The 72089-nt window shown below is 32.5% G+C and overlaps 3 protein-coding genes across 3 annotated transcripts; 2 read left to right on the top strand and 1 right to left on the bottom strand.

Moving 5' to 3' along the window:
• Nucleotides 1-24751: 24751 nt before the first annotated feature.
• LOC132934491 (uncharacterized) lies at nucleotides 24752-25559 on the bottom strand. Its single transcript, XM_061000792.1, has 2 exons — nucleotides 25154-25559; nucleotides 24752-25065 (listed from the first exon to the last, which is right to left on the bottom strand). Exons 1-2 carry the CDS (start codon nucleotides 25557-25559, stop codon nucleotides 24752-24754), a joined length of 720 nt encoding a protein of 239 aa, XP_060856775.1.
• Nucleotides 25560-56960: 31401 nt separating this feature from the next.
• Nucleotides 56961-58617, top strand: LOC132942108 (uncharacterized). The gene is made up of 4 exons (XM_061010445.1): nucleotides 56961-57188; nucleotides 57522-57720; nucleotides 57896-58133; nucleotides 58503-58617. Exons 1-4 carry the CDS (start codon nucleotides 56961-56963, stop codon nucleotides 58615-58617), a joined length of 780 nt encoding a protein of 259 aa, XP_060866428.1.
• A 53-nt stretch (nucleotides 58618-58670) lies between these two features.
• LOC132942031 (uncharacterized) lies at nucleotides 58671-59908 on the top strand. Its single transcript, XM_061010352.1, has 4 exons — nucleotides 58671-58762; nucleotides 58829-59040; nucleotides 59333-59679; nucleotides 59750-59908. The coding sequence occupies exons 1-4, from the start codon at nucleotides 58740-58742 to the stop codon at nucleotides 59906-59908; spliced, it is 741 nt and encodes a 246-aa protein (XP_060866335.1). The 5' UTR covers nucleotides 58671-58739.
• Nucleotides 59909-72089: the final 12181 nt, after the last annotated feature.

Genomic DNA, 72089 nt, shown 5'->3' with positions numbered 1-72089 from the left:
GCTTTACTGAAATTCTAGTGAGGACGCGCAGCAGTGCGTTACACTGACAATTTTTGTAGTCAGCATCTTGAAGAGACGCTAAGTCAAAAATCATAATACAACAGTTAGGGGAATCAATCTCCGGGAATCAATCTAAAAATAATATAGTTGTTTCCAAATCGAAGACGAACCTACAAACCCACAAAGGATATAACCGAAAAGGAAACACAACAAATGGTGGCAGTGGTGTTCGTTGTTGAAGCAAATTATATTCATAATACAGAATTCACCAATAAAAAAAAAAAAAAACATCAAAACTCAAAATAAGTAATATTCACAAAATTATACAGGCTATATAATATATTAGATATACGTTTTATTATTTCAGATAAGTACGCACCAGTGGGTACCATACGTGCGTTTAGTATATTATAAGTATTAATCCTCGTCATCAAAACTAGCGTTGTCAATTATTCTGTAAAAGGAGGCGCTATTACATATATTTCCAGTGAGGACACAGTCGGCAGAACGCACTCATGGAACACACATGCAGAAGCGACGCTACTAAAGTAGTCGCAGAGGCGCTTTACTGAAATTCTAGTGAGGACGCGCAGCAGTGCGTCTCACTTGCGATTTTCGTAGTCAGTATCTTGAGGAGACGCTACAAAAGTAGTCGCAGAGGCGCTTTACTGAAATTCTAGTGAGGACGCGCAGCAGTGCGTCACACTGACAATTTTCGTAGTCAGCATCTTGAAGAGACGCTAAGTCAAAAATCATAATACAACAGTTAGGGGAATCAATCTCCGGGAATCAATCTAAAAATAAAATAGTTGTTTCCACATCGAAGACGAACCTACAAACCCACAACGGATATAACCGAAAAGTAAACACAACAAATGGTGGCAGTGATGTTCGTTGTTGAAGCAAATTATATTCATAATTCAGAATTCACCAATAAAAAAAAAAAAAAACATCAAAACTCAAAATAAGTAATATTCACAAAATTATACAGGCTATATAATATATTAGGTATACGTTTTATTATTTCAGATAAGTACGCACCAGTGGGTACCATACGTGCGTTTAGTATATTATAAGTATTAATCCTCGTCATCAAAACTAGCGTTGTCAATTATTCTGTAAAAGGAGGCGCTATTACATATATTTCCAGTGAGGACACAGTCGGGAGAACGCACTCACGGAACACACATGCAGAAGCGACGCTACAAAAGTAGTCGCAGAGGCGCTTTACTGATATTCTAGTGAGGACGCGCAGCAATGCGACTCACTTGCGATTTTCGTAGTCAGTATCTTGAGGAGACGCTACAAAAATAGTCGCATAGGCGCTTTACTGATATTCTAGTGAGGACGCGCAGCAGTGCGTCGCACTTGCGATTTTCGTAGTCAGCATCTTGAGGAGACGCTATAAAAGTAGTCGCAGAGGCGCTTTACTGAAATTCTAGTGAGGACGCGCAGCAGTGCGTCACACTAACAATTTTCGTAGTCAGCATCTTGAAGAGACGCTAAGTCAAAAATCATAATACAACAGTTAGGGGAATCAATCTCCGGGAATCAATCTAAAAATAATATAGTTGTTTCCACATCGAAGACGAAACTACAAACCCACAACGGATATAACCGAAAAGTAAACACAACAAATGGTGGCAGTGATGTTCGTTGTTGAAGCAAATTATATTCATAATACAGAATTCACCAATAAAAAAAAAAAAAAACATTAAAACTCAAAATAAGTAATATTCACAAAATTATACAGGCTATATAATATATTAGGTATACGTTTTATTATTTCAGATAAGTACGCACCAGTGGGTACCATACGTGCGTTTAGTATATTATAAGTATTAATCCTCGTCATCAAAACTAGCGTTGTCAATTATTCTGTAAAAGGAGGCGCTATTACATATATTTCCAGTGAGGACACAGTCGGGAGAACGCACTCACGGAACACACATGCAGAAGCGACGCTACAAAACTAGTCGCAGAGGCGCTTTACTGATATTCTAGTGAGGACGCGCAGCAGTGCGTCTCACTTGCGATTTTCGTAGTCAGTATCTTGAGGAGACGCTACAAAAGTAGTCGCTGAGGCGCTTTACTGATATTCTAGTGAGGACGCGCAGCAGTGCGTAGCACTTGCGATTTTCGTAGTCAGCATCTTGAAGAGACGCTACAAAAATAGTCGCAGAGGCGCTTTACTGATATTCTAGTGAGGACGTGCAGCAGTGCGTCGCACTTGCGATTTTCGTAGTCAGCATCTTGAGGAGACGCTATAAAAGTAGTCGCAGAGGCGCTTTACTGAAATTCTAGTGAGGACGCGCAGCAGTGCGTCACACTGACAATTTTTGTAGTCAGCATCTTGAAGAGACGCTAAGTCAAAAATCATAATACAACTGTTAGGGGAATCAATCTCCGGGAATCAATCTATAAATAATATAGTTGTTACCACATCGAAGACGAACCTACAAACCCACAACAGATATAACCGAAAAGTAAACACAACAAATGTTGGCAGTGTTGTTCGTTGTTGAAGCAAATTATATTCATAATACAGAATTCACCAATAAAAAAAAAAAAAACATCAAAACTCAAAATAAGTAATATTCACAAAATTATACAGGCTATATAATATATTAGGTTTACGTTTTATTATTTCAGATAAGTACGCACCAGTGGGTACCATACGTGCGTTTAGTATATTATAAGTATTAATCCTCGTCATCAAAACTAGCGTTGTCAATTATTCTGTAAAATGAGGCGCTATTACATATATTTCCAGTGAGGACACAGTCGGGAGAACGCACTCACGGAACACACATGCAGAAGCGACGCTACAAAAGTAGTCGCAGAGGCTCTTTACTGATATTCTAGTGAGGACGCGCAGCAGTGCGTCTCACTTGCGATTTTCGTAGTCAGCATCTTGAAGAGACGCTACAAAAATAGTCGCAGAGGCGCTTTACTGATATTCTAGTGAGGACGCGCAGCAGTGCGTCGCACTTGCGATTTTCGTAGTCAGCATCTTGAGGAGACGCTATAAAAGTAGTCGCAGAGGCGCTTTACTGAAATTCTAGTGAGGACGCGCAGCAGTGCGTTACACTGACAATTTTTGTAGTCAGCATCTTGAAGAGACGCTAAGTCAAAAATCATAATACAACAGTTAGGGGAATCAATCTCCGGGAATCAATCTAAAAATAATATAGTTGTTTCCAAATCGAAGACGAACCTACAAACCCACAAAGGATATAACCGAAAAGGAAACACAACAAATGGTGGCAGTGGTGTTCGTTGTTGAAGCAAATTATATTCATAATACAGAATTCACCAATAAAAAAAAAAAAAAACATCAAAACTCAAAATAAGTAATATTCACAAAATTATACAGGCTATATAATATATTAGATATACGTTTTATTATTTCAGATAAGTACGCACCAGTGGGTACCATACGTGCGTTTAGTATATTATAAGTATTAATCCTCGTCATCAAAACTAGCGTTGTCAATTATTCTGTAAAAGGAGGCGCTATTACATATATTTCCAGTGAGGACACAGTCGGCAGAACGCACTCATGGAACACACATGCAGAAGCGACGCTACTAAAGTAGTCGCAGAGGCGCTTTACTGAAATTCTAGTGAGGACGCGCAGCAGTGCGTCTCACTTGCGATTTTCGTAGTCAGTATCTTGAGGAGACGCTACAAAAGTAGTAGCAGAGGCGCTTTACTGATATTATAGTGAGGACGCGCAGCAGTGCGTCTCACTTGCGATTTTCGTAGTCAGTATCTTGAGGAGACGCTACAAAAGTAGTAGCAGAGGCGCTTTACTGATATTATAGTGAGGACGCGCAGCAGTGCGTCGCACTTGCGATTTTCGTAGTCAGCATCTTGAAGAGACGCTATAAAAGTAGTCGCAGAGGCGCTTTACTGATATTCTAGTGAGGACGTGCAGCAGTGCGTCACACTGACAATTTTTGTAGTCAGCATCTTGAAGAGACGCTAAGTCAAAAATCATAATACAACTGTTAGGGGAATCAATCTCCGGGAATCAATCTAAAAATAATATAGTTGTTTCCACATCGAAGACGAACCTACAAACCCAAAACGGATATAACAGAAAACTAAACACAACAAATGGTGGCAGTGATGTTCGTTGTTGAAGCAAATTATATTCATAATACAGAATGCACCAATAAAAAAAAAAAAAACATCAAAACTCAAAATAAGTAATATTCACAAAATTATACAGGCTATATAATATATTAGGTATACGTTTTATTATTTCAGATAAGTACGCACCAGTGGGTACCATACGTGCGTTTAGTATATTATAAGTATTAATCCTCGTCATCAAAACTAGCGTTGTCAATTATTCTGTAAAAGGAGGCGCTATTACATATATTTCCAGTGAGGACACAGTCGGCAGAACGCACTCACGGAACACACATGCAGAAGCGACGCTACTAAAGTAGTCGCAGAGGCGCTTTATCGAAATTCTAGTGAGGACGCGCAGCAGTGCGTCGCACTTGCAGTTTTCGTAGTCAGCATCTTGAAGAGACGCTATAAAAGTAGTTGCAGAGGCGCTTTACTTAAATTCTAGTGAGGACGCGCAGCAGTGCGTCGCACTTGCGATTTTCGTAGTCAGCATCTTGAGGAGACGCTATAAAAGTAGTCGCAGAGGCGCTTTACTGATAGTCTAGTGAGGACGCGCAGCAGTGCGTCGCACTTGCGATTTTCGTAGTCAGCATCTTGAGGAGACGCTATAAAAGTAGCCGCAGAGGCGCTTTACTGATATTATAGTGAGGACGCGCAGTAGTGCGTCGCACTTGCGATTTTCGTAGTCAGCATCTTGAAGAGACGCTACAAAAATAGTCGCAGAGGCGCTTTACTGATATTATAGTGAGGACGCGCAGCAGTGCGTCGCACTTGCGATTTTCGTAGTCAGCATCTTGAAGAGTTGCTATAAAAGTAGTTGCAGAGGCGCTTTACTGATATTCTAGTGAGGACGCGCAGCAGTGCGTCGCACTTCGATTTTCGTAGTCAGCATCTTAAGGAGACGCTATAAAAGTAGTCGCAGAGGCGCTTTACTGAAATTCTAGTGAGGACGCGCAGCAATGCGTCACACTAAACATTTTCGTAGTCAGCATCTTGAAGTGACGCTAAGTCAAAAATCATAATACAACAGTCAGGGGAATCAACCCCCGGGAATCAATCTAAAAATAATATAGTTTATTCCACATCGAAGACGAACCTACAAACCCACAACGGACATTACCGACAAGGAAACACAACAACTGGTGGCAGCGGTGTTCGTTGTCGAAGCAAATTATATTCATAATATAGAATTCACCAATAAAAAAAAATAAAAACATCTTAACTCAAAATAAGTAATATTTACAATATTATACAGACTATATAATATATTAGGTATACGTTATATTACTTCAGCTCAGTCCGCACCAGTGCGTACCATACGTGCGATTAGTATATTATTAGTATTAATTCTCGTCATCAAAACTAGCGTCGTCAATTATTCTGCGAAAGGAGGCGCTATTACATATATTTCCAGTGAGGACACAGTCGGCAGAACGCACTCACGGAACACACATGCAGAAGAGACGCTATAAAAGTAGTTGCAGAGGCGCTTTACTGAAATTCTAGTGAGGACGCGCAGCAGTGCGTCTCACTTGTGATTTTCGTAGTCAGTATCTTGAGGAGACGCTACAAAAGTAGTAGCAGAGGCGCTTTACTGATATTCTAGTAAGGACGCGCAGCAGTGCGTCTCCCTTGCGATTTTCGTAGTCAGTATCTTGAGGAGACGCTACAAAAGTAGTAGCAGAGGCGCTTTACTGATATTATAGTGAGGACGCGCAGCAGTGCATCGCACTTGCGATTTTCGTAGTCAGCATCTTGAAGAGACGCTACAAAAATAGTCGCAGAGGTGCTTTACTGATATTCTAGTGAGGACGCGCAGCAGTGCGTCGCACTTGCGATTTTCGTAGTCAGCATCTTGAGGAGACGCTATAAAAGTAGTCGCAGAGGCGCTTTACTGATATTTTAGTGAGGACGCGCAGCAGTGCGTCGCACTGACAATTTTCGTAGTCAGCATCTTGAAGTGACGCTAAGTCAAAAATCAAAATACAACAGTCAGGGGAATCAACCCCCGGGAATCAATCTAAAAATAATATAGTTGTTTCCACATCGAAGACGAACCTACAAACCCACAAAGGATATAACCGAAAAGGAAACACAACAAATGGTGGCAGTGGTGTTCGTTGTTGAAGCAAATTATATTCATAATACAGAATTCATCAATAAAAAAAATAAAAACATCAAAACTCAAAATAAGTAATATTCACAAAATTATACAGGCTATATAATATATTAGGTATACGTTTTATTATTTCAGATAAGTACGCACCAGTGGGTACCATACGTGCGTTTAGTTTATTATGAGTATTAATCCTCGTCATCAAAACTAGCGTTGTCAATTATTCTGTAAAAGGAGGCGCTTTTACATATATTTCCAGTGAGGACACAGTCGGCAGAACGCACTCACGGAACACACATGCAGAAGCGACGCTACTAAAGTAGTCGCAGAGGCGCTTTATCGAAATTCTAGTGAGGACGCGCAGCAGTGCGTCGCACTTGCAGTTTTCGTAGTCAGCATCTTGAAGAGACGCTATAAAAGTAGTTGCAGAGGCGCTTTACTTAAATTCTAGTGAGGACGCGCAGCAGTGCGTCGCACTTGCGATTTTCGTAGTCAGCATCTTGAAGAGTTGCTATAAAAGTAGTTGCAGAGGCGCTTTACTGATATTCTAGTGAGGACGCGCAGCAGTGCGTCGCACTTGCGATTTTCGTAGTCAGCATCTTGAGGAGACGCTATAAAAGTAGCCGCAGAGGCGCTTTACTGATATTATAGTGAGGACGCGCAGTAGTGCGTCGCACTTGCGATTTTCGTAGTCAGCATCTTGAAGTGACGCTAAGTCAAAAATCATAATACAACAGTCAGGGGAATCAACCCCCGGGAATCAATCTAAAAATAATATAGTTTATTCCACATCGAAGACGAACCTACAAACCCACAACGGACATTACCGACAAGGAAACACAACAACTGGTGGCAGCGGTGTTCGTTGTCGAAGCAAATTATATTCATAATATAGAATTCACCAATAAAAAAAAATAAAAACATCTTAACTCAAAATAAGTAATATTTACAATATTATACAGACTATATAATATATTAGGTATACGTTATATTACTTCAGCTCAGTCCGCACCAGTGCGTACCATACGTGCGATTAGTATATTATTAGTATTAATTCTCGTCATCAAAACTAGCGTCGTCAATTATTCTGCGAAAGGAGGCGCTATTACATATATTTCCAGTGAGGACACAGTCGGCAGAACGCACTCACGGAACACACATGCAGAAGAGACGCTATAAAAGTAGTTGCAGAGGCGCTTTACTGAAATTCTAGTGAGGACGCGGAGCAGTGCGTCGCACTTGCGATTTTTGTAGTCAGCATCTTGAAGAGACGCTACAAAAATAGTCGCAGAGGCGCTTTACTGATATTCTAGTGAGGACGCGCAGCAGTGCGTCGCACTTGCGATTTTCGTAGTCAGCATCTTGAGGAGACGCTATAAAAGTAGTCGCAGAGGCGCTTTACTGAAGTTCTAGTGAGGACGCGCAGCAGTGCGTCACACTGACAATTTTCGTAGTCAGCATCTTGAAGAGACGCTAAGTCAAAAATCATAATACAACAGTTAGGGGAATCAAACTCCGGGAATCAATCTAAAAATAATATAGTTGTTTCCACATCGAAGACGAACCTACAAACCCACAACGGATATAACCGAAAAGTAAACACAACAAATGGTGGCAGTGATGTTCGTTTTGAAGCAAATTATATTCATAATACAGAATTCACCAATAAAAAAAAAAAAAACATCAAAACTCAAAATAAGTAATATTCACAAAATTATACAGGCTATATAATATATTAGGTATACGTTTTATTATTTCAGATAAGTACGCACCAGTGGGTACCATACGTGCGTTTAGTATATTATGAGTAAAGACCGTATTTTTGTGCAGCTAAAATCTAAAAAATGTGCAATTAAAATGTTAAAATGTGCAAAAACGTGCAATAACAAAATTTTCATTATAGGTACTTCAAATTTTAATTTTAATAAGTAATAACTAATAACTAATAACTGACTTTACAATATTTGATTAAAATAATAATAAACTGACAATATGTATATAACTGACTTTACAATATTTGATTAAAATTTATAATCATGTACATTTCCAAGTTTTTTTCTTTAAAATTAAGTCTTCTGTCACTTAATATATGTTTTAACTGCGAAAACACACGTTCTACGTCGACACTTGTTATCGGGCATTGTTTGTAGCAGCTTATAATAGCAGGATCTTTTTTAAATCTACATCATTTCCATTTATTGAATTGTTGTACAGTTTTAAAATATTGTATCCGGGATTTTTATCAAATACTGATTTGAATTTTTCATATAGTATTTGTCCCTTTTCATTTTCAATTATCTTAAGTCCATCTCTTACTGTTTCAACTACATTTATTTGATAATTTAAAGTTGAATTTTGTTTTTCCAATTTTGTAATTGCATTTGGCAACTCGGACAAATGTGATCGAATAAATGTTAAATCAGATATAATTGATGTAGTACTCAAAATGGATTTTACTTTTTGGACAGATTGGGCGTCATCTTCTATATTAGATACCAATTCTTTAAATTTACTGAAATTTTCAGAGTAAAACAAAGCAGCTTCCAACCATGTTCCCCACCTTGTTATTACAGGTTCTGGAGGAAGGCGACAGTCCATAAAATTTTTATAAGCAGTAATACGATGAGGTGCTTTTAAAAACATTTTTTTTCCATTATTTACTAGTTTATTTATACCCGGGAAAATGTCTCTAACTTTTTTGGCCACGCGGTTTAAGCCATGAGCAACAAAAGTTATATGAATCATATTAGAATAAAATATTTTTAATGCTCCTCCAGTTTTTATCATATATGGCGCCGCATCGCTAATAAACAGCAGAATTTTGTCTTGAAATAACGTGTCTCCAAAAAATTCCATTAAACTATCATTCACAAATCGAGAAACCGTTTCATAGCATAGCAGCATTTATCAATTAGCACCGATAAAATTAATACAAAAATACAAAAATATTTGTATAAAAGTACATTTTTATAAAAAAAACCCGAAACGTGCAATTTTGTGCAAAAACCCAAAAACGTGCAATTTTGTGCAACATAAAACTTTTTTTAAATTAATCTACATCTCTTGATTTGGAATTGTAGCTTGTTTCTATTGAATTTAGAACACGCCATAAAAAGATGCAATTGCACGGAAATCCGGTCTTTAATTATGAGTATTAATCCTCGTCATCAAAACTAGCGTTGTCAATTATTCTGTAAAAGGAGGCGCTATTACATATATTTCCAGTGAGGACACAGTCAGGAGAACGCACTCACGGAACACACATGCAGAAGCGACGCTACAAAAGTAGTTGCAGAGGCGCTTTACTGATATTCTAGTGAGGACGCGCAGCAGTGCATCTCACTTGCGATTTTCGTAGTCAGTATCTTGAGGAGACGCTACAAAAGTAGTAGCAGAGGCGCTTTACTGATATTCTAGTGAGGACGCGCAGCAGTGCGTCTCACTTGCGATTTTCGTAGTCAGTATCTTGAGGAGACGCTACAAAAGTAGTAGCAGAGGCGCTTTACTGATATTATAGTGAGGACGCGCAGCAGTGCGTCGCACTTGCGATTTTCGTAGTCAGCATCTTGAAGAGACGCTACAATAATAGTCGCAGAGGCGCTTTACTGATATTCTAGTGAGGACGCGCAGCAGTGCGTCGCACTTGCGATTTTCGTAGTCAGCATCTTGAGGAGACGCTATAAAAGTAGTCGCAGAGGCGCTTTACTGAAATTCTAGTGAGGACGCGCAGCAGTGCGTCACACTGACAATTTTCGTAGTCAGCATCTTGAAGAGACGCTAAGTCAAAAATCATAATACAACAGTCAGGGGAATCAACCCCCGGAAATCAATCTAAAAATAATATAGTTGTTTCCACATCGAAGACGAACCTACAAACCCACAACGGACATAACCGAAAAGGAAACACAACAACTGGTGGCAGCGGTGTTCGTTGTCGAAGCAAATTATATTCATAATATAGAATTCACCAATAAAAAAAAATAAAAACATCTTAACTCAAAATAAATAATATTTACAATATTATACAGACTATATAATATATTAGGTATACGTTATATTACTTCAGCTCAGTACCCACCAGTGCGTACCATACGTGCGATTAGTATATTATTAGTATTAATTCTTGTCATCAAAACTAGCGTCGTCAATTATTCTGCGAAAGGAGGCGCTATTACATATATTTCCAGTGAGGACACAGTCGGCAGAACGCACTCACGGAACACACATGCAGAAGCGACGCTACTAAAGTAGTCGCAGAGGCGCTTTATTGAAATTCTAGTGAGGACGCGCAGTAGTGCGTCGCACTTGCGATTTTCGTAGTCAGCATCTTGAAGAGACGCTACAAAAATAGTCGCAGAGGCGCTTTACTGATATTCTAGTGAGGACGCGCAGTAGTGCGTCGCACTTGCGATTTTCGTAGTCAGCATCTTGAGGAGACGCTATAAAAGTAGTCGCAGAGGCGCTTTACTGAAGTTCTAGTGAGGACGCGCAGCAGTGCGTCACACTGACAATTTTCGTAGTCAGCATCTTGAGGAGACGCTACAAAAGTAGTAGCAGAGGCGCTTTACTGATATTATAGTGAGGACGCGCAGCAGTGCGTCGCACTTGCGATTTTCGTAGTCAGCATCTTGAAGAGACGCTACAAAAGTAGTCGCAGAGGCGCTTTACTGAAATTCTAGTGAGGATGCGCAGCGCGACGGACCAGTGCGTACCATACGTGCGATTAGTATATTACTAATTCTCGTCATCAAAACTAGCGTCGTCAATTATTCCGCGAAAGGAGGCACTATTACATATATTTCCAGTAATATTTTTGATTGTTTTTACTTTTTTTTAAAAATTCATTTTTACAAAATTGATTATATTTTAATATGAATAAAATTAACTTAACGTGACAATTAATAAAATTAAGACATAAGTTTCCAAAATTAATTTACTTAACTTATAAATTATTTCTAATTATTTATGTGTTGTGAGTTTTGATGGTATTATTAAGCTAACCTAGATAGGTATAGGTAATGTTTTCTATAATATTTAATACGGAAAAGTCTTTTATAATATGTTGATTTTGATGGACGGTATGAATTTTTTTTTAATTTCGGCCAGTGAGATTCCTTAAAATAACCACTACGAGCGATAAGGTCTATTCACACTACGACGGAACGGTGACGGTACGGATCCGGGACGTACGTTTTGCCCCCCACTCCCCCCAAAGGAAAATCTACAAACAAACTATACAGATATTTATCACGTAATTCGCACGAATTCGCACGCTTAGTTTGAAAATTCGCACGACCTTTCTTCCCCTCAAAAAACAAAAAAATCATGGGGAGGAGGGGGGACGGAATTTTATCCGTGGCGTCACCCGTGCCCATGCTTTCACATTTAACGGAACGGATTTTATAACCACTGTATTACGCTCTTTATTCTATAATTCAATTAAACATATATATCATATATATCATATATATCACAGGGCTTACACAGGGGGGATTAGGAGAAAGTTCCCCCTGGATTTTTTTCGGGGTCAATTACCATAATCATTATGTAATATAAAATGTATAAATATGAATGTTATCAGAACTAAGAACGCTGCTTTTATAGATTAATTATGATTATCATATGAAAATATAGAATGATGTGGAAAAGTGCAGTTCTAACTTTTTTGGTAAAAAGAGTGAAATGTTCATTAAATAGATAGGTAGTATAGTTTATTAGTTTGTGATATCGGTTGCATAGTCTGATTTATAATTACACATAATGCAAAAAAATAATTAATTTAAAAACGGTTTGATTGTTACATGTTATTTAATAGAACCTAGAAACAACGTACATTTCACCAGCCCCCCCAAACATAATTTTTGACATTTTTTTTTTGCAAAACATTAGTGTGCCATTAGTGTGAATTTGTGTGACTATTTTCAGAATTTGTGCGATACTGGTTTAACCGTAAATTCAAAAATATATATGGGGGGCTGTAGAAATGTTCCCCAGCCCCCCATCATAGAAAAAATTACAATTTTCAAAATTTTCTTTTGCCAAACATTAGTGCGCCATTAGTGTGAATTAGTGCGACAACAACCAGAATTCGTGCGACACCCGTTATACTCGGAAAAATCGTTTTTCCATTTTGAGCATTTCCCCAGCCCCCCATCATAGAAAAAATTACAATTTTCAAAATTTTCTTTTGCCAAACATTAGTGCGCCATTAGTGTGAATTTGTGCGACAACAACCAGAATTCGTGCGACACCCGTTATACTCGGAAAAATCGTTTTTCCATTTTGAGCATTTCCCCAGCCCCCCATCATAGAAAAAATTACAATTTTCAAAATTTTCTTTTGCCAAACATTAGTGCGCCATTAGTGTGAATTTGTGCGACAACAACCAGAATTCGTGCGACACCCGTTATACTCGGAAAAATCGTTTTTCCATTTTGAGCATTTCCCCAGCCCCCCCTCATAGAAAAAATTACGATTTTCAAAATTTTCTTTTGCCAAACATTAGTGCGTCATTAGTGTGAATTTGTGCGACAACAACCAGAATTCGTGCGACACCTGTTGTACTCGGAAAATTTTGAGCATTTCCCCAGCCCCCCCCCCTCTCCACCCATTATGGAAAAAATTACAATTTGCAAATTTTTCTTTTGCCACCATAAATTTTTGCGCTGTCTTCCAGGTAAGTCGAAATATTAAATTTTAACATTGGATCTAAATCAAAAATTTTCATATTCAGTCATCACCAATATTACTTAATGTATTCAGATATAAAATAAGACCTTTTATATATTGCATGCTTGTTTAGAAAATAATATCACATTATTGTACTTTCAGTATGATTTTAAATACGATTTTTTTAAATTTTATTTTTAACAAATCGTTGTGGTAGGTCTTATTAAATTTAAATAATATGTAAATGTACAAACTATAGACAACACAATATTATATCAATGAATCAAAATAAGGTTTCTAAAATTATATACCTATGTAATTTATCTTTTTAATTTAAGCTAAATTAATTTTGTTATTTACAATTAAAATAATGAATTCATAAATACTTTCTTGATACTTAGTAAAAATAATTATATGGCCTGTGCCAGAGTAAGGTAATGTGTGCCCGATCCACTGCGACCTCTTATATCGGCTATGCGCGCCTTGCTCTCAACATTGTCTTTCCGATATAAATCTAAGAACATCAATGCTTGGCCTGGTATGCATTATTTTGTTTGTAGGTTTATTCAACCTGGATTCGTCTAATATTTTCGCAAGACACATAGGTAATTATAGTGTTATATTAAAGCTGTAAGAATTGGTTTTGTGTAGGTATTTGAATTTATTAAACATAATATTAGCGTAATATTTGTATTCTCTATATTTTTCCTTTTAATATGATAACAAATTTTTATTATTGATAATATTTGACACAACTTTAATTTAAATTGTATTAATTAAGAACTCAATATATCAAATTTTTTTCGGTATCGGTCAGCTTGTAAATTATAAGATCCATGTGGGAAGCCAGTTTCACTAGCTCCACTCGGTAACGGGGGATTTTTAGAATACACATTTTGCGTAAGATACAATGGAAAGTAAAAATTATTGTGGTCTTGCCAGGTTACTCGAAATAGAGTTAAAATGTTTTAATTGGTTGATAAAATGTATATAATTTCGTCAGTGAAGTAGCAGAACACTGTTTTCTAGTTGTATTTTCTTTTGTTAATTAATTGATTACCTATATTTAAAATTACTAATAAGATTTTTTTTTATAAAATAGACCGTACTATGTTTATTGAATCCATAATGGTAAATTTATAATTACTGATACAGTGAAATTAGTTGGTAACTTAACTACTTACGTGTTAGTGCAATAATTGCAGTGCATGTATGTATAATGAATAGATAGAAAATCCAACATTACAATAAAAGATGAGTATAAATATGACATTTATCTTATAAATTATATTAAATTTGGCAACTTTATACAATGGTGACATCGTATTTTAGTATTTAATACGCGCAATGTAAACCAATAAGGTTCGCGCTTGGCGAACGCTTGGCGTTCAATGTTTGGCAAAAGAAAATTTTGAAAATTGTAATTTTTTCTATGATGGGGGGCTGGGGAAATGCTCAAAATGGAAAAACGATTTTTCCGAGTATAACGGGTGTCGCACGAATTCTGGTTGTTGTCGCACAAATTCACACTAATGGCGCACTAATGTTTGGCAAAAGAAAATTTTGAAAATTGTAATTTTTTCTATGATGGGGGGCTGGGGAAATGCTCAAAATGGAAAAACGATTTTTCCGAGTATAACGGGTGTCGCACGAATTCTGGTTGTTGTCGCACAAATTCACACTAATGGCGCACTAATGTTTGGCAAAAGAAAATTTTGAAAATTGTAATTTTTTCTATGATGGGGGGCTGGGGAAATGCTCAAAATGGAAAAACGATTTTTCCGAGTATAACGGGTGTCGCACGAATTCTGGTTGTTGTCGCACAAATTCACACTAATGGCGCACTAATGTTTGGCAAAAGAAAATTTTGAAAATTGTAATTTTTTCTATGATGGGGGGCTGGGGAAATGCTCAAAATGGAAAAACGATTTTTCCGAGTATAACGGGTGTCGCACGAATTCTGGTTGTTGTCGCACAAATTCACACTAATGGCGCACTAATGTTTGGCAAAAGAAAATTTTGAAAATTGTAATTTTTTCTATGATGGGGGGCTGGGGAACATTTCTACAGCCCCCCATATATATTTTTGAATTTACGGTTAAACCAGTATCGCACAAATTCTGAAAATAGTCACACAAATTCACACTAATGGCACACTAATGTTTTGCAAAAAAAAAATGTCAAAAATTATATTTGGGGGGGCTGGTGAAATGTACGTCTAGAAACATTTAATAAATAATCAAAAACCGTCAAATCAATAACAAGTAACATTTTATATTTTTTAACAAGGTATGTATTAAAAAACAATTAATTTGTTAGTTTAAAGTTTATATGAATTAGTTCAAATTAATTTTAGATTCTGAGCGAAGCTTACAGGAGAAGGGGACAGGATAGGTTGATGGTAGAAGCGTCAAATGATCAACAAATTGTAGTTCGATGAATTATTGATTAAAAATTGTAAAAAAAAGACAAGTTAATTTATACTGGTTAGCTAACGACAATTTAACGACAATCGCCGGTGTCTTAGGTAATAAGCGATTGCTCGAATATTCTCTAAGTCCGAAATACGCCGTTAATGAAAATAAACTAAGTCCAAACGATAAAATGGTGATTTACCAGAAGCGAAGAGGTACAGGAGTGCGTACGTACGGTGGCAAGATCACGTCTGAACGATGGGCCGCTCCCAGGGCGCCTATATAGTCCTATACCCTCCCTTTACTAGATCCCTGGCGGACTGTCGATGGTTCTCACAGTCCGTGGGGCCTTCCATAATTAGATGGTTGACTATTTCGTAGTGCGAACACTGACCTATGATTCAGGGGTTGCAGATGTGCCTTTGGTCGATGCGGGGTATCGTTGTAATAAGTGCGTATATACCCACGGCCGTGCTGTCACAGTGCCAAGATCTAATTCATAGAATCTATTGCGCGTCGCGGAGTTCCTACAGATATTCATACCGGCTCGGGTTCTATCATCTGGCCGTTGGCGGATGCTGAATCTGTTGCTAACAATTATAATGTTGCTCTCCTAGGGTCTTGTGCACTACGCTGACATCATCCCAACCATCTATGTGCTATCCTAGTACATTAGATATTCGTATATTCTAACTATGTGTAGGAGCGGAGTAGAGGGGTCCTGTACGTAGCACCTCCCCCCTTAGAAAAAGGATTTATGTCTCTAAAGGATAGAAATCTTTTCAAAACACCATCGCATTTACAAGTTTATGCAATTTGTTAACAATTTAGTTAATTTCAATTACATCATATACATGGTTACAATTAAGTTATTATGTGTTTACAATGTTGATGAATTTCATTACATCAGTATGATTTTATAATTTTAGTTGATTTTCATTACAATAATTTATGTATATCAATTTCGTTACAATAGTTTTCATTTTACAATTTTCATTACAATCATATTTGTTTTACAAATTCTTGTTACATTAATATATGTTTTACAATTTTCATTACAATAATATTTGTTTGTTATATAATTTCTGTTACATTAATAAGTTTGTGCACATTTTGTGTGATAGATACAGTGTTTACATTTGTTACATTAGAACAGCGCAACAATTTACAATATATATATTATTTTTTTTGTTAATTATGTTGGTTAATTATTAATTTACTTAATACAAAAGAAAACTTATTACATATATTTTTTTGTTAGTTGGTTGTCATAATACGACAATGTTTTAATAATTATTATTATTAAGTTTACACTTATTTCACTCGTAATAAAGTGTCATAAATTATATTATAAAATAATGGTTAGTTAGTTCCTTGTTAAATATTGTTGACCTAAGGTCGGTTCATTATTCTAAATTACTTATTTTAATTTATTAGTTACAAAGATTTACTAAAGAAAATGTATTTTAATTCTATTCCCCCTTTTATATATACTATATTTAATACCCCTGAATTAGTGTTATCGTATTTTCGATACTGTTCGATTATCATTAAATCTACCTATTTCTTACGCGCTGATTTTTATTCAATTAAACGTAGACTAAACGAAGGGATAACTTATATGAAAATAAAGTTGTCACGTCATGTAGCCTAATTTAAGCGATTTAATTTGTTTTGTTTTTTTCTTTATATTACGATTCTTAGTTCCATTTGAACTACTAGACACACCCTTCGTAACTTTTTCAAGTTTCCAAAGTTCACAAAGGTGTCTCTCGCATTTCAGCTGGTATTAATTCTCGTTGCGGATGTTCGTCTGCTTAAAATACAAAAATACAATCTACCACTGAACTGATACATTACGAGCGGTAGGCTGTATTTTTATAATCAAGTTGACTATATCGTTTTGGTCGTCCTGTCTACTTCGCGTGCGATTTCTTTTTTTTTCTGACGACCTAGACTTTATATGTATATGCAAAAATAATAATATTAAATTAGTTCACATGCCACGAAAATCTATTTTTGTTTTAATAATGTTTTATTAACGTGCCATACCACTGTTTTCTTACGGCATAGTCGGAGATACATTTGGTTAATTTGACATCTGCTTTTGGGTCGTGATCGTATGCGTTTTGGAATAAATGGTTCTATGCGTTTCTTCTAAATTTAATAACCGTCCTATCTTTTGCACGTGCCCTATATCTGTTTCAAAAATTATTTCCTTCGAATGTAATTTCTCTGAAATTAATGTAAAATTTTGGTTAAAATATTTGTCGTAGCATGTGATATTAATTATTGGGTAGCTATCGATTCCTAAACTTTTCAAAATTGTTCTGTCTGAGTGCCCGTTCCATAAAACAAATACGCTCGTATTATTAGTAGAAATATTTTTTTTTTTTTTTTATACCATCTTTGTCTACTTATTCTGTACTTCGTCTAATGAGTGAGCAATTTAGTGTAGGTACATCGTCCAATTTATGTGAGTCATGTTTTATTTTTCTGTTCGGGAAGCTTATATCTCCTATCGTGTTTGGAATGTGTATGGACAGTTTACCTACCCCTATTTTCGGTATGAAATTAATGTAATACTTTGATTTCATATCCCTCGTAGGGTTTAATACTATGTTTTCCGCGTATGCTCTGCAATCTTGATTTAACCTGATCAACCCTTGTCTTTTTAATTTTACTATATATGGTTCCTTAACTTTTTGGCATGCTATTGTTAGTGTTTCGTTGTTTGTTGTGATAATCCATGTGTTAGCGTATTTTAATTTATGAAATATATTTTTCGTTAATACTATTATTCCTGCTTCACATGTTTGTGGTAATTAATCCGGATTTTTAAATAATGAAATTTCGCAAGGCTGATTTTTTGATTCGTATTGTATAGGTTGAAATTCTGGACGAATTGTAAATATTTCTGTTTCTGTGCAGTGAAGTAATTGTGAACGTTGTGTATTGTCTACGGTTTTTAGTTATGCCTACGTATTGGTATTCTGGTTTTAAGATAATACTATGTGTGTTGTCTATAGATCCATTTTTTCTTGTTGTGACCTGATGTGGTATAGGTAAAATTTTATATAAAGTTAATTTTAATTCTGTAATTAATGGAATTTTTATTAAAAATACGATTTGGTTTCCACTATAAAATACGGCCATTTTTATAATTTTTGTTAATTCATATATTTCGCTTGGGTTGGTTCCCATAGGTAAATTTAAATTTATTGGTCATTTTAGTTTAATTTGTGTTAAATGTTTTGCGAGTTCGCGCGGCGTGAGTAGGATCGAGTGGATTACCCACCCCCCCCCCCCCCCCCTTGCGGCTGTGATAATCACGCTTAATGAACTGGTTTCGAAAGCGAACTGACTTAACAGTGCTGTAAAAATGTTATGTATTCTGTTTGATAAGTTTATGGTTTCTATTGTGTATGTGTTATTAGCTAGCTCTTTAATTTTGTTCTTGAGTAATTCCTGCGTGTCGCTTAGTTCCGTATAATATTTCTTTATCTCGGTGGCGGCACCGTCTATACATTTTATTGACGTTTTTACTACTGTAGTTTGTAAACCGAGTATATGCATCATTCTTTCGTTAGTTTTTTCTGTTTCGTCAATTTGGTTAGTTGGCCTTTAGTACAGTCGTCGTCACATACCTCGGGTTCTATCATCTGGCTGTTGGCGGATGCTGAATCTGTTGCTACTTGCTAACAATTATAATGTTGCTCTCCCAGGGTCTTGTGCACTACGCTGACATCATCCGAACCATTTGTGTGTTATCCTAGATATTCGTATATTCTAACTATGTGTAGGAGCGGAGTAGAGGCGTCCCGTACGTAGCAATGTATTGATTTTACAATGACGTGTTTACAATGAAGAAGAAGAATTAAAAATAAAAAGTCGAACAAGGAATGTTTGGGTACATCCAGTTTGGCAGAAACGCACTTTTGAAGGCGAATTCGTCACATTGTTATATAAAGAGCTTGTCGAATTTTATCAATACTTTAGAATGACTATTTATACAGCTTTAACAATCTGACATCGATTAGCTGTTACACTGAGGTAAGAACCGTGATTAATTAAAAATATTTATTAAAATGATAATAATATATAATATTAGTTAGGTAACTACTAAACAATGAATATTTGTTAAATATTTTATTAGAATGAAAGCGCATTTAATATTATACTTTAATAACAATAAATTGTTTAAACGTATAGTAACAGTGCATATAATATATCAATAATAATAATTGTAGCGTATATTGGCCGTAGCGTATTCATCGAATAATAATAATAGCAGTACTGTAGTAGTAGTCGCGATTCGTCGTATTCCCCTGAGCGTCCAGTGGCCGTACCGATGGGGAGGCACGACGGACAGGTGCCACGGGCCTAGAGGGATGGATAGCCCTTCAAAAAATGTGGCGAAGCAAAAAAACAGATCACCATTATTATAGAATACAATTTTAGTTTTTGATAAAACAAAGTTCTAGTAAAATTAAATCACTTTAAAATAAAATAAATTTAATAATTAGAAAAATGACCGACACGCTTATATAAGTAGATTATAGATTAATTATATTTTTACGTGCAGCGTTTGTCCGTATACGCGCGGCGTCTGCGATATTAGTATTATAGATATAAAAATATAATAATTATTCTGGAACAGAAATATCAAGGAAACGGACTCTATATTTAGAGCTGTATAACATCGAGTGACTTGAGTCAAGTCTAGGAAATCGTATTGAAGTCTGTCGATTACTCGATTCGTTATCCGTTATCCAGCTAATACCTAAACAATTTATTATACGGCCCGGCCGAAACAGCCGTCGTTTTTCGATATTATTTTGTCATTTACAGTTATTCTGTTGTCAGTCGTCAGTCGTCACCCGTGGATCGAAATAAATATTGTAAATTGTCAAAGCAATTTTCATAAAATCAAATATTTTGTTATTGCTTTATTTATATTATTAAAAAAAAAATGAGATACCTACATTAAATTATAATGTGTAATAAAAAGTGAACATATTATTATTCATAGTAAATATGTTTTTAATTATTTATTACCTATTATAGCAGGGGTGGATCTAGATATAAATTGTGTAAATAAGTGCATGCTCTTCATATTACAAATTTGTAAGACCAAGGGCACAAGCTGGATTATTTTGCCATGGCCAATCGAAGTTCTCGTCACGCCACTGCAGTTAATATATATATAGCTACTTATGACTTACCTAATATTAATTGTGACTCTTTTCTCGTAGTAATACAATATAAACACCTGTAACTTTTTACGTAAATATGTAAACCTCTAACATTTATAACTGTTGTTTACTACAAAATATGTCAACTGCCTTGTTCAATAAATGATAGTACATAAAGCAAACCATTAATGTTATTTTAAATTGAAATTAGAAGGTGCTTACTTGACCATTAAAATTGAATATGAAAAAATACAAATAAATTATTATTAAAAATCAATGATTTAAATTTAAAAAATGTTTATATTACCGCAAGTAGGTAATTATTAAATAAATGTAAAAAATCAGGTAAGTGGATGTCACTCTGCTGTACAGTAGATTACAAGTGGGTCACTGTATAATGGTTTTTATTTAATTTGCATTTAATGATATCATATCATCGTAAACGAAAAACGATTCTGAGCGGATACGGTTTGTCAGTCTGGATATTTTATAATGTTATTATATTTATTGTGCCTTTACATTGAACCAATATTATAAATTGCAACAAAATAACTAAAGTTTTAATTTTTATTCGCTTCTATGGTGATAAACAAAGCGTTAGAAATAAAAATCACATTTTTAGCGGTTTTTTGTAATTTGTCGGTGGTTTTTCCCGTGGCATTAAATAACTATTGAAAAAATCGAAAAATGACCTCTTTAAAGTATCATCTTGATCCGATTTACTAAAAGATAAGATACTATAATATGTTGAAATCGAAGCCCTCCTTCTGGTAGAAATTTTGTATACAGGATAAAAAAAAAAGAGCAATGAATGTTTTTATTTTACAATGATGTGTGTGTTTTTTTTTTGTGTACGTCATCACCTTTTAGGACAGTAGCAAAGTGCTTAGATTTTCTTCAACAATATATTTTCTGATAGGAAAGTGAATCTAGTTAGTACATTGGGGGGGGGCATGGGCGTAACTAGGATTGAATAAGTACAGGGGCTAGAGTCCTAGAAAACCAAAGTATAAAATAGACCGTGGGGGGGCAAAGCCCCCCACACACCCCTAATCAGCGTCACTAAAATTTAATAGTCACAAAAATTTTGCTAAAATCAAGTATCTATACTTCAAACACTCACAACAATGTAATTTGACTTTCATGTAGACATTTTTTTTTGATAAAGTAAGACAAACTTATGAGCAATCTGGTATTAAATTTTCAAATCTTAGATTTAAAAAGAACAATTTTTACGAATTTATAACTTAAAATAATTTTCACATGTTCGTCATTTTTACGTATTGTGTCAAAATACGAACTTTAAATGCTTATAAAAAAGAAAGTTGTGATTTATGTATTTTTAATATTTTTCAACTGCTATTGTAATAATATAATAGGAGCCTTGTATTATGTTTTTAACTAACATCATTTTATTGATATTTATAGAAAAAATTGAAAACTAAAAATGTCCGTAAACAGCTAAAACAAGTTAAACATTTTGAAAATTGTATCGTGTAAGGAAAATGCTAATACAATGCTAAGGTATAAACAAAATTTCATGTACTTCATTCTACAGCTATTATCAGTTTTGCGTAAAAATTACCGTTTTTTTCTTAATTTATTTTAGTTTTTCCCGGTGCTTTCGAAAACTACTGAGAATTTTTACTTTTGATCACACAGTACGATGAAACTATTATAACTATATATTATAAGAATAGGTAAGTACGCCAATAAGGGTACCTATTTAAATATAATAAAATAATATATAATATTATGATGGGCCATAGCCCATAAGGGCGTTATATAAGCTTGAAGCTAATATGCAATAAGCAGATATACCATACACAACAGGCACATTTCTTCCGCGAAAACTATGACCAATATTACGATAAATTCGTACTTGGTACATGCACGTATATTATATTATATTTTATATTATTATAATATAATAATCATTACCTATTAATTATTTTAAGCAATTTTTTTTTCTTTGTAAGGATTTGGGTTTTAATACGAGCCTATAAGGAGGAGTTGAAAAGTATAACATTAATTGAAAATCTAATACAAGATTCCTCATAAGTTTGTCTACCTTTATCAAAAAAAAAATGTCGACAAGCAAATGAAATTACATTTTTAAAAGCGTTTGAAGCAGGTGCGTTACCCCAGCACCCGTAATTTCAAAATCATGAATTTCAATCACGCAGTATTATGTACTTTATTTTGTACAATTTTGTACAACCAAAATTAAATTTTGTACAACACTCAAACACCCCCAAAATCCAAATTCATCTTACGGGTGCTGCGGTAACGTTGCCCCAGCACCCGGATCAGTTAATTTTCACGAATTTCAACTTTGAACCGAACAGTATTATGTACTTTATTTTGTACACTTTGTGCTGTGGTAACTATCTAAGATTAGCCCCCCCCCACAAAAAAAAAAAATACTATTTCATCTAACGGGTGTTATCGAGTATCTTGTATCAATATTGTATCTAAGATACTGCACAACCTTGTAGGTAGAAATAGTTGTTGTTGATTAATTTATAATTCTATAATTATTATAATTTTATCTTACTAGGTAGTAGGTAGATTCTAGAACTTATTTTTTAAACTTTGGCTTTTTCTTTTCTCTTGAATATCATTCTCTACTTAAGCACAGAACTGTTTATTTTATATTTTTCCTTTTGTTTATTGCTCTCCAGATAATTATTATCTTCTTAATTTCCGTCTTACCTCTTATGCTATTAACACTATTGTCAATTTTAATCTAGTTCTGTCTTGATTTTACTATGTTTTTTTTTTTTTTGTGTGTCTGTGTACACGAGAACTTGTCGAAATAATGCTTCGATTTTTAACTTCATTAGCTTTTCCGGTTCGAGAGTGAATCTAGTTGGTGCAATGGGGAGCTCATTTTTTTTAAATTCCCAATATTTTTCAAAAGCACCGTGAAAAACCAAAAAAAAATTAACGAAAAACGGGATTTTTTACGCAAAATCAAATTGTGAAAAAATCGATTTTAGATATTAGTGTAACTCTAAAACTAATTACCGTAGAAACATGAAATTTTCACAGAATGTTTATACTGGCAGTTTCTATACGTAAATAAAATTTTAAAATGTTTTCAAGTTATTCATAGACATTTGAAATTTTCAATATTTTTTAGTTTTTATTTTATAAATGACGATAAAATTTTATTCGTAGGGTAAAAAAGCTTCAAAATTTGATACAAGACTTCTAATATATTTTTGGAAAAGTAGTTAAAAAATATTAAAAATACATAGTCACAATTTTTTTTTAATAAGCATTGAAAGTTAGAATTTCTATAAAATATGTAAAAATCACGAAAATTTGCAATTTATTTTGAGTTAGAAATTCATAAAAAATTTACTTTTCAAATCTAAGGTTTGAAAATTCTATACAAGATTCTTCACGAGTTTGTCTACTTTTATAAAAAAAAAATGTCTACCGGAAAGTCAAATTAAATTTTTATGAGCATTTGAATTACAATATTAGATATTCACTCAATTTCTGTTGTACCGATATTCTTATTTTATTGTTAAATAAAAACGAATAATATTGTAGAAACTTGAAATACGAGTATACACCAAATATTTATTTTATCAATTCCTATACTTGATAAAATTTTCAAAATATTTCAACAATTTTTAAGTTATTTATAGACGTTTGAAATTTTCCGTTTCTTTAGTTTTTTATTCTATAAAGGTCAATAAAATTTTATTCAAAAAACTTGAAAATTTAATATGAGGTTCCCCATAAGATAAAAATATTAAGGCACTTTTTTTTTTTATAGCCATTTAAAGTTCAAATGTTGACAAAATTTTTTTAATTGAAAATTTACAAATTCTTTAGTTGAAAATTTATAAAATGATTAACTTTTATAGCTAAGGATTGAAAATTTGAAACAAGGTTCCACGTAACATAATGAATTTCTTTTATAGGTACCTACATTTAAAAAATAAATAATTTAATTAATATTCTATAAAATATCCAAGACTGAAAGCTCGTCTCCGATCAGAATCGTTTTTCGTATACAATGATGTTATATCATTGAATTCAAATTTAATACCATCCATTACAGTAACTCACTTGTAAACTACTATACAGCAGAGCGACATCCACTTACTTACCCTCTTTTTGATATCAAATTTGTGCTACAATATTTTAAGTAGGTAATAAAGTTATAAAAAAATAAATAATATTCATAAAAAACTTTATATTGTGTATATTAAAAATTCTACATTTTGTTTTTTTCCATGGGGATTTGTAGCTGTTTCTTTAAGGTCATCATACACTTCCCACCGCTCATTGTCTCGCCATACTATTGACTTATAATGTCCAGTGGATACTCTTAGACCATAGCGATCCCCACTTACAAATACGATTGCACTTCTTAAATAGTATTCTTTGGTTCTTATTATTAATATTTTCGGTATTTCCTCCAAGTCCCATAAAACTGGTTTTACATAATTTTGTGGAACATTACAGATTTCTGTAATGTCTGCATAACTTGTCGATTCTTCAAGTTCTACAAAATACAAGTTAGTCAATCAATTTTTATTTAAGAATTTTGGTAATATATAATAATTGTAAAGTATGAAGGTAATTTATTTTACCTTTTGGAAGTGACATAAGCTCAATCAATATATGGGATTTTGCATTGAATGTATTTTTCCTTCTTGACGGACATTCAATACAGTCTATTTCTTCAGTTGAAAAGTATTTTTCAATTTCTTCTTGTACATTTATGTAATCATCAAAAGCACATAACGAAATAACTGGGTATTTTTGTACAGTCATATAATTAGGACATAACATATTTTTACAACAATTCACGTTTGTATATGATGGCAATTTGTTGAATAGTTTTTTTGCTGTAGATTTTAATGTTCCCATAACATCAATTAGTTGTATATTACCTACTAGAGTATGCTCTTCATCATTATATGGGTAATGCAGTGCCAATAATTCTATTCGTTCTTTATACAAACTAGTTATTTTTACATTTTTTTTACTTAACATTCTAGTTATAAATTTTGCTGTTCTATCAGATTTTTCATGTTTTACCAAGAATGAAAGATAGTTACTACTGTCTGCAGCTGCATAGGCCAATGATGTTAATATAGAATCAACAGAACAAGTATTTCTCAATATAACTTTTCCTATGTTTTTTATTGTCTGAGGCTTGTTGTTAAAAGTATTTCCATTTTTTAAAAATACAATTTGTTTTTCTGATCCTTTTTTGTTGAGATCGAGGTTCTCAAATCCTGCTTGTGGATTAAGGTAAGATTTTTTAGATCGACTATTTTTAAATGTTGTTGACTTCCCTTTTTTTTGCCATTGTTCTTCTGCATTTGTTTCTGTGTTACATTCTACACAGGTCAAACAAATCCGTGTCTCACCATATCCCTCATCACTATCTATATTTTTTACCGAACAGCCAAATGAATGAACTGGCTTGGTACATTGTACACAACGATGGGCTCCTGTAGGAAAATTACCATTACTACACGCTAAACATGGATGTAGGATACCTGATACTTCTTCATTGATTTGTTGACTTTCATTTAACTTTTCATCTAAATTGTTAGTAACTGTATAATTACAAATGTATGTATTTGAATTTTTATCAAGTGTCACTGTATCTATGTGAATTGTATCAATTTTTTCGTACTCCGCATCAGTATTTTCATTATGATTTTTACTGTTGTTAAATTTATTTCCATTTTTTAAAAATACAATTTGTTTTTCTGATCCTTTTTTGTTGAGATCGAGGTTCTCAAATCCTGCTTGTGGATTAAGGTAAGATTTTTTATATCGATTATTTTTAAATGTTGTTGACATCCCTTTCTTTTGCCATTGTTCTTCAGCATTAGTTTCTGTATTACATTCTAAAAATGTATTTGAATTTTTATCAAGTGTCACTGTATCTATGTGAATTTTATCAACTTTTTTATACTCAAAATTTTCATTCTGATTTTTACTATCAGAATCGCTTGATTGATTTGATGGAATTGTGTTAGTGTCATATATTTTTTTAAGCGGAATATTATTATGTATCAGTAAGTGATCGCCTTTATAATAAGAAATAATCTTGTCTAAAAATGTATCAATTCTTAATGGTAAATTATCACTTTTAAAAACTCTATTTTTAAGTTGATTGAAATTACTTTCTATCCGGGCACTGGACGCTGAAGCTTCTCCAAAACCAAATGTTTTTCTCATGATACCTGACCAACAAGGATATAACTTCATGGCCTTAATTATAAGAGGCACAATTTCTGGAGTATATTGTGCATTGTCAATATCACCTTCATTTGTTTGAACTTCCATTTTACATTGCTCAGCTATTGATGATGCCCAAATCTCAAATGAACCAAAAAAATCTTCACGTAAGTCTTCAAGATCATGATCTTCGGAAAGTTCTTTGGCTGTACTATTTTCATCAATAAATGTATCATACTCCTGCAGGTATGCCATTTTATTGGAAATCAAAGATTGCAGATATTTTTTACTTGAGGCACATATAGTATCTTCAGTTAATTGTTTATTTGATATTAAAATATGACCATCGTATTGACTCAAAGCTACATTAAAAATAGCTTTGAGTATTTTATTGGCTTCTTCAATTGAATTACAGTATATTAATAGTGCCATGGATCTAACAAACAGTGATTTTGTTCGAGCAAACTTAACATTTTTCAAAGGAGTCCATTTGGTTATTAAATGAATAAAATGGTTGACATCATTTCTAATATAGCATGTGGATACAGAGCAAGTTCTATCATTTGGATTAAAAATTAATTTGTAACATGATTCTAAGTATGCCTGTAGTGACTTGTATTGTGTGAATGATTGAACGATGGCTGACATTAGAGCTAATGATTGATCACAAACAATCATTTTTGGTGGTTTAATGCCACATCTAAGCCAAAAAAAATATATTTTATTTATTGTTTATTAAATGTATAACATTATATTATTATAATGGTTCATAATACTATAAAGTAACTATGAGAAAATATTTTTATTGAAATGCAAATATTTTTATTCAAAGCAGCTATGAATTGCACAGTAGAAATATTCTTTTCAAAATGTTGAAGAATAAAAACTTATCTAAGGGTACTGAAATTATTTCTTAATCTTGTTTTGAAAATATTGTATTTTATGAATGTAAATGGACAAGGTTTTAAAGAAATTACAATGTGTGCAATAACATGTTAAAACTCAAATTTGGTCAAATTTAAAACAAAAAAGTCCTTCCTTGTCTGGGAAATATAATATTGTACTCTGAACCTTCGGTGACTATTATTAAATTACCTGACAATTTTTTTTTAGTTTTTTCCAGTAATTCATATTAAACTGAATAAATTGGTAATTTTCAAATTGAATAATTACCTATATTTTTTGACTTATCTACATATTATAATACCTATAGGACTTTTTAAATTATAATCATTCATAATAAAATAATTAGTTATATTCAATTTTATCCAGTAAAGAAGTCATAATTATGATTCGTAAAATAATTGTATGATAAAAAATGTTTATGTATAAACCAGTTTAAATTTAAAATTTTAACTCTTAAATTATCACTTTTGTTGAACATTTTAATGTTATGGAAAAAAAAACAATAAAAAGTCTGAATGTATCAATAAATTACATAATTCAATTAATAGATACCAAATCAAATAAAACTCCAGGTTAGGTACGCTTTATTTTATATTTTACATTTCTTATTAGTTATTTCTAAGTTATAAATATTGAATAGTTTCTATTATAATTATATGTATACTATATATCATTATTTATATTGTATAAATTGTATATTTTTATTTATTATTTTTTTTTAAACATTATTCTCATCTATTGGATAGGTTTTAATTCAATCACATAATATATTAATTTATTTTTTTTATCAATAAAGTTATTTTTGACAATAGGTACCTACTACTATAATAATAATTGTCGTTGATAAATGATTTTCCATGTACTATGGTGGTAAGTAGTTAATAGTTTGTAATATTATTTTATTTAAATGTAATTAAACATTTTTTCAGGTAGGTATATTATAAATATTATATAGGTTTGAAGTGATAGGTACCTATATAGTATATACTATATAGTTGAGATGTTATGTGAAGATAAATATTATTTACTCACTTTACTCTTAGGTGTTTAATTAACAATAATATTATTGATAAAATTTGGGAAAAAATAAATCTAAAATCTAAAATCAAAAATCTAAAATAAACATATTATATTTTTTGGGAATTACAAATTATACCTAATAAAAGGTAATACTATCATAGATACCTACAACGGCTACAACTATATACTAGATATAACTATATATATTTAATTTTATATTGTTATTTTCTACAAGTCATTTATTGACTATTTTTTAATCAATAGAATAAATCTTTTCCTTGTGTACATAAAATTAATATAATTAATTTAATTGTAGTACCTATTATAGGTAATTGATAAGTTTAAAATGTAGAGCCTACACATTTAAAATGGTTGAATAAGTAATTGAATGTACCTATTAAAGCTGTATGTATGTTGAATCATACATTGCATTGTTTATATTATTTAGATACCTATACTAATACAATAATACTTACTATAGCCATCAAAAATAATTTGATCTTTCAAATTGAAAATTTCATCATCAATATTTTTAATTAAATTATTTGGTTTTCTTCCTCTATTATTGTTTGCCATCACTTATTACTTATTAGAGTAATATACAAACGTTCTAACTTCTACTTATATTTTAATATAAAACAAAATAAATTCAAGTAAATAATTATACCTAATACACGTCACACGACATAAATGTAACTTACTTACACAATGATCACAATTTTGAAAAACAGAAATAGGTACATAAAGACATTTATAACTATTTTTAGATAAACAATATTATATTTTTAACAATAACAATCTCGTTATCGCGACCGCGGCCCGTAGCCGTTATCACACGTCGTTTTTTTTTCAAAACATTTTAATAAAAATCGGTTTTTTCTCACTTTTTCCAATTTTTTTTGGTTTTTTTACGCTTTTTCGACCCCGTTCTGGTACCGGACGCTCGGGAAGAGGCATACGCTTCCGGTTTTCGTTTGCGTTCAGTTCTCGGTGGTCCGCGTCTCGCCCGATTCGATGGCAAATAGTGCCGCCTCGAGTCGTTTCGTCGCTATTATTTCTCTCTTTTTACCGTCGTTCTCGATCCGTTCCGTCTTTTTAATCGCCGTCTGTGTACTATTCGCTCGGCAGACGTCTTTTCAAAGCCACCGGTATGCGGTTCGTACGCCAATTCGGTCCGTAACCTATGCGTTCGCGTTTACAAAATTACAAACCGAGGTAGCACAAATGTAAACATACTATATACGTATTATAATATATTTTTTTTTATTCATTCAAAATAAATTATATTTACCTATTATAAGTTCAGAGTTTTTTTTCTCCACCTAATATTTTTAAACTCAGGTCAAAGTTGCGGTAACGTTTAAAAGTTTGATATAAAAAGGGTGTATGAGTCGAGTTTGTTCCGCAGCACCCGTAAGATGAATTTGGATTTTGGGGGGGTTTGAGTGTTGTACGAAATTTAATTTTGGCTGTACAAAATTGTACAAAATAAAGTACATAATACTGTTCGGTTCAAAGTTGAAATTCGTGAAAATTAACTGATCCGGGTGCTGGGGTAACGTTACCGCAGCACCCGTAAGATGAATTTGGATTTTGGGGGGGTTTGAGTGTTGTACGAAATTTAATTTTGGTTGTACAAAATTGTACAAAATAAAGTACATAATACTGTACGGTTCAAAGTTGAAATTCGTGAAAATTAACTGATCCGGGTGCTGGGGTAACGTTACCGCAGCACCCGTAAGATGAATTTGGATTTTGGGGGTGTTTGAGTGTTGTACAAAATTTAATTTTGGTTGTACAAAATTGTACAAAATAAAGTACATAATACTGCGTGATTGAAATTCATGATTTTGAAAGTACGGGTGCTGGGGTAACGCACCTGTTTGAAGCTCATATATTTACAAGATTTCTCTTGAACCGATTTTGTAATTTTGTTGTAATTTAAAAACGAGTAACTGTAAATACATGAAAATGTCATTGAATGTTTATACTTTTATTTTCTATACACCATAAAATTTTAAAAATATTTTTTTTCTGTAATTGTCAATAAAATTGTATTGGTTGTGAGTAGTATGAAATAGCCGGTTCTGGATAGCCCCCGCTTCACCCCCCTCCCGCCCTAGTCACCATGCACTCTTCCCCCTCCTCCACTCCCCCAGCCAATACTGCGCTTCCCTACGTCATCCTGCGCTTCCCTTAACCTAACCTAACCCACTCCCCCCCCTACACTGCGCCTCCCTGAGCTTCCCTACGTCATTATGCGCTTCCCTGAGTTCCTCTCCCCCCACTCCCCCCCGTCACCTCCTACGTCATCCTGCGTCACACCGACAATCCCCTCCCCCTTCCCCACCAGAATTACGTCATCATGCTTCTTTCATGCTTCTTACCCCTCCCCACTCCCCCCCCCCTGTACTACGTCATTCTGCCAATTCCCTCCCCCTCCCCGCCGAAACTAAGTCGTCTCGCGCCTCCCACCTTATCACGGGCTTCGCCGAGCGCCTAATATATATATATACATTCTACAGTATATACTCTATACATACTATAGTATATACCTATATATACTAATGTATATACTATATGCATACTATAGTATATACCTATATATATACTAATGTATATACTATTTACATACTATAGTATATACCTATATATACTAATGTATATACTCTATGCATACTATAGTATATACCTATATATATACTAATGTATATACTCTATGCATACTATAGTATATACCTATATATATATACTAATGTATATACTCTATACATACTATAGTATATACCTATATATACTAATGTATATACTCTATGCATACTATAGTATATACCTATATATACTAATGTATATACTCTATACATACTATAGTATATACCTATATATACTAATGTATATACTATTTGCATACTATAGTATATACCTATATATATACTAATGTATATACTCTATACATACTATAGTATATACCTATATATACTAATGTATATACTCTATGCATACTATAGTATATACCTATATATACTAATGTATATACTCTATACATACTATAGTATATACTCTTTACATACTATAGTATATACCTATATATACTAATGTATATACTCTATGCATACTATAGTATATACCTATATATATACTAATGTATATACTCTATGCATACTATAGTATATACCTATATATATACTAATGTATATACTCTATACATACTATAGTATATACCTATATATACTAATGTATATACTCTATGCATACTATAGTATATACCTATATATACTAATGTATATACTCTATACATACTATAGTATATACCTATATATATACGAATGTATATACTCTATACATACTATAGTATATACCTATATATACTAATGTATATACTATTTGCATACTATAGTATATACCTATATATATACTAATGTATATACTCTATACATACTATAGTATATACATATATATATATATATATACTAATGTATATACTCTATGCATACTATAGTATATACCTATATATACTAATGTATATACTCTATACATACTATAGTATGAAGGTACTATTTTTACAGCCGATCAGACTCGAAGAAATTGTCGTGCAGCGGTGTTTTCTTATACAAACTATTGATGTGTCGCGGTCCACCGAATTCCACACGGTTCATTCAACCGCCGGCCAGGGATATAGGAAAAATAGTCGACTAGGCACAATATAATATATATATATATATATAGATGTATACGTTGTTTTATTGTTACATAACATCGCATTCATATTATTGCACGTTGTTTGTATATTATTGTGAAATAAGATTTCTATACATATTACTATATATATACACCGCCAAAATCACTATATAATATATTACAATATTATATAGAAAAAACAAAACGCGTTGTATTTATTATTATTATTTTTTAGTTTATTTATTCCAAGAAGCATTTTTAATACGGATATCAGATATAGTACGACACATATTATAATATATTATAATTATTATTATAATTTCATCATAAAATAAAAGTAAACATTTTAAGGAAAAACATAAATACAATATATACATATAATATAGGTTCATGAATTATATTTTTCGCACTTCACCCGTAAATGGATTATATTGAACAATACGATCGTGTATGACTAGACAGTAGGCGGCCATATTGGCTGGGAAATTATTAGCTGCCTCTATCTCAATACGTAAATCGATACTTGAAGTCTTGGCGTCATCATTTTGACGCGAACAATCTATGCAGATAAATGGGCCCAACTATTTATACTGTTCCCTCGTAAGACACGGTTGAGCGTTAAATCGCTCGTAATAATGTTTCTGGAAATCGACGTAATTCTGGTAGAACATGGTGAACAGATTTTTATCGAAACTTTCGTTGAAATCTTCATACGGGTATTCGACTGAATTAATATATGCTTTAACGTTTGTCAGCGAGCACGCATCGTAATCAACGTTATAACCGTCTGCCACGGTACCAGGTGCATTCGTGAGAAAAGCGATTATTAAGCACCTACGTCTCTCTACCTGCGAGCATGTTTTCACCATACAAGAGTGTTTGCTCGTCTGCGGTAAATTCGGATACTCACAAAGCTCCCAATTCCTAAATGCACAATTTTACATTTTTTTGCTATCAATGATTTTCAACAGTTTCAAACTTTCAACCTCTCTCGATCGTCGACTTTAATAACAGGTATTTACCACGACACCCGCGTCAGCTGTACTTTGACTTTTTTCACCATAGCCTTAACCAGCTCGCTCGAAATTTCCTCCCCCGCAACGGCAGTGAAATGTAATTAACTCAAATCTGACATCGATCTATTCAAAATCAGCTGTTGACTATAATTCACCAGTATTCGCTTGTAGTCCTCGCAAAAACCGAAAACATGCTTTAACGGTATACATCCTCTGAACGAACCGTCTTTAATGAAATTAGTATTTTTGCTAGTGATATCCCAAGCAGCATTTTTCATGATATTCCTAACCCTTCATCGCACTAGTTATACCAGGTTTTTTAACCCGTTGTACTTCGATAGAGTTTATTTCGTATTTCATCTCGTTAAATAAATTCATTAACCCGTGCTAAGCTTATTACTGTCTTCATTTCGTCAGGCTTCGTTATTTTACCCTCGATATAGATATAACTTTCGCTCGATAGCGTATGTGCGTCCCGATTTTGAATCGCGATACGAATTTCGTCCCCATTATCCAGCGCACTCGTGGAAAATGGTAGGAAAGAATGTACGAACATTTCCCGAATAGGTGATTCATTTACATACGCACCACCCACATCTAAGAACGATTTATCCATAATTGTTATGTACAGAGCCGTGCCGTTACGATTTGGCGCCCGGGGCAAAATTAAAAATATTCGCCCCCTATTTTATTTATCATTAATCATAATGCGTTTCATTCCTATTTAATTTAATTTAATTTTTTTTGTACAACGTATTTTGAACATTAATTTGACAAAAAACTAAAGTTAATTGTAATAGTAATTATTAAACAAAATAGTTAGGTATAATTTATTAATTTATACCGTATTAAATAATTAAAAATGATAAAAATCACAAATTATATTATATATACATGTTATATTTACAAACGTAAATCTATAAACTCTATAACTTCATTACTATTATTCTCATTACAATTAATAGTCGAATTAGATGAAGAATTTTTTTGATTTGATTTATTTATCCATTTTTTCCATTGAGTGGCTAACAATTTATTTTCTAACTCGATATTCTTTTTTGATTTTGTGCACCTGATAGTTTTTTAGGGGCCATTCTATAAATCAAAAATATACTGCCATTAACTACTGTCATTCATATACTATGTAGGTTATAAAAATATATCTTACATATCTTACCTTAAATCCTTAAAAAAAAACTCAAGAGCAAATTTGTTTTCAATGGTGGTATACCGATGTAAACATGTAGTGTGTACGGTATAATTATACGAACACGAACAAATAACAAGAAGAACGTGTAGCCCGGTTCGATTCAGATAACGTACTGACTACTGACAGCTGACATGACATGGTGATTTGTAAAATGTAAAAATAATATATAAAAGTTAATACCAATAGGCAATAATTTGTATCTGGTTTTTATTTACAAACGCTTATCGCACTTCGCGTGCTCGACGTGCAGTCGATTTTGAGATAAAGAATACGATAATTTATTATAAAGCCAATAATATAACAAAAATAAAACGTTTGGTTGACTAATTGTTACTCCTCAAACATAGTCAGAAATTTGTTCAGAAAAAATTTGTAATGGTCCAAAATAATTGTAAAACAATAATCTTTCTCATATATTTTATTTATGTAAAGTTTAAAATATTATAAAAATGTTTGGCACCCCTTTAAACCATGCGCCCGGGGCATATGCCCCCTAGGCCCCCCCCCCGGCACGGCTCTGGTTATGTATAATATATAGAAACAAATAAAAAATTACTACTTGTTTGCGATCAAGCGTAAAAAATTACGATTATCGAGCGTCAGCGATTTGTTTTTTTTTTATTATTACGATTAATTTTTTTACGAACAGCTGTGACGTGTTGTAGTGTGTGCCTGTTAACGGTCGCGGCTTTAATGCGTGCCTCACCACTGTTCGCAGCATATTTACCGTCATTAAATTTCAAACCCATTTTTTATAAGCAGTCTGATGTTTACAGCTTCGCCGTGAAAATTAATTAACTTCCCGTTTTGATCGGTCAATGAAACACGTACGAAATCAATCGTATTTGTTTTCAGTTTATACAACACACTATATTTAGGTATTTCAACTATTTTATAACCGGGTGGCACGATCGAATAAAATTCATGTATCGTATGCGATTGCCGTCCGTTGTTGAATGAGCCTAAAGCCAAGTTACATTCGACTTTTATCGTATTAACGTTCATAATTTATTTTCACTACGCGATCGGACTCGTGTCTATGATTGCGTACCAAAATACGCTTATCGAAACCTAATAACGACGCGATGCTATCTTCGACGTTTAAATCGATATCACTATTACAATGCATAGTACATTTCAATGTGCTGATATTAGTGATATTAGTCGACAAACTGAAATAATGCACGCCGATGTCCTTTAAAAGTTCACGTATTTTAGTTTCTAAAACAATTATTTCATAACATCCAGTAGGTATTTTAATCTTAGTAATCTCGGACTGTTCACCGTGAATAATATGCAGAGTATCGCACCCAGTCTCGACGTTAGGTATTGAATTATATGTCTGCATGCTTAGAAGCCCGATTTCAGATTTGTCACCCACTTCTATGGGTGGGAAAAAATGACATTCGGAGCTGTTTCCGCACAATGATAGTGTCTGAGACGGCATGTTGTCGACGATAATATTACAATATATATATATGTATATATTTTTTAATAATAATATAATTATTGTGCGTTGAAATATAACACATTTGCCTGATATCATGGGAAACGTAAACAACTTGCCGTCGGTGTCCCCGGCGTCACCGTCGTTATTGGCGGATATTATTCAAGCAAGAATGAATATAAAAAAAAAATATTACGCGCTGAAAACCGGTCGTTTTGAAACCGAATCACTAGTAAATAATACACTCAGTTCTATTATCGATCCTCTTAATAAAATACGCGACAATATTGATACCCCTCGCACACATTCATCGGTGCACCCACCACCTACCCCGCCCGCGTCACCGACGCCCACACCATCGTCGTCGCGGCAGTCATCACCGCGATCGCTACCGGATGTCTATAAATAACATTCCACCGCCTCATCATCGTCGCCACCGTCGCTTATGTCACAATACGATTTGAATGAACTATACGGACAGTGGCCAATAACTGAATTACATAAAGTATACGCACCTAAAAAATTAAGAAGTGGCGAATATGTTTTGGGCAACAAAGAAATTAAATTTATTGATAATGAAATGCATATCGAAGATGATTACGGTTTTTATCCCATAACGCCCGGACTTATTGAGTTATTATTCGCCAAGTCCCCAGCGGCTGAAAAATATTCACATGAAGATTTAAGTGCATATAAACGTATTTTAATTCTGACATCAGCGCACATGACAACAGATGGTACGCGTGTCCGCAGTTCCATAGGGGCGAAATATACGAAAGTAATTTCAAATCTGTTCGCGGCCAAGGACAAAAAGACGTCTGGTAGTGGTATAAATATACGATTACAGAAACATAATATTGTATATTGGAACGATCCTAATGAGCTGGTCAATAGATTGCGATTATTGTATTCGTCTCTCGCGGCGGGTAATACGGGGGTTCGTAACGAGATAATCTCGATTTGTGAAGAATTGGTCGAGGCTGGTATATTGAAAAAAATTCCAAATGTCGAGCTTGAGATCGCGGCCGAACTTCATGGAGCGGCGAGAAGGACATACCCGCGACGTCGCGTCATTGTTTACGGTTAAAACGATTTATACCAAGCGGACCTTGTAGACATGCGTCAATTTGCCAAGGTCAACAAAAATTATAATTACATATTGACCGTAATTTATTGTTACACGAAATAAGCTTTTGGAATCGCATTGAGGACTAAACGTGGTGACGAAGTGTCTAAGGCTGCTAGTGGCATTTTTGCACAGAATATACCTAACCTATTACACGTCGATCGGGGGCGCGAGTTTTACAATAAAAATTTCGAGGCTTTAGTAAACAAGTATAATATAAAAATGTATAGCACTTTCAGTGCTTTAAAGGCTTCGATAATTGAGAGATTTAATAGATCTTTAAAAGCTCGAATGTTTAGACAATTCACTAGCAGAGGTTCTCATGATTGGACGTCTATTTTACCAGAGTTAATTAATGACTATAATAGTACGGTGCATACCACGATTGGTGTGACACCGTTACACGCCAACGACGACCCGTCACGGGTAAAATTAAAAAACGTTGCCGCGAAAACCACAAAAATCAAGTTTAGCGTGGGCGACAAAGTTCGTGTTAGTGTGTACAAGGGTGTTTTAACAAAAGGATATTTGCCCAATTGGTCTACCGAAATATTTACAATTATTAAAGTGAACAGGACTACGCCGTGTACATTCATTTTGCAGGATTATACGGGTAACCCGATAGCCGGCGGTTTCTACGCTGAAGAAATACGTAAAACGAAACTACCTGATGATTATCTAGTGGAAAAAATAATTCGCACCAAAGGTTAGGTTTTACTGACGAGCATAATAGTTGGATAAATAAGTCTGATCTTAGAATATGAGTGCAGTTATCACGACGTCATGGATGTGTTCGGGGGGTCACCGTCTAATCAATTGAATAAGACAATTACCGACACGAAAGAAAAGTTTGTCGAAGAACTCGACTCCCACGTTAATTTGATTGGAATAAAATGAATAAATTATTCGAAAATCGCGAAGCTTGATGAGAAGTTTACCAATGAATTAGGTCTACACACTGACTTAATCACGGCCACTGATAAAAAAATATCGTCGTTCAACGATCGAGTTCTGGCGAACGAAATGCAAATAATTCGACTAGGAACAATCGGATCAGTGCAGGCGACCGATAAATATTTTTTAGAAAATAATAATAAAATCGAATCATGCATTGAGTCCATAGAGGATGTAAATAAAAATATTAAAGATTTAAAAGTCTCATTGGCTCATGCGTACGCCAGAATAATTATACTCGAGGACAGATTCGCAGAGAATTGGAAACAGTCAGAACCCTAACCTATTACCAGTAAGACGCGTTATACATATATAATTTATATATAGTTGTATTTAACTCTCGACGAAGTGGATTATGGCGTCGGCTATCATAGATATTCAATGTATACTAGGTTCGAATTTTAAATATCTAATAAAAGAAATGTGAATTCTCGATGTAAACAACCGCGGTAGCCAACATTATATTTTCAAACACAATCAAACACCGTGTACGGCTAAAAGTAAAGCGGTGAATATGTGGTTGTATCGTAACTATTATCAGCTTTCATTGTGTTGCGGTGACGTGGAATATTCGCAAATCGAGAGAATTTTAAAATCACTACATTTCAAGTGTGTCTACGTCAAGGGTGCGGAAAAACGTAAGATTATACAAGATTTCATTCCAGAAGTCGATGTCATCGATTTGGGCGTGGATCACGACTGCCCTCGATTAATTCAGCTGGATCGACTTTTTATGTCATCTACTGACGACAATTACGATGATAATACTAATAATAATAATAATTCTATTAATTATAATATTAACTATTCTCGCAATCGTGTTGAAAACTATGACCTAGGATCTCCGTGTTGTATATATCATATGGACTTAGATCGCACACAATGTACATATCATAGAGTTTTTGCATTACGCAGATGGCTTATAAATAATTCGTAGAATATTATTTTTTTTATTTTATATAATATTATATTGTTTAATTTTTCTAAATAATATTATATTTCAATGAATAAACACATACATATTATATTATACAGTCGTAGAGTTTTTTATTTGAACGAAAATGTTCACATCTACTATCTACATACACATATAATATAGTGTCATAATCGTGTGGTAGTACATAAACAATGCATATTGCACTGTTCGATCATCATTCATCAGCCATAATATTATCAATATATATAAATATATATGCAGCAAGTAGGTATGTATGATATTTGATCCCACATGCATAGGACAAGGAATCGTGAAAAAAAAAGTATGCAATCGTCGCAATTATTGCTGTATTGCTAATAAATTATTATTATATAAATATTAAATAATATTCATCAAACAATGGGGTGTCATTGTTCCACCCACCCGCCCGTCCGTCAGAGTATGCCAATGCAGGGACATGTTCACACGCACAAAGATCGTTGCGGTCGAATATAACGTGATCAAGGGGGGGTGGTGGGGTGATAGTGTCTCTGCTCTTATTAAGCTAATTAAATTGCTGTGAATTATAATTCAGTCGTCTCGATCAACCCAATACGAACACAAGCTTATCTCCAGCACTGATTTATTTTTATTTTATCATCAACACCGCGTTATATAAAGTGAGTTACTTATTTAATTTATCCTACAATAATAATAGTACTTGTTAATAATTTATTAATATTACTATTTTTATTATTATTATTATTATATGTCCTTAAATCGTATATGGTTCGCAGATATAGTTTTCTGTATACACTCATTATTAATATTACAATATTTATTATATAGATTCAAATTTGTGATCATTACCATACGTTACCGATAATTATCATAATCATCATAATCATCATCTTCGTCATAGTCATCGTCATCATAGTCATCAAACACATTTTCAGTCACCAGAATAATAATATAAGTGAGTTTTATTTGTGTTATTTATATATTTATTTATTAGTTTATTATTATTATTATTATTATTATTATTATTATTATTATTATTATTATTATTATTATATGTTCTCGCATCGTATAATACTGATTAGAAGTCCAACCTGTAGAAGCTGATTTTCTATAGCACGGTGAAACCTTAACGTTTAAATGTATCGTGGATAGGAAAAAAACACGTTTTATAAAGATATTCAATAAAATAGTATTTAGGGATAATATTATCAACGGGGCTTGTTGTATTCAAATAAATATTTTATCAAACATACAATTTCACTAAATAGGGATTAACTATATTCAAGTTTGGCTGTTATTTTTTTATATATAATATTTTATCACACATAATTATTTGCTATAATATAATATTAATAATAGGGTTACTTTTAACAATAGGGATTGATGTAAACTTGTATTCATATTTATCTAACATAAAATTTCACTAAATGGGAATCAGCTATATTTATGTTTGACTGTTTTTTATATTATAATATTTTATGACATGTTAAATAATTATATTGTACTTAATTTAACGGAATATTTTATATAACACCCCTTGCAAGTGTGTAAATGATTTATTTTATTTATTGATTTTTTTTTTTTTAACATTAGCTAAATGGCGTCGTTCTTACAGTCATTAAAAAATAAGCCATCAACTCTAACCAGTCAATAGGCGATCTGGAAGTAGGTCGCAGCTACGCGATCAGGTCCATGAGTGAAATGGACACCAAATTTGGACCTGCCATAGCGTGCAAGCTAACCGATGGTGTCCTAGGGGGTACAATTAAAATTTTCTTACCCAAATATATACAAATGACCGCGGAGGAAGTCAGTAATTATAATAAAGGGGATGTACCCCCCATATCATTAATTTTCAGGGGGAAGATTAACGGGCGATTTATTAAAGACACTCCTCTGACGACATATTAATATATCGTATTATTACACGTTCGTAAATGCTTAACTCCAAAGACTGACTGATGAAGTGCTAGCCACCAGAACGCCGCCGTATGTAGGCATATAAATCCTTGCTCCACCCCGTTCACTTCTTATCGCAGTGCGAATGAGCGGGGTTTTTTTAAAAATAATAATATTTTTGTCGAGACCCCGGTATAATATATCGGTTGCATCCAAAAACCACACACTTTTGATTTTAGCCCTAAAAAGGTCGATAGTCAAAAACCGCACAGCTTATCGGTCATTGTATAATAAATTACTGTACATTTATAGTGGGTTAAAACCGCACACTATTTTTAGTGAAAATAGTGAAAAGATAAGATTATATGATATGTACTATATGTACTATTGTTTCAATTTTGGGAAGAATTTTTACGTGACGGACATCGTATAAAGTTTTTAAAAAACGTCGGCAGTCGGTTTCAGCCAATCAAACTTTGAAAGTTTTAATTATTTTTTAAATTAATATTTAAAATTTTTGAATATACCTATATACATTTTTTTTAAATTATTTAATTTTAAATTATTGAATATATACATTTTTAAGTTGACATTTTTTTAAAATTGATATTTAAAATGTTTAAATGTATACATTTTTTTTTGATGAACTGTGAGAATAATGAGAACAAATAATTAATTATACATATACATATGCGTTTTTTGTTTATCGACCTTTTTGGGGTCAAAATCATAACTGTGCGGTTTTTGGATACGACAATTTTTAAAATTGTGCGGTTTTAACCTATTAAATGTGTGCGGTTCTGTCCTATATTTTATTAAAAGTGTGCGGTTTTTGGAGTCAACGAATATATCAGATAAGTATGTTTGAAGATAAGATAAGGATGATAAGAAAAGATAAAATATGATAGTGAGAAGATGAGGTTGTGATACTAAAATAATAATAATAATTTTTAAAAAACGAGATTATATATATAAAAACGGTGTTAATATAATATTTTAGAATCGTACATTCACATATTTTTATATACAACGAGCGTATTTCAAGATTGTACAATATATACAAATATTTTAATAGGTTATAAATATATATATATATGTATAATATACAGATATGAGGTAATTTAACAATAAAAATAATAATAATAATAATAATAATTTAGTAATTCGCGAGGTAGTGACCGTGCGCGTACGTCGAAATGTTGTCTGGTAACACGTAACGCTTGTCGCTTTGTCGTCCCTGTTCAAGACGATTTTCATAGCCCTAATCGTCCGCATTTCGTGTTTAAAAGACCGTATACAAACATTTTCTCTATACGGCGTGAAAGGCATGTAACTATAGCAGTGCGATGGATGCGTGAGCGGGGGTCGACGGAGTCAAATGTGCGGTAAATTTGGAGGCGATCCGGTGTATTTGGGCGACGGCTTTAAGCGCAGAATCGGCTGCGATCATTTTCCCCATGTTAGCGTCAAATTCATCGTCTCACTCGTCGGAATCTGCATCGTCGTCCACGTCGGCAAATAAGCACCGCTTATGTTCGGTGAAAATGAGGTGATTTCTGATCACGTGCCCCATAACACCCTTCGCGAGAATTGTGACCCCCTGTTCCACGTCGTAGGCATAGGATTTAGCCCGTAAAACGACAAATTCGTAGATCGTTCTGGAGCCACACTCAAATTTAAATAGGCCCGGAATACGTTTCCGTGCAGCTGTATAGCACTTGTGATCGTGAGGGAAATTTGAGGTGTCCATAAACCGCATCAGATTTGGATTTTCAATAAGATCCGTGTGGAAATCGTCCGTCGTCACGCGGTAGAATAGTGAATCGGTAACATGTAATAATAATATAAAAACTGTATAAGACTAATAAATAATATATAAATAATATATACAATAATGACGCACCAGTATCGGTATATAGCAACTCGATCTTTTCGTCGTAATGACGTTTCATGACGTCATAATGAAATCCGTACATTAAAACTTTACTTAGTTCTAGTACGGAAAATCCTATGTAGATAGGCTTGCAGAAATCCACTTCTTTACTGTGTTGAGTGACCACCGAGAGATTTTCGTTATAAGTCGTGCAGTATTTGAATGTCGGACGATTTATGAGCTTTCGCATTCTGACCGGACACGATACAAGCTCCAAATCGAATCTAAAGCGTATGTTTTCAATAGTTTTCCCTGCATACATACAGTACACACATTATGTAAGGCTTAAGCGGTTTAAAGCTCAGAAAAAAATATAAAAAAAAAATTTTGAAGTAAATTTATAAAAAAATTACATACCGAATACCGAATTGTTTAAATTTTTAAAAACTTTTCTTCGAATTTGTTTTTCGCCTGTCTGCGTAATTCAGTATTGAGATTTATGTACGGGGCCAGCCATGGGGATTGACGGAACTCCAATACTCTGTGCGCCTGAAATGTACGAAAAAGTTATAAGATCTGTATACATAAAATAATAATATTAATAATCACTTTTTCAACTACGACACCGTGGGCCATGGCCTGTTTTAAATTCACATAATGAACCACGTAGCGTTCTTTACACAGAAAAACGTAACCATCAACTTTCGGATGGTGGACCCGTGTGGTATGCTGGCGTGGGGCAAAAACGGCATATCGTTGTGGGGCTCGTGTAGATATTGTGGATACGAAATGTCGACTTCGTAAATTCTACCCACGTCATCTGTCTCACTCATAAACTGTAGCTGGGCCAGCGCGACTTCCGGGTTTCCCGGGTACCATGCAAAATCGCTAATCGGCATATATTTGCACATGGCGTACCCGTACAAATTGTTTGCTAGATATATAAGGAGAATACATGGATTATACACGCATATATAATTTATATTTGATAATCACCATCTAGGTATTGTGGTATCACCCGTATTAGACAATACGCGGTAAACCAACTATCGCCTTACCCTCGTATTCTCTAGTTAATGACACTCTCTAAAGTTAATTAGAATGGCACTGTTAACTCGTTGAGGTACGATGGTAGGCGCTTGTCAATTCTTAGTTCGTTCCTATCTAGTTGAAATGACTCAAAGATTACATATACCTTGGCACTATTCAGTTTAATAAAACTTCATTGACACATAGTACGTATATCCCGGCGCTGTTTCTATAAAAGGTAAGAACGTAAGAATGACTAAAATAATGTTTAACTCGGGTTTTCAGGTTGGAAACACTTTTATTGTATTAAAACATACATAAATAAAACACTTAGCAAATTCAGATCGCCAAGCCCGTACTACGATCGGCGTTTCACACGCACGTCGTACCTACGTCCTCGCCGAATCACTCAGCGTGTGTGATAATGCATCAGCGACAACCGGGGGGCCGTGCCTGCGCGTACGGCGGTGTTATATAGAAAATATTACTGTCGCCTCAGCACATATTGCTTCGCTGGCCTGACCTATGTCAATAATTTACAATTTGAAATATTCCCACCTATATTACATATATATTAAATAATATTATTTTGACGACTGTCTGCAATATACGACAGTATATGAGGGACGTGTTAGGTTCATCGACATTGTATCCGGGGGTGTGTGGATTGTTTGCGCGCGCGTGGCGCCTAGCAAGCGCCACGCTCGTACCAGACTCTAAAAATAGGATTTTCTCAAAATCGTCCAAAAGTTCAAGTCGAACTTTCGTAAGCTTCAGCATACAGTCGAAACTGAATCCGGGTGACGTGTAGTAATGCGCGGGGTCCAGGTGATATGTGGTCATGCATATATCCCTGAAATTCTCGAAGACGTCGGCGCTTAACAGCACGTCGACTTTAAGGTACAAATCGCTATAAGCGCCGAGCGAGGTGCAGCCGAAATGATTCCAAACCCTGGTCGCATGATTGTAATCCTCGTCGCCCACGTGCGTCTCAGTCAACGCGCTGTAGAATTGGAACTTATCCGGCAGCGACATAGCGCGTAATTTATCCCACGAATCTGTATATTCGTACGGATAAACGCCTTTCCGCGTGACCAGTCGCATCTCCGACGGGGCGAACACTTTCGAGACTTCGCAAAACTTATCAAAGTTTGCGGAGGTGAGGTTCTCCGCCAAGTGCGCCAAGCTCGACGCCATGAATCATCACGTGTCTATAAATCTGACGCAGAACGAGTTGTTAATATATTACCCATTCGATGACGTCAGCGGAGGTGGCTGCGGCGGCGGCGGTATCATCGTCGTTGATCGGATAGTCTGTACCGTTTTCACGCATTTTCTTGTGCCAACACTCGGCGAGTTATTTGTGTGCAAACAATTTGATCTGGTTCGTGAAACTGTATTGAATTTTCGGGACGATATTCATTATCGATAGATCGCTGTGGATATTGTAGATGATCGCTGTAATTTCTTCAACGGACGAGGATTTTTCCGCGGGTACATTTGCGTATAAATATGTAGCCATAAGATCAGTTTGTCCCATCACCATGTGACGTACAATGTCGGATTTTTGGGCGATAATCTCGTTGATAATCCATTGCATGTCTTGGAGCTTTAATAGATTTCGTCTGCTCAACAATACACGGCGTCCTTGCTGGTGGTGGGATTCGACTACCAGCATATTATCGTCGCGATAACTAATTTTAGACAGTGAAATCGTCTCGTCTCTGAGTAACAGTATCCCGCGGCTTTTAATCGGCGGATCGGTTATAATCGATAGAATATGCCCCATCAACGAGTAAATGCGTCGTAAAAAATCGGCTGTTATACAATATACGAACCGCGATGGTGTGATTATCTGAATAGATACGTTGAAATCTTTATACGGGTCGAGCCCGATGCTGATAGACTTGCGGCCGATAAAGTCTATGACGAAATTAGTGGTATCGATTAAATCGACAAGCGACATATCCCCATCCAGTCGCAGTTGCACGTCACGTTCCGTCATTATTATTATTATTATTATTATTATTATTATTTATTATATAAAATATATAAAATAAAATTTAACTTTGAAAAACAATATCAAAACACACTTTGGTGGACGTCGAACAGCTGCACCGGGAATGATCCGTGATTATCATATTATAATATTATATTGTACTTCGGCAGTTGTGCATGTGAATTAATAATTATCTTAGTTAATAGATCGTCCGCGGTAAGCGTGAATGTTCCGCGAAATAAATGGATAGGGGTGATGCTTTCATAATAGCATATATACATATATATACGAGGAGTATGTGTAGGCGTGAAAGAGGGAGGAAGGGAGAAACAGCTAAGTATGTATATATAAATGGTACTACTATATATAGGTATAGCTTATATACTTTAGTATATTATATAGGTATATACTATAGTATGTATAGAGTATATACTATAGTATGTATAGAGTATATACATTAGTATATATATATATAGGTATATACTATAGTATGCATAGAGTATGTACTGTAGTATGTATATATATATTAGGCGCTCAGCGAAGCCCGTGATGACGTGGGAGGCGCGGGACGACGTAGTTCCGGTGGGGAGGGGGAGGGGATTGGTGGAATGACGTAGTGCAGGTGGGGGAGTGGGGAGGGGAAAGAAGCATGAAAGAAGTATGATGACGTAGTTCTGGTGGGGAAGGGGGAGGGGATTGTCGGTGTGACGCAGGATGACGTAGGAGATGACGGGGGGAGTGGAGAGGAGAGAAAAGCTCAGGGAAGCGCATGATGACGTAGGGAAGCGTAGGGAGGCGCAGTGCAGGCGGGGGGAGTGGGGTGGGAAGCGCAGTATTGGCTTGTGGAGTGGGGGGTGGGTGAAGGGAGCATGGTGACGAGGGCGGGAGGGGTTGAAGCGGCGGGCATCCAGAACCGGCTATTTCATACTACTACAGTATACAGAATAAAAAAAAAGAGCAATGAATGTTTTTATTTTACAATGATGTGTGTGTTTTTTTTTGGTGTACGTCATCACCTTTTAGGACAGGTGCAAAGTGCTTAGATTTTCTTCAACAATATATTTTTTGATAAGAAAGTGAATCTAGTTGGTACATTGGGGGGGGGGGGGGCATGGGCGTAACTAGGATTGAAGAAATACATGGGCTAGAGTCTTAGAAAACCAAAGTATAAAGTAGACCATGGGGGGCGCAAAGCCCCCCACACACCCCTGATCAGCGTCACTGAAATTTAATAATCACAAAAATTTTGCTAAAATCAAGTATCTATTCAAACACTCACAACAATTTAATTTGACTTTCATGTAGACATTTTTTTTTGATAAAGTAAGACAAACTTATGAGCAATCTCGTATTAAATTTTCAAATCTTAGATTTAAAAAGAACAATTTTTACGAATTTATAACTTAAAATAATTTTCACATGTTCGTCATTTTTACATATTGTGTCAAAATACAAACTTTAAATGCTTATAAAAAAGAAAGTTGTGATTTATGTATTTTTAATATTTTTCAACTGCTATTGTAATAATATAATAGGAGCCTTGTATTATGTTTTTAACTAACAACATTTTATTGATATTTATAGAAAAAATTGAAAACTAAAAATGTCCGTAAACAGGTCAAAACAAGTTAAACATTTTGAAAATTGTATCGTGTAAGGAAAATGCTAATACAATGCTAAGGTATAAACAATCAGTGAAAATTTAATGTACTTCATTCTACAGCCATTATCGATTTTGCGTAAAAATTACCGTTTTTCCTTAATTTATGTTAGTTTTTCCCGGTGCTTTCGAAAACTACTGAGAATTTTTACTTTTGATCACACAGTACGATGCAACTAATATAACTATATATTATAAGAATAGGTAGGTACGTCAATAAGGGTACCTATTTAAATATAATAAAATAATATATAATATTATGATGGGCCATAGCCCATAAGGGCGTTATATAAGCTTGAAGCTAATATGCAATAAGCAGATATGCTATACACAACTTGGTACATCCACGTATATTATATTATATTTTATATTATTATAATATAATAATCATTACCTATTAATTATTTTAAACAATTTTTTTTTCTTTGTAAGTATTTGGGTTTTAACTACTAGCCTATAAGGAGGGGCTGAAAAGTAAAACCTTTTAGGAGGGCTAAATACTAATTCGATAGGCCTAAGCCCCCCTAACCCCCCCCCCCCCTTAGGGGGGTCAAAAGTTAGATTTCCAGTAGTTTTCAAAAGCGCCGTGAAAAATAAAATAAAAATTAAGGAAAAACGGGTATTTTTACGTAAAATCGATTTTGGTTTTTGGTGTAACTCTAAAAGAAATGACTGTAGATACATGAAATGCTTACTGAATGTATATATAAGCTTTTTCTATATATCATAACATTTTGAAATTATTTTGACTTATTTTGAGTTGTTTACGGGTTAAAAAGCTTGAAAATTCAATATAAGGTTTCTAATATATTGTTTCAAAGACAAATAAAAATTATTGAAAAATTCAGTCAACATTTAATATAAGCATTTTAAGTTCTAATATTGTCCAAAAACGTAAAATTCACAAAAAGTGTAAATTGTTTTAAGTAAGAAATTCATAAAAATGTTTTATTTAAATCTAAGAATTGAAAATCTTATACAAGATTCCTCATAAGTTTGTCTACCTTTATCAAAAAAAAAAAATGTCGACAAGCAAATCAAATTACATTTTTAAAAGCGTTTGAAGCTCATATTTTTACTAGATTGGATATTTTTGTTGTAATTTAAAAACGAGTAACTGTAAATACATGAAAATGTCATTGAATGTTTATACTTTTATTTTCTATACACCATAAAATTTTAAAAATATTTTTTTTCTATAATTGTCAATAAAATTGTATTGGTTGTGTAAAAATGCGTGAAAATGTAATACAAGGCTCCTGATATATTTTTACAATAGCAGTTGAAAAATATTAAAAATTCATATGCACAATTTTTTTTTATAAGCATTTAAAATTGGAATATTGACAAAATTTATCAAATTTTAAATTGAATAATTATTTTGTAGTCAAAAATATTTAAAATTGTCAACTTTTATATCAAAGGATTGAAAATTTAAAACAAGGTTCCACGTAAATAGGTTATATTATATAAATTACTTTATTGACAATAATATCATCAAATATACTTAGTAATATCGGCATTGGTAATACTAATTGTATCATTTGTTTTGTATGGACACAAAAAACTTTAATGTATTAGATATAGTTAATTTTTAATTGAATTACATTTTTATTACATAATATTACATATTTATTTACTGTTTTCTCAGTAGATCACACACTAAACCTTAAAAAATGTCCGGTAGATCGCACACGCTTTACCAATGCCGTAATATCATATGCGCGAATCGTTTTTCTTATACAATGATATCAGTAGCGTGACGAGCTATATTCACACAAGGAGCAAAGATTTTATTCTACCCACCTACCAACCCAATATTTTATGAAACATACAAAAAAATTACGTCAAATTAAATTATGTTAATTATTTACTTAACATTTATGTATATGTACAATAACATTCTTAAAACGATTGAAGTTAATAACATATATTATATTATAGCTTCTATAGTTTATTATTTTATTATTTAAGTTATTTTTTAAGATTCTGAGCGTAGCAAAACAATGTTGGTGTCCGATTTTCTACTTCAGCATCTTTTTGCTGAGAGGAAAGTGAATCTAGTTGGTATATTTTTTTTTTAAAGAGGGGGGGATAGAAATAAAAAATTTAAGTTATTTTCAAAAGCGAGGTAAAAACTAAAAAAATAAGAAAAAAAGGTGGGAAAGTGGATGTCGCTCTGCCGTACAATAGGTTACAAGTGGGTCACTGTATAATGGATGGTATTAAATTTGAATTAAATGATATAATATCATTGTCTACGAAAAACGATTCTGAGCGTTGATGATTTGTCAGTGTGGATATTTTTTATTATATTTATATTGATATTACTTATTATTAAAACGGTAGCCAGTAAGTTTAATTAATATTATAAAATTACAACAAAATAACTAAAATCGTTATTATTGGTTATTTATAATATGTAATTTCCTCCAAATTTAAACATTTTGTATTTTTGAGATTTTTTGGTTATAGAATAACCTACTAACGTGGAACCTTGTTGTAAGATTTAAACCCTTAACTATAAAAGTTCAACATTTTATAAATTTTAACTACAAAATCATTTTTAAATTTTAAATTTTATAAATGTTGTCAAAAATCGAACTTTAAATGCTTACAAAAAAAACTGTGCTTATATATTTTAACACTGCTATTTAAGCAATATATCAGGAGCTTTGTAGTAAGCTTTGACGAATTTTGACTTCAAAAATAAAATTTTGTTAAAAATTATTGAAAAAAAAAATTGAAAGTTTTATCAAGTACCTATATGAATTGATAAAATAAATGTATGATATAAATTTCAAGAATCTACGGTTATTTGTTTTTGAATTACAACAAAATAAGAACATCACTACATGACAAGTCAAGTGAATATCCAATGTTGTAAAAATTTGAACTTCAAACGCTCATAAAAATTTAATTTGACTTTCTTATTGACATTTTTTATAAAGGTAGATAGCCTTATATGGAGTCTTGTATTACGTTTGAAAACTTAGACTTAAAAAGAAAAATTTTTAGGAATTTTTAATTCAAAATTTGAACTTAAAATGCTTATGAAAAAAAATTGTGACTGGATTTTTAATATTTTACAAATATCACTGTAACAATATATTAAGAGCTTTGTATTAGATTTTCAAGCTTTTTTTTACCCAACAAATAAAATTTCATTGATATTCATAGAAAAAAAATTGGAAAATGAAAATGTCCGTAAACAGTTCAAAACAAATAAAATTTTTGAAAATTGTATTGTGTATATAAAATGAATGTATAAACAACTAGTGAAATGTTAATGTATCTGCAGTCAATTGTTTAAGAGTTACACCAAAAACCAAAATCGATTTTGCGTAAATATTCCCGTTTTTTTCTTAATTTTTCTTTTCTTTTCCCCTACGTTTTCAAAAACTGTTAGGATTTTTTAGATTTAAGACCCCCAAAGTATTTATTTTCCTAAGAGAAAAGATACTGTTGAAGAAAATCTATGCTTCACTCAGTCTTTTTTTTTGTATTATCGAGGACCGGAGAGAGAACCGCGATTTGCATTACAGCTCCCCGGTCCACTCAGAATCTAAAATGAGAATTATTTTTACGCAAGTCAATTTTCAACAAAAACAATTTATAATGAAATAATAACCGTATAGCCAAATATTAGCAAAATATTTTGATTCTTTTTGAACTATTGATAGTTATAAAAGCAATTTTTTTTTTTTAATTGCTGTCGTTAAAAATTTTTTTGGTAGGGCAATAAACTTAAAAATGAAATTGGTACTGTTCTGCATAAGTTGGTTACAGTGATATTAAAAAAGAGTTGAACGTAAGTCCTCAATAATTTTTCACGACTGTCTGAAGTTGGAATTTCGACGAAATTCATCAGTCTCGAAAATTTGCAAATTATTTTTCAGTTATAAATTAATAAGACATTTTCAAATGTAAGTGATGAAAAAAAAATGACGAAAAATTGCAAAATTATATTGTAGTTAAAAATGTATAAAATGAAACATTGTGTAGTTAAAGATTGATAAATTATACCATAAGTTTATCATAAGTAATTGATATTGTAACCCAAATCTCTAAAAATATCGATTCACATTTGATCACAAACGCTGATTCTCCTGTAAAGGACGTTTATGGGTAAATTTTCATTTTATATATATATTGTATGAATTATTAAGATCACTCTTTTTAATTTTTGCCAGTTAAATAAAAAAAGGTGGGTAAGTGGATGTCGCTCTTCTGTACAGTAGGTTACAAGTGGGTCACTGTAACGGATGGTGTTAAATTTGAATTCAATGATATAATATCATTATATAAGAATTTTGTGGAAAACCGATTTTGCTTAAAATTCCCGTTTTTCCTTAATTTTATGTTATTTTTCCTGGCGCTTTTGAAAACTATTGGAAATTTTAACCTTCCCAATGCACCAACGATATTCATTTTCCCATCGAACAAGGTACTGAAGTTGAAAATCCAATCATTATTTCGACTACTTATCGTGTACACAGACACAAAAAAAAAAATTTAAAAATTTAAAAATTTAAAAAAAACCACACATCATTGTAAAATCAATACATTAATCGTTCCACTCAGAATCTAAAATATATTCACACAGTTATTTTTATAGACATTTTAAGTTCAAATTTGAACAAAATTAGATATGTACCTGAACGAAAAATAACGTTTTTGTAATTTAAAAATATTCGTGGTACATACAACTTTTAAAGTGTAAAAAATTAAAGGTTGTCGACAATATAAATAGTAAACATTTCTTTAATATCAATATTATAAAATATATTTATAATAATATAAGCAGACCGTCTTCGTTCAGTTTCAGTTTTCGTGTAAAATGATTTTATATCATTGAATTAAAATGTAATACATCATCCATCAAAATTACCCATTTGACATCAAAGGAACAGCAGAGCGGTACCCACTTGCCACCCCTTTTTTTACATTAGTACTTCATTAATCCTATAGTATATTATATACATGTTATGTATGTTAAAAATGAATACCCATTACCCAATACCCACCCACCCAAAATTTGGAGGAGAGGCCGCTACTCTAGACCCCCTTCACCACGCCACTGATATGCACTTAAAATATGCATTTAAAATTTTTTTTATATCCCACTCGAATAAATGCCCGCAATCCGTATGGTGCGCACACGGCTCCACTGTGGTGGTGATGCCATAGGTGTACGACGTTAGATCATTAACGATTATCTATCTATTGTAATGTTCTCGACAGCTTGGTACCTACTATCGTAGTTCTAATAGCAGATAAGTGGCTGCCGAGATATTATCGTTGCGGATCGCAGACAGTTTGTTTGATGTTGTAGTCGTGGTTGATAATAAATAAAAGACAATTGTTGTTTTATTGTGAATTTTATTATATTGTTGATAACTTTTCTAAGTCCAAAATATGCTCGTACAGAGTGGCGTGAAGGTGCTTGCACTAATGGGTGGTAGTACACGTCTGAAAACAGGCCGATTCGGGCTCCCTTATATATGAAGTTCCCCGTACCCCTTGCCTATAGCTACTGTATCTCGACTCACGGATGTGATGTGTGTGACCATCGTTCCGGCCCACGCATTTTATGACTTCCAGTATAATTCTGTGTATTCGATTTGATATAATCATTTTTAATTTAATTTTAATATTTTTTATAATGACTATCGTTGCTATATATCACTTAAATTCTCTCAACAATTATATTTCAATTCAAAATTCAATATTTCACTTTAATCAATTATTCTCATATATAATTCAAAAATGCTACGCGCGTGCATCAATTTCCTAGATCAGCCTATCGCCGTCTACTTTAATTTATTAGATCAGTCTCCGCTGCCTATCACAAAATATCATAAAATTCTTAGGTCAGTCCCTGCTGCCTACCATAAAAAATCTCAGATCGGTCCTTGCCGTCTATAAAAATCCTAGATCAGTCTACAGCTGTCTATCATAAAAAATCTTAGATCGGTCCTTGCCGTCTATTTACCATAAAAATCCTAGATCAGTCTACAGCTGTCTATCATAAAATACGTATATAGTTCTTCCCAAGCTTGTTTCCTATTTTTTTTTTTCATTTAATTTTATTCGAATATTTTTCCCTAATATTTTACACCACCACCAAGTATAAAATAAACGCTGATATATATGTATCAACGTGAGACGTGCACTTCAAGCTATACAATTTTAATTTTAATTATCTATCTTCACTTAATTAATATACTCACAACAACGTTGTTGCCACTGCTGTGTTCATTTTCTTGATTGACTGCTGGCCCGTCTTGAATTTGTTCGTTGATTCCGGAGTCGCCTTGGTTGATCAGACCTCAACTGTTACCTCCGTGGAGCTGCTTGACGTGGTGTAGCCGCTGCGTCGGTACTGGATCTCCGAAGTTGAATGTAGCCGCCTTGACTGCTAGACTCGCCTTTGGAATTTTAAATCCGCCGCTTTGACTGCTCGCCTCGTCTTGAAACTCCTTGAACCTCCTTTTTCGACTGCGCCAGTGTAATGTTCTCGACAGCTTGGTACCTACTATCGTAGTTCTAATAGCAGATAAGTGGCTGCCGAGATATTATCGTTGCGGATCGCAGACAGTTTGTTTGATGTTGTAGTCGTGGTTGATAATAAATAAAAGACAATTGTTGTTTTATTGTGAATTTTATTATATTGTTGATAACTTTTCTAAGTCCAAAATATGCTCGTACAGAGTGGCGTGAAGGTGCTTGCACTAATGGGTGGTAGTACACGTCTGAAAACAGGCCGATTCGGGCTCCCTTATATATGAAGTTCCCCGTACCCCTTGCCTATAGCTACTGTATCTCGACTCACGGATGTGATGTGTGTGACCATCGTTCCGGCCCACGCATTTTATGACTTCCAGTATAATTCTGTGTATTCGATTTGATATAATCATTTTTAATTTAATTTTAATATTTTTTATAATGACTATCGTTGCGTACAGTGTTGTAATCAAAATAATCATTCTACTGTTTCATATTTTTATATATTGAACATTGTGGTATACAGAGCAATTATATGGTTCAATGAGTTCCTAATATCCGTTTCTCAAACAAGACATTAAAATGTAATATTATTTAATAAACAGAAGGAACCCTTATTTCCGTTTCTATTATCCGATATATGCCGAATTACAGTATAGCTAATCTATAGTATAGTATAATTACTATTATATTACAATGGTGTTGTTAAGTAGTAACTGGCTTACTACACTATTAATAAAATTAAATACAGCAAATTAGGTCTATATTATTGGCTTATCGGCAATCTTCAAGCACTTGTAAGAAAAACTTGTGCCCGCGGACAGTCAATAATATTATATACGACAAACATTTTTTAAATTTTTATCCAAATATTTTGACTGTACTGTTTGAAATAAAAATGTCGATGAGGAAAAAATTGATTTAAGTTAAATATGTCACAAAAAGAATAAAATTGCGTACTTATACAACTGTAAAATATGCCCTAAAAACAAAAAAGACATGAAATGTATTTGTTTCGTATACTCTGCTATTTTTGTGACTGTGCAACTTTGCTAATATGCAAATGCTACAAGTCCTCTTGTCTCTTTAACCTTCGACCTTAGTCATGATGTAAATAGTAAATATGTAATTTGTAGTGCGACAACATTACAACCAACTGTCTACTAACTATACTGAGCACTATAATAATATAGTGTTATATTTTGTAAACATATTTTAAAAATAAATTAAAAATTCACTACGACTAGAAATTGAGAAATGCGTGCTCTATTGGTATTACCTCAGCCCAAAGATTATAATATAAACCAATCATTTTCAGATATGGAATTAATAGGGACTAAAAAATAAACTGAATCAGTGGCGGCTATCCTATACTCAAGGTGTATCCGTCGATACACCTTATAGTTGGGTGGGTGGTCATGGACCACGGTGTATGACTATAATGACCCTAAATGAATAAAAAAAATATAATATTTAATAATCCAACCGGTGGCTATAGCCTATAAGTGTAATATAGTTAAATACGAATAGAAATACTAGGTAGTAAATTATAAACAAATATATTGGAATATTGGATGTACAAATTGTTGCATTTTCAATGTTTCAAATAAACAGTACAATAAAATTAGCTCAGAACATTATATTATATTATTATATTATGAATTATAAAAATTATATATTAATAAGTAATCATTAATTAATGTTTATACCTACCTAGTAGAGATAAGATAATTTTTATATTTTATTCGTTTCATTTATTCTGGGGCTATACGCCTATACAGTAGGTAGGTTTACAATATAGCTGAGTATTGACTGAAAAAAAATAATCACTAAAATATTATTAATTATTGTTTGTTGTGCTTTCGTTAATCGTGATTAATTACTACGTATTAGTTATTAATTATTATATATGGAGTACCTACGAAGCAGTGTTGTAAAGTATTTGAGTAAAAGTATTCAAATACTTTTTTCCGTATTGAATACTTTTTAAAATACTTTTATTTTTGAAGTATTTGAACGGTATTTTAAATAGGTACATTTTTTCACTATTGAATACTATTTTATTGAATACTTTTTTTATTTCTTCAATTTTTTATTCATTGACAAATAATAATAATGTCATTATAATATAATATATATTCATCATTTATGAACAATTCTATATCGGTTTTAGTTTTCGTCTATTAATAGCTGAACTAAATATTAGTTACTCCGAAAAACCGTCTGTTTATCGTCGACACTCGACGAGGATCGCAACGGTACGTTTTCGGTACCTACCAATATAATATATTATTATAGCGAAATATATTATATAATACGAACATTAGTCATTAGGTATGTCGTACACGTACGGTGTGTGCGGAGACAACATAATATTATGTTATGCGGGTACGACGCAGGTACTTTTAATTATAAGCTATAAATATAATATTATATAACATATACATTGATATTGATTCTGCTATACAAAAATATTATTACTTATTAGTACTATACCTAATTACTGAGTAAATGGTTGTCAATTTATTATATTTATCGTTTATCGTCGACTGTACGGAATATCCGAACATAACTATTGCCTATTGGCTATTAATATAGCACCATATTAATAAGTGGAACATGGTACTATCACTATTATCTTATTTTCATAATTTTATTAGAAAATAATATTATTATTGTGTCTACGAACTACGAATAACAAATTTCCAATTGGTCATTAGCGCACAATCAGTTATACACTTTTACAATATTGCATGTGGAACCCGACGCTGTTTTACACTAGGTATTGTAATATTTATTACTTGGGTTCTTATTAATTGTATTGTGTTCTCTGTTGTCTGCATGACATTCCTACAGATTATTAATAATTTTATTGCATTAACCGTATACGGTATACTCTTGTTTTCATTATTAAAAATTTTTTTAAATTGTTATACAATGAGTGATTGTGATTCTCCAACCCAAGTAGATCAAGTTGATCAGGTTGCAGATTCAGAAGAACCTATTTTACCTTGGCCAAATTATCAAAAATATTTTAAAGTTTTAAGAGTTATTGAGGATAATTTTTTTTATAAGAAGCTGGAAGTGAAGTGCTTAAGTTGTGTCGGTACGAAGTGTTACAAGGTGGATTCACGTTCAAACTCAAATATAAGAAAACATTTAAGCGTAAGTACAATGTTAATTTCATACCTGCCTATGACAGTTGACCTATCAAAAGTCTTGTGTGTTAAATTAATTTTAAATACCACACAAATACATAATATGATACAAAAGTACATAAAAAACAGTGGCACATGGCTTTTTAAAAGTTAAATTTCAACTGCTTAAGATGTATCATAGATCTCATTATTCTATATTATGTATTCTCCTGGGCACCACACGAGTCATCTCAGTGTATATGAAATAAAATAAAATAAATAACCCAACCCTATCCCTCAAAAATAAATTCTAGTTGCGCCACTGATCAAAAAATGTAAATTATTTATCAAAACTTAAAAGGTTATATTATTTAATTTTATTCAATTAAAGAAAATAGATCACATTGATAATGCTGCGAATAAAAACACTACAAAGAGATACAATGATGGATCATTGAAGCATAACGCTGGTAGTTCTTTACAACAATCGGATAAAAATAACCAATTAAAACAACCAGTTTTAGAAGATTTTTTGAACAACAAAAAATTAACTAGTCAAAGTAAGAATGTGTATTGTTTATTTTTATTTTTTGTCTTATTAAATAGTTTTAAGTTACAGCATTAACAAAAGTAGTTAATATCTACATGACTACATGATTTACAATGTGCATGATATAGATATTGAGATATTTAAATATTGTGAATTAGGTATGTAACTAATGATTTTGATTGCAGGTACTTTAGATCAACTATTGCAAAAATTTATTGTAAGTGCTAATGTACCCTTCAGAATAATAGAAAATCCTGTTTTGAAAGAAATAATTTGTAGAGGTTTCCCAAACAAAAAAATTATGTCTCTACCTACACTAATGAAAACAATTGATTTTCAAGAATTATCATTAAAAATGAAATTTGAGATGTCCAAATGTGCCCATATTGCTACGACTGCGGACGGCTGGTCGATTTTTAAAAAGTAATTTTTATTATTTAGTATAATAATTATTATACAATCATGTTCATTGTACATAGCTAGATACCAATTAGTTTAATATTATATTTGATGATGATTTAGAAGAAATTGATGCAATCGACTTGAACATTATAAATGATAAAGATGACCATGATTTGCAATATGTATTACCAAAACACCATTGATGTTGTGCACACACAATAAATTTAATAGCAACAATGGTATTTAAACATTTATTTAGATAACCTAATATAGTTAAATTATGAAATATAAAATTTGGTACCCTTATTTAATTTTGCCAAATAAAATACAAAATAATTTTATAAATAATGCAAAATAAAATAATTTATTTGTTTAACTTGTTTTTTTTAGGACTCTAAAAAAGCTTTGTCTAATCCTGCATACAAAAAACAGTCAAGAAGCACTTTCGCTAAGTCTACCGCTTTATGGAACAAACAAGGTCGCTCAACTAATTCAGCTGATTTAGTTAAACAAAATCTTGGCGTTTATTTAATTACACCAAACGAGACACGTTGGAATTCACTGTATGACGCAGTGGTGTTGCTTAATAAATTAATTAGAAATAATGAGACTAAGTTTAGAATAATAATGGACGAATTGTCTATTGGCAGGTAAATTTTAAATCTTAAAAATATACTAATTATTTTATCTATATTTTTTATAAATAATATTTTCAGATTTAATAGAAGCGATATTGATTTCATGTGTCAATATCAAAAAATTATGGGGCCAATTTCAATAAGCTTGGATTTACTCCAGGGTGATACTAACATGTATTTTGGTCATCTCCTACCTACAATTGAAGAATTAATTTATAAATATGAATTAATGACAAATGATGTAACAGTTTCTAATTATATGAAACCTTTGGTGAATGCCATACTTAATGGTATGTAATAATTAATATTTTTTAAATACATTAATCTTATTTAGCCAAGTACTTGCACATTTAATTTCTTTTCATTTTAGCTGTTTTTGGTTTATTTTATTGGTAAATACTATTTACTAAATAGTAAATATTTAGTATCTCTTAGTTCTTAGTCTTACTGATGTATGATGTAAAATGTTAATTAACTGATCTATTCTTTATATTTATATTTCTGCGTAGTACCTACATTAATATACTCTTGAGTCTTGAGCTAAAATAAACAAACTTCATTAATAATAATTTTTGTTTTTAGGTATAAAAACAAGATTTGCCGATTATTTGATAGACAAATTTTTAATTGTTGCTGCAGTCTGTCACCCACTATTTAAAACAGCATGGATTAAAAATGATACAAAAAAACAATTGGCCTCAGAATATTTCAAAAATGCATGTTATGAGTTAGACGAGTTACATACCAATGATAATGACAATGATGATGTAGAAGATAACCAAATGACTGATAATTTATCTAGCTTTTTTACATGGTCACAAAATTCCCGAGAAGAAAAATCAACAGTTAGTGATGAAATCGATAGATTTTTGGGCACATCTCCAACAAAGACATTAGAATGTTTGCATAATTTACCCACTATCAAAAGAGTAAGATTAGTTGAAAACTTCTTATACTATTAGTAATAATATTACAAAAACATTTGTACTTTGTTTTCAGGTATTTGTGAAGTACAACACTCCGCTACCTAGCAGTGCGTCAGTAGAGAGAGTGTTTAGTGTTGGTGGTGCAACAATAACAAAAAAAAGAACAAACATGACTGATAAGCATTTTGAAGAAATAATGTTTTTAAAATGCAACACTCAATTGTTCGATTAATATAATACCTATATTATGAGTGATTCAGAATTAAATTGATTTTTTTGTTTTGTATTTGAAAATTATTTCAAATACTTTACAATAGATAGTATTTGGGTGGTATTTTAAATACTTTATTTTATAAGTATTTGAGTAATTACTCAAATACTTTTTAAAAGTATTTTTTACAACACTGCTACGAAGTATGAACACGAATAACTATTCAAATTTAAAAATACAAAGTTATGTCTGATTGACCATTTTTACATGCAATTATAGTATAAAACAGGTAGTAAATTGAATAAAAAAAATCTTAATTTATTTTAGATTCTGAGTGGAATAATGAGCTCTTTTTTTTACTATTTTTTTTCTTTGTGTCGATAATCACTAAAAGGTTGTAAGGATTTGGGCTTTTTAGTTCCACAAAAACTACCCATGAAGAAAGGGGAACACTTTCCTCGTGATCTGTTAGCCGCACCGCGTGAGACCCGAGGGTCAAGTCGGTGGAACTCACAGGCTTTGATACACGCGTGGGGTATTGAAACTCCAAGATTTATTTTGGGGAAAGGGTGAATTAATAACGATATAATAAGTTATGATTTTAAGGTAATCACGTGGGTGTATTTTACATAAGCTTAAATAATAAATAATTTAATAATAACATTTTCATAATTTCGTTACAAGAAGTATAAGGTGGCACATGGCAAATGCACAAAATACAGTATATGGTGGCACAGGGCAAATACAATAAGTATAAGATGGCACATGGCAATTACAATATAAATAAGAATTTTCGGCACATTTTGTCCGGCTCACTGGAGGCGGCACACCATATTATTCATGGTGTGTCCTCACGGGGTTACCGGGAAAATGTGTGTGGGGAGGCTCGTTACAGCCGGGATGTTTCATACCAAGGGGAATGGGGATAAAAAAGGACGCCTCTAAATCGTGCTTTGAAAGGGGGGACCAAGGGGAAAATATAATTACGATAAATGGACGTGACTGCTGCTGACTGTATTGACGTGGGTGACGGATACTTCGCCCGAACATCGGGCCTGCAGTCGTGTCTCAGCCCATCATGTTGTTGTAGAACAGCGCGTAGATAATCATGTACAGGTGTCGTTGAACCGATTCAGGGCCGTGGAGCGAAAAACTGGCCACGAGGTGATGTATTGCCAAAAAAAATAATATTTCGGAGGCCGATCGGGAAGACGTCCGCTTCACAGGCCGTGCGAAAAGGTAAAAGTGAATAGACGGTGAGTACGCCGTCAGGCCGTTTGTCTGGTCGGAGCTTTCTTGCCGTGGAGTTGCCGTGGTGGGATGGATCAGTGTCGTGTTGATGCGGGATTTGTTACATTATTGGTGTATCGAGACAGTATTGCATGCGGACGTGCCGGCGGACGTGACAAAAACACTGGAGGCGACGGGTGGCGGACAACCGCGGCACGTCGACGACGGTCACTGCATGATGAAGGGGGGAATGGGGAACAATTATTGCATAACACTGTGGTCATTAGTGCATTAGCGCGCGATATCTACGTTTTATTACTAATGGTTATAATAATAAAGGTGCGTTGACTTGTCAACAAACGTTAGCAATAGGTGTGTTCGGGGAATAATATTATAATAAATAAGGCTAAAAATTCCGTGACGTTACAAGGTATAATAAAGGCACAATAAAAATGCTTCAATTTTCTTCTAAAGCATCTTTTCTGGTTGGAAAATGAATCTAGTTCTGTACTTCAGGGGGTCAAAATTAATCAGAAATAGTTAGGAAAAACAAACAACAAAATAAGGAAAACTGAGATTTTTACACAATACCAGTTTTAAAAAAAATTATCGTAGAAGTATCAAATTTTTATAGAATGTTTTACATGACCAATTTTTATGCGTCATAACATTTCCAAAACATTGTGATACTTTTTGAACTATTTATAAATTATAACCATAAAAAAATTCCTAGTTTTATTAGTTTTTTAATTTTTTTTAATTTATTGTTGTCGGTAAAAATTTTTTTATTCAGTCCAAAAACTTGAAATTGTAATACATCGGTCCTCATCATGCTTTTCTGTTACCTATTGAAAATTAAAAAAAGTTGATCGTAAATCCACAATAGTTTTTAACTTTTGTGAACGTTTGAAGTTAAAATGTTGACAAAATTCATCAAAATCACGAAAATAAGCAAATTAATTCGAGTTAGAAATTCATACAAATTATTCTATGTATATCTAAGATTTGAAACTTTCAAAATTACCTTTAAGTATTCCTACATTTAACAAAAAAAAAATGTACCGGAAAGACAAATTAAATTTTTACGAGTTTTAAGTTAGGCATTGGATATTCACTCGTAATTTAACAAATTCTCACACAATTTTCTTATTTTTTCGTTATTTGAAAACCATTAACCAGTAGGTACTTGACATTTGCATTAAAAGATTATCTTATCATTTTCTATACTTAAACATTTAAAATATTCAATTTTTTTAGTTTTTTATTATATACATTTTAATAAAAATGTATTCGTTGTGTGAAAAGGCTTGAAAATTTATCACTAGGTTCCTTATAATTTGTTAAAATATCAGTTGATAAATAATAAAGATTCATAAGCACGTTTTTTTTAAGTATTTAAGTTCAAATGTTGACAACATTTATCAAAATCTTGAAAATTTTCAAATTGACTGTACTTAGTTGAAAAATTATAAAATGTTTAAATTTTATAGCTGTAAGGATTAAAAATGTAAAACAAGAATTCTTATAAATAGTTCATACTATAACCAAAAAATATAAAAATAAATACCCAGTTATTTTTTACAGACATTTTAAGTTTGGAAGAAATTACATTTTAAAACCGAAAATAACGATTTTAGTGATTTTGTTGTAATTTAAAATGTTATTCGTGGGTAGATGACACTTTTAGAGTATATTATTATATTTTATTCAAACAATAATATTTTCAAGTGCAATTTTGTTGTAAAATTAATTTAACCTAGGTACTGTTGTAATAATGTCTAATAGTAAAACAAATTACTTTATTCAAAATAATATTAGGTATCAAATATATACCTATTTAGTAATATATCATAAGCTGGCTGACCGTCTTCGCTCAGAATTGTTTTTAGTAGGTATACAATAATTTTATATCATTTAATTCAAATTTAACACCATCTATTTCAGTGACCCACTTGTAACCAGCTACTGCCTACTGTACAGCAGAGTGACACCCACTTACTCGCTTTTTTTTCTTGTATTTGTAGGTGTGTAGGATAAAAAAATTAATTATTGCTATATGGTTACTAAGTTGTGTATCATGTTTGGCGGGTGGGTAGTTAAATTCAAAATTTGATACACCTTTATTTTGTTTGATAGCCGCCACTGAACTGAATTCTGCTGTAAATTAATAAATTACTATAATATGATAACCAAGTTTTGTTTGAAGTAACTAATTTCTGTAAACTATATATTTGTAACCAGATGCAAACCAAAATTATATTTTTGAATAGCTGGGAACTATCTTTACGTGCTATGTGCATTGAATATATGGTAATGTTGAGTAATTTTTAAAAACAGTCTGTCAAAGTGAAAAAAACATAAAAAAAATTGAAACTTTTCTTTTAGGTGCGTGAAAAAAATTAAAAAAATTGTATCTATATTTGTTAATTATTTTAAGGTATTTAAACTTCAAAATAATTGTAGTAAAAGTTAAAAAAAAACATTCATGCGAGAAAAATGTTCAAGAAAAAATGTAAATATTTCGATAAAAAAACAATATATAAGGACAACCCTGTAAGTCACGTTAACTTGTATAGAAACTTAGAATTTTTTATTAAGGTTTGTAATAAAATAAACGAAATCTAGGACGATTTAGTTCATTAAATTATTATTTTTATGTTTATTATAAATTTTCAATAAATATTAATATTTATATATTATATGACAGTGTTTTCTTTTGTATTTAATTATACCGTTTAAAACAGTTTAACAAGGATTTAAATAAGGTTGATAATATCGATGAATTAACTTGGACTCACGCTATAGTTGGTATTTGGAATGAGTGATATAGTCAGCAGCTTGGCTGGATTGTGGCAATGTAGTAGATGAACGGCACAACGGACGGGCGATTGGCAGCGTTTTCGTGGGCTCGATCTGGTTTTATTCAACGTAGTATGATCGTATTAGGATTACTGGCACTACGGGCGGTTCAACGGACGGACGGACGGCGGCGGCGATATTCGTCTGCCCAGTTTGGACCAAGGACTGTAGGCCCCAGGTGCAGAGGAATATGGGGAAGTATCTATCAGCTTTCCGGGACCAAGCGTCAGTTTGAACTAGAATATGCTGGCTCCAGCCACCAGTCTGTCACCGCCTCACCGGTCTGCCTTTGATAATCTACCGTGGGTATAATAATCGGAACGGTACTGTGCGAGTAGGGTGTTCGTAACACGTTTTACGTTGTTTGGTCGTCTCTCCAGGGGCGTATATATCGACCATCGCGGCTGCTCTCGTCTGCGGGAATGGCCGGTAGTAGTGTGTGCCTTTTATGAGTATTAAGTGGTATATTTACAACGGTGGGTAATGATGGTGTTATTGATGGTGTACGGGCCGGGTACAAACAATAATAGGCCGTGGTGCCCGGTCACCAAACTACTTCGCACGCTCACTCACACACCGACCGACTTGTGCGTAGTGGTGTAATAGCTCAACTATTTATAGCATTGGTTGGGTTCGCCGCGCAAATACTAGTGAGCTATGTGGTATGATGATGTGTGTTGGTGTGTATATATATGTGTGTGTGTGGGTGTGTGTGTGCTTAAAACTATGGAAATAAATTATACCAATAGGTTTATGGTTCAAAATAATAAATATGCGTGTAGGTATATTTTCAATATACAAGTTATTATATTATTGATAATAATACGCGTTTTAGATAATATAATAATCTGGGCCCGTAAGTTCATGCATCTGCATGTTTTTTTTGCTACACAGGAAAACATGCTAACCGAGATACAAATCCGTTTCATAACAATAGTAATAATAAAATGAAGTTTGATAGTGCATGTTTTTGCATGTTTTGGGTGTTAAGGCATATCTGGCATATAGTTGATTTTTTATAGTGCATATTATTTCATATGAATATTTTTTAGACAAATATTTGAAAAGTTTCTTGTTTTTATTTACTTTCCCGTTAAGAAAATTATAGTGTTTTGATTTATTTTTATTCAGTGTGTGTGTGTGACTACCTGCTAGTGCCCTAGTACATACCTATTTAGAATTTAGATTTTAAAGCTGGTTACACACGGAGCGATTCGAACGCGATTCGAATCGCGGCAAATAATCGCCCGAAATGGTACACGTGTATTTTGATGTTGATATTCAAACGGGGAATAACAGACGCGTTCGGATCGCAAATGTACGCGATAAATTGCGCAGGTTTAATTTTAGCGCGTTCGGTCGCGATCAAACTCTAAAATTAAACCGTGTATTTCAAATGTTAATATTCACACGAAACGATTTTAACGCTCCATAGGCGCGTTTTTTCCAATTTTTGTTCATTCAAAAAGTTGACATTGGTATGACCAGAGCTCGTCATTTAATTTGCTGTTCATATTTTAGTATTTATGTATTTCATATTAAACTACAATAATGTTTGATAACTACGAGGCATTTATAATTGATGAGCAGAACGAGGAAAGTATTTGGAATACAGGTAAGTGTATATATCTATATCAATTAAATATCATTAAAACACTCACCAGTGATTAATCATCAATAATATTGTCATATTCCTTGTTTTTTATTTTTCTATCCAAAATATGTTGTATTCTGTGCGTAAATAGTACATAGGAACTTTCCATTCAAGAATCACAGAACAAAACAATTGACAAAATTATACAATGTACCTATGAACATTTTAAAAATGTTGAACAAACTTATTTGGTTTATCGAAATGAAAATTCTAATTAAGAAAAAAATACTGGTCTTTTATTATTTATGTCTCTTGTATAAAATACATACAATTTTAAAAATGGTTAAAATCTAACTAAAAATATACTTATATAACTTTACTCGTAGCAGGGGCGGTGCTACACTGGTACAAGGGTGGGTAAGTCCCCCCAAAATTTGATTTTGCCCCTCCATTAAAGTTTATATCTAATGTTGATATTTAGAAATATGGTACTTGTGCATAAATTTGATTCAACCATCATAATAAAATAAATAATTCTAACATAATACATTTAATTTATTGATTTTTATTTTAATAGGCAATACCAACATGTTAATATGTTGCTATTTAGATACCAAGTCCAAAAAGCCCTCTCTTTTTTTGTTTAATTGCAATAAACATAATATATATTAATGTGCTTATAACAAATTTATATTATGTCATAAACTCATAAGTCATATAACCGTATGACAAGTTTACATAAAACATACGTAGTACTTTAGGTTATACTTTTACCTACTTTGGATTCCATAATGTTAAAAACATGTAAATAAATAAAGAAATTGTAAACCATTATTTGCATATAAAATTGTATTAATAACTTCAAAGAGTTTTTAGACTTGAGTTATAGTACACCTATTAAGTTTGACTGTTATATTCAAGTTCAATATGCTTTTTTTGCACATTTAGAAATAAAAATATTCAATTAAGTTAATACTAATACTGTACACTTTCTAAAATCTCATACATTAAAAAATAAAAAGTTAAGTATTATTAGAAAATTTGAAGTTTTACTGTAGTACTTTTGTGATAATAATATAGTAGGTATATTTTTGATTATTTATTTAGAAATATAGTATATTATACCCAAAACATTTTAAGCAATACTTTCTGAAAATATGATACCTACCAATAAACAAATTAATGGGTGATCCAGTAGCCGTATATAAATGCCCTACCAGAAAAAAATTTGGCCCGGTATCACCCCTCACCCACTCCAATAAAAAATATCTGACACCGCCAATGGTTGGTAGATTGTATGTTTTATGAATCTACCTTACATATCTTGATGCAAGTGATGTATGTACTTATTGTAAGGTTAATACTTTTTACTTTTAGGTCAATATGTATGTTTGAGCCCCTCCCCCCCTAAAAAATTTCACTATTCGAGCCATTGTACCAGATTGCTTTTATCAATGCCTCTCCAATCTCATTAATATTAAAAAAAAATAATTGATAAAACTAATCATTTAACATTAAACTAAACAAGTACTATTATTTTGATTTTTGTTAAGTTTGGCGCCAATAAATTAGGTATGAGAAATTAGTGGGGACGCGATTTTTGACGCGAGTTAAACGCTCGTGTGTAAGCATACGCGTACGCGTTTTTATATTTGCCGCGATTTGAAAATCACGTACGCGCGCGTTCGAATCGCTCCGTGTGTAACCAGCTTTAGTGTTTTCGTGTGAGGCATAGGTAGTACCTATTAGGTACCGTGCACAGTATTATTCATATTTTATTAATTTAAACAATGCCGAAAGCAAAACAAGCAGTTGCGGGCCGTTTGCAAGATTTTGTGGCGGAATTAGTAATTTTATAAATGTATGGATTTATTCTTATTATTTTAAATTTTGCTCATGATTTTTTTACACTATGCATATTTTGAGTGCATAATTTAAAAATGTTAGGGCATATAAATGCATATTTTTGAACTTTTTAGTGCATGTTTTAATGCATATTTTGACAATTTTTAGTGCATGAATGCATGCTTATTTAGGCATTTTTTAGTGCATGAAGTTACGAGCCTTGATAATAATAATGGCTCAACAGCAATACAACAATAAATATAACAATAATAAGCAGCCCTTCTGGCTCAACAACAATACAATAATAAATATAATAATAATATAAAAAGGAACTCACATAATTTGGCGGTGCACTGCTGGCCAGCTGCTACCTGTGCCTAAATAATTTGTGTCCACATTAGTGGCAATAATAATAATATAATTTGCAATATAATTCACAATTCCTATAGTATAAGGTATAATAAATAGCGTACACGGTCATTAATCAATATTATGCGACAAATGACAATATGAATAATAACCTAACCTTCTCAAACGACGCAAAACCACTCAATCAAAACCACAGAATCCGATTCCGGTACCCACTTCTCTTCATCTCCAAACACCCCCCTCCCTCGCAAAACTTCTTACACCTCCGTTACTAATCCCAAAAATATACCTCTACCCAATTTCCACGCAATTGATAAGCCACTAACTACATTTATATCAGAACTTTCCTCTTTAATTACTCCCCTCATGGCCTCATTACGCTCCCTTCAGCTGTTCTAAATAAACAGCTTGTTCCATAGTCCGATACTCTGATTACCTTTCTTATCACATAATTATATTGAATTAAAATATTTTTAATTGCCAGTTATGTAAATGCAATTACTGTACCTATAGGTCTTCAATTCATATTATTACTGTAACATTTTAGTCTATATCGAATAATTGTAATGTTTAATTTTGTACCTGTACAATTGTAATTGTCGAGCTATCATAGTTTCTACTAATAGCTAATAATAATAATAAAAAAAAAACAGACGTTATTTCGTGGTGATTAGCACACATTAAAATACAATATATACATTATAAAAATACGGCGATTCGCGCACGTAAAAATTACAATATAAAAAAAACTGATGGCGATTAGCGCCTAGACAATATAATGTAATTCGCGTTAGCACTGCCGAGCGGACTGGACTCTTTCGGCGGCCGTGCAAAAATCATAACTAAACAGCCGACGCGGCGGCATGCGATAACGGGCTTTATAATCTACATATTACATAACAATAATAAATTCACAATAAACATTTAATACAAATTATAATAATAAAGACTGTGTGCGTGTATGTGTGTGCCGGTCGGTGGCGGAGCCTACTCATATTGTCGCGGCGGCGACATGCTCCCCCCGTTGAAAGTGATGGCTTTCAACTTGCAACTCGGCGTCTGTTGGCAATCGGCATAACTTTGCGACCGGTTGGCGTACTTCTGCTTGAGTCGACGTCCGTTAAGTTACCATTCTGAGGTTTATTCTAGGTTTTCATTAACTGTTACTTTTGGGCTTTGACAGTATTCTAAAGAAAAAAAAACCCGTAGGGGTTGTAACACACAGAATCCCCCCCCCACTTTTATATACCACTTACCCTGTAAGTGAGTTAGTGAGGCATAATTATGTAGTTTATATGTATGGATTATGTATTTTAAATCACTAAAAGCGGTAAAAGCCTATGTGTAGTAAATCGAAAAATATTTAAATATTTTTGTATGTTATCATCATCAATTAGATTAGAATATGATTTATGTAACGAAATAGTTTATATGTATATATGAATATTTAAGGTTTTTAAAAAACAAATTTGATTATGTTTAGAAAATAATATTGGGTTTGTTAAATTAAACTGTTATAAATTATAATATAATAATAAATGTGTATTATTTCTTTAAAATCCGATTTATGATAATAATAATCAGTTGAAGTCTTTAATTTTTTTAATATTTTAACATATTTTATACTAAACATACACAACAATACAAATTTATAATATGCTATAGTACTTATACCCAGTGGCGTCCGCTGGGGGGGGGGGGGGGGGCTAACAGGCTGAAGCCCCCCCCCATTGACCATATTATTATTACTTTTTCAAAAAATATTTATCAAGTTTCAACTGTCGACTATAGTAAGGAGGACGTAAATTTGATTTATGTCTTACCAGAATGAATTCATTTTTGAAAAAACATTGTATTTGCATACCAATTTTCCTAAAATTATCTGTAATTTTTCGATAAAAGTATGAAAGACCTTGTATTAAATTGTCTAACCTTAGCTATACACATTTAATATTTTATAAGTTTTGTACAAATTAACTGTAGTTTTGACAAAATTTGAACTTTAAATGCTTATAAAAAATGACCATGATGCCTATGTATCGTTAATATTTTAGCTATAATAAAAACTTACGTGATACATTTTTAAGCTTTTCGACTGGATAAATAATTTTTATTGAAATTTATAGAAAAAAAAATTTTAATTAATCAAATAGGTACAATCCAAGTGATGACGGTATAGCCAAACATTAATACATTTTTATTTTTTTTCTCCATTTATTTAAAAAGCACTGAGCATTTTCAATTTTTACCTCCTAAAAGTACCAATTATAGATACAATTTGCTTCCAAAAACATACATCGGGCATCAAAGTTTATGATCAAAACATTTTTCTACCAAAAAAGTTGAGAAGTTACAAACATTTTAGAATACCTCGAATAAACGTCTGAAATTATTAGACTGGACAAAATAAAAATAAAATTGTAACTAATTTTCAAGCCCACCCTATTGAAAAATCCTGCGTACGCCACTGCCTATACCTAATTATATAATTATAATATTATGACAATATTCTATACATTACGATGCTCTTACTAGTTAACTTTTCAGTAGGTATTACAGTAGGTAAACAATATAATTATATTTTAATAGACACAGCATAAAATAATTTAAATATTTGATGTACCTGCATGTTTAATTATCTTATACTAAGGCAGGTGCCTAATTACTTTGAATTGACCCATTATCATTACATCTTTATTATTTACAACAAACCTGTCTATAGTAGATATAGAAATAAAATAAGTAAGTACCTAATTAACTCAAGTTAACAGAATAGGTAATTGTAAATTAAAATATTAAATGATTAATGTTTGTTATTTCTACAAAATTAAAATCACGTTATAAAATTTGGGACACATATTTGTCTTTCAGGGTACACAGTATTTTAGTCCTTACTTAAAACTGTACAAAATCCTAAAATATGTACTTAAAATTTAAAATAAATTGTTGTACCAATATAGAATCAACAGTTTATGATGTTTGTATAAACTGGTGGCTATTTTTTTGATCAACCAATAAAAATATTCAAATTCATGCATATTGTATACCAATGACAGCCTTACTATTTGGGTTTGAATCACTGATGGATGATGGCAAGAGTAAAATTGATACTTTTTTCCCACTTCTTCCTGTCGCAGTCCACTAACGAGTCAAATCCAAATTAAAAAAGGTGGGTAAGTTTACGCAATTTAAATATTTTGTCGTTTGAGCCAATCTCTATGATAGGCAGATAAATTAATAGTATGTGGTGTTCTTATCTTTTGGAATACGTTTTTTGTAACAATTTATTTTAACAATTAAAACATATTATCTGCTATTGATGGAAGTTTGGTAGAATTTCTCCTGAACAATAATTAATAAGAAAATATAAAAATGATATATTTATTTTAGTATAAAATAAATAACTAAACAAAGCAAGAAATTATTTAAGTAAATAAACAAAACAAAATATAAAAATATAATATATTATAAATATATAAAAAAAAGTTTTGTAATATATAAAAAAATATATCGTCGTTGTTTTGGCAATACCTCGTATCTGAAAATTTTTCGATTTTGACATTTTGGTATCATTCAATTCAGAATTCCAAGGAGAATAAAAACTATTTGAGGTTAAAATATAATATGGTTACTGATATTCTGGGAAAATACGTTAGAGTAATAACTTGTATCAGAAAATGATTTATAATTACTCGTATCTACACACGCCTATTGTTGTTTATTGATTGATTCATATTTTCCATTATTTTATTGTGATTTTGTTATTTAATTGTTGTACTCAATATCATATTATACTAGTAGGTGGTAAGTACAAAATTTGGTTAAATTTAATTGTCTTGATGTAACAAGAGTACTTTGGTAAAAACCCAAAATGTGGAAGAGGCGGACAAAAATGATGTTGAGCATTGCTAGAAATCCTAATCCAATTATTATTGAAGTGCCAAGAAATCCTAATAATGATTATGAGTTCAATGATAATTTAAACGAAGAATTTTTAATGTTATGTGACAGTGATGATGCATGTAACAACTCTTCAGAAATTACTGCAGTTAATGAAGGTAGGTAATGTAATACTAAATTAATTTAATATAATAGTGTAGTTGATGTTATAATATTGTGTATTATTTTAAATATTTAATTTAAACATGCCATTATTCACTATAGAAATTACATTTTTAAATAACAAGTCAGAAGTTAGTTCTGAATAAAATAATATATTATTTAAAACCACATTTTTTTTTTTGGTACTAACTTTTAAATTCTAAGGTAGATTATTTTTTACTATAGAGATTTATTATTTAACTT

The sequence above is a fragment of the Metopolophium dirhodum genome, chromosome 1, assembly GCF_019925205.1.
Source record: "Metopolophium dirhodum isolate CAU chromosome 1, ASM1992520v1, whole genome shotgun sequence".
Taxonomy (NCBI): domain Eukaryota; kingdom Metazoa; phylum Arthropoda; class Insecta; order Hemiptera; family Aphididae; genus Metopolophium; species Metopolophium dirhodum.
Note: the sequence above shows the minus strand (reverse complement) of the source record. Positions and strands in the feature narration are given on the sequence as shown.

Coding starts and splice junctions, on each gene's coding strand:
- LOC132942108 (XM_061010445.1), top strand. CDS start 56,961: ATGAGTGATTGTGATTCTCCAACCCAAGTAGATCAAGTTGATCAGGTT. Junction 57,721..57,895: donor CAAAAAATTAACTAGTCAAA/GTAAGAATGTGT, acceptor TTTTGATTGCAG/GTACTTTAGATCAACTATTG. Junction 58,134..58,502: donor GGCTGGTCGATTTTTAAAAA/GTAATTTTTATT, acceptor TGTTTTTTTTAG/GACTCTAAAAAAGCTTTGTC.
- LOC132934491 (XM_061000792.1), bottom strand. CDS start 25,559: ATGTTAAGTAAAAAAAATGTAAAAATAACTAGTTTGTATAAAGAACGA. Junction 25,066..25,153: donor GCTTATGTCACTTCCAAAAG/GTAAAATAAATT, acceptor TGTATTTTGTAG/AACTTGAAGAATCGACAAGT.
- LOC132942031 (XM_061010352.1), top strand. CDS start 58,740: ATGGACGAATTGTCTATTGGCAG. Junction 58,763..58,828: donor GACGAATTGTCTATTGGCAG/GTAAATTTTAAA, acceptor TAATATTTTCAG/ATTTAATAGAAGCGATATTG. Junction 59,041..59,332: donor GGTGAATGCCATACTTAATG/GTATGTAATAAT, acceptor TTTTGTTTTTAG/GTATAAAAACAAGATTTGCC.